The sequence below is a fragment of the Metopolophium dirhodum genome, chromosome 5, assembly GCF_019925205.1.
Source record: "Metopolophium dirhodum isolate CAU chromosome 5, ASM1992520v1, whole genome shotgun sequence".
NCBI classification, from domain to species: Eukaryota; Metazoa; Arthropoda; class Insecta; order Hemiptera; family Aphididae; genus Metopolophium; species Metopolophium dirhodum.
Window position 1 is genome coordinate 24089076 of NC_083564.1, and position 60948 is coordinate 24150023.

Consider the following 60948-nt stretch of genomic DNA (forward strand, 5'->3'; position numbering starts at 1 on the left):
ATATTATTGTTTTATTATCAGGTTATTCGTGCGGGGGCCACGACGGCGATTCGTGTGGATCCCCGGACACGCCGAAAGAAAACGACAAATGTCGCATCGGCTGCGATCTGACCGGATTACCGTGAAAAAAAAATATATACGTTACGCCGGTCGCGCGTGTTTTCCTTTCGGGCGCTGTATATTTATTTTTCTCGAGAATAATATACGATTAACACCCTTAAATCTGTACTGGCAAGTGGAAATAATAAATAATATTGCTGTGAGTGTATACGCTGTGGTGCGGTAGGTGTGTTTATAACGATCCGAAATTGGTAATTTGGTCCCCCGGGTACCGTTCTCGGGTCCCGTTTATTTATCGCATTATAATACAACGGCCACTGCTCGTTATCAACCTAGGAGGGGCTCGACACGATATTTATGTCCAATAGATACATTTACAACGGTGTCAAATCAAGACCATAACAATATGCGATGCGATATCAAATAATAATAATAATAATAATTTTATTTCCTCGTCACTCAGCTCTCGCTGCTGCGGCTATTGGTACATATTGGTATCCGCGGTTTATATTCATCGGCGGTCGTCAACCGGTACAGTCATCACCGTATACCTGGATATTATTATGATATTATTACTGTACATAGTGTACTGCTAGGTGGTATAAGCGTATATTTAGTACATTTTCAAAATATAATAAGCCGTTTTAATAATTTGAAAAGTACTTATAATATGATCCCGGCGCTTAATACGGGGCGGCCGGTTTTCGTTCGAAATCAATTCTGTCAAAGTCAAACTTTTATCGAATCGATAAATTTAGTTTTGGTTGTTTAGTCGTCTTGGGGGAATATAAAGTACACGCGCATAGGGGTTATTGATGGGATAATGCGTTTTTTGGCGAACTGCGATCACGTATTATATACATTTGATCACAGGAGCGTTACCGGTTTTCAATTTAGGCGGAAAATGATTACGGAAACGCCGAAAAGTTTTACTTTGATAAAAAAAATAAGTATTTCAGTATAAGTATGAGATGTCACCCACCACCTCACCGCACGGTTAAAGGTTTGTGATTGCGAAAACTCAATATAACATAGTACGTATTATAATATATTATACTATTACACATCGACTATTTAAATTGCATACACAACTCACGTGTATTTAGAATAAACTACTCGATTTACGAAATTACTTATTTATATTTTTATACCATATAGTTTTGCGAATAAATCTACCGTCGCGTATTTATAGCACCATTATACTATATACTCGAGTGAATAACATCATTGTCGTTTTTTTTTTTTTTCGTAACGACACACAAACAATAAAGACATATACCAATGATTTTTTTCCGGTCTGTTGCGAGCAAAGACGAATTGTTGATCTAAATTGTACGACAAACCGAAATCTATATAGTATAAATAGTAATTATTACTGTATATAGGGACGTTTTAAACCGATCACATAATATAGACTACTATATGTACTAACCTACGCTTACGTGATTACACGTCGATCGCACCCTGCGAGTGTGCGTGATGATGGGTATACCTCTACATAAACACGCGGTTATTATAGGTACGGAACAATATTATTGTCGTGATATATTATTTTGTCATCGCCCATCAGTGCAGCATAATATCATGTTCTATGCGGTATAATGATATATAATATGTAACGTTCACATAAATAATGAATGCCACTCCCGTTGGCGAAAACTCAACAAAATTAAAAACAACATCAACCTATGGAAAAATCCCGAACTCAATAGAAAAGAAGAAACCGTAATCAACCGACTTCAATTAGGACACACACACACACACACCCAACGCACAGCCACTTGATGAGTAATGACGAACCTCTGCATTATGCGACAGCGACACTTGCAGCAGCGTCCTCCTAACGGTCAATCGTCGAATGCTAAAAATACATGCGACCAGCACCGCTATCAATTCCACATCTGACAATCGCTTGGACCAAACCCACAGGACACAAACAACTTAATTGTATTCTTAAAATAATCAGAACTGTGTAATTTAATTAGAAAATAATAATAATAACAATGTAATTAACGCCTAACCTAACACAAAACCATTGTACTAATGACCTAGATGTATTTAATTATCAATAAAAAAATAAAATATATATTTATATATAATATGACGGAGGACAAAGTGTGGGGACCCCGCATCATCATCATCATCGTCCGCTGGCGTACGGTCGTACCTATACCGCTATCAAATCGAAATTATTATTATTTATGACGATCAAAGTGCAGGGCCCGTTGTTCGCATTGTATATAATATATATATATATATATACGTATAAATGTATCTACACAACACATAGGTCTGAGGAGGTACCTCTACACGTGAATATTGTATGCGATCGGTCGGTGCGATGTCCTCGCACGCGGTGTGCAGTATCTACCTACACGATATCATCAGCGTCATATTATAATGAATGCGCAACCCTTGCGGTAAAAACACACCCTTAATCCCCGAGGACGCGACGTAAAATAATCCTCGGCCGCCTGCGCCCGTAATCGCGGGGCCCAGTCGAGAGGAGACGTTCCGATTTTTGTTCGTATTAAATAATAGTATGTAAGGTAGTAAACGACGTAATAATATTATAATATCATATATTATACAACGATGACGATAATAATATGATACGGCACTACGACGTCGATGTATAAAATTATATTGAATAGTGTGCAGTAATAATAATACAATAATAATGATATATTATTATGTGCGCGGCGGCGGCGGTGGCGCGAGCGGTTACAATGAAATCAGCAACTTTTATTACACCGCGCACCGGTATTAAATTAAATCGGTTTATTCTATTCGCGCGCAAAGTCGATTTGTTGGCGTTTTTTGGTTAGGTTGTTTTTTGGAGTGTTTTTTCTTCTCTCGGGTGCGTTGTTGGTTTTTTTAACGAAAATTGTGAAATTCAATTTCACGGTCCGGTGGATGTGGATTCAATTTTTTCTTCGAGTTAAATGAAAATTCCCTTCTCCCGGCCCCGTGGACCCCGTGAAAGGGGTGATCGTTTGTTAATAAAAACGTTAAAGCTAAATTGGTGTTTCCATGACTACAGCTAGATTATCTGGTTCGCTCATTGACTAAAGAACTTAAGTCCCCCCGCGTACCCTTTACGCCTGAGCCCCGAATACCTCATGTAGAAACATTCAGACTGTTTTCCCTCTCCCCGCTCCGTCTTTTATTTTTTTTTTTAATTTTATTTTTTTGTAATTACTACCCACTTTTTTCGAACCCTCGATTCGAGCGCATAAGAAATTGTATGTATAGTCGCCCGGTGGACGAATGACAGAAACAGTGGTAGTGACGGAGACAACTATATCGTGGTGCAAAGAGAGGAGGTGGAGGTGGTGGTAAGAGAAACCACGACGACAGGTATTTTGAGTGAATTCGAACCGCAAATGATTAAAACAATACCGAAGGCCAGCTTGGACTGTGACTAACCGAAGCGAAAACCGAAAATCCACTTGACAAATATATTTATTATATTAATTCTTCTCAACCAGCGTACCTAAACAGAATAGATTTTTCAAAACACGATTAATTATGTTCGACAATATAATATAAATAGGTACCTTCATAATATCATATAAGATAGCACCTATTAAAGTTTATCTATAAAATATTACATTCGTGTAAAATTACAACGTAAAACTAATAAAAGTTTTTTTTTACGATTGATTCTATGGTATATTGTTGTCTGTAGTAATAGTACCTTTAGTGATAATCATTTGGCGAGGACGTTTAAAATGTCTACGAAATATATCGCACCAGTAGATTGTAGATATATATATCAATTATATTATAAAGTAGTTTCAATTATTGTTTATTAAAATATGAAAGTCTGTACTTTATTGTAAGTGAGAAATTCCTGTACAGTAAGTAGGTTCGATATGTTATCCATAGTATTTAACTATCAGTGCCTTTCACTGGTTTTTGCGTTTTTAGTATAATACTATAATATGCATAGATAATGAACACATTATCGCAACTAGAGGTATTCTGCTGAGGGGACTTGTGCACCCCCCAATTTAAAATGTGCACCCCCAAAAAATAAAAGACTTTTTCCATTATATTTCGAATATTTTGAAGTAAAAATTATCAATAAATACAAAAATGTTGTACATGTACCTATATATTGTATATTGAGGAATAAAATATATAGGTACTTTGCTATTATGTTCCCAGCTATAACATAATATTATGAAATAATCTTTAGCTTATTTAATGTTTTGTACAGAACCGCAGGTCACAGACACGTAGTTATTACTTATTTTTGTAGCAATAGTCATAATATTATTACATTATAATTTATGAGTTGACGAAATAACTTTTAACACAGGATAACGACATTTTCTCTTTAACTTTGGCAGGATGAAAGACTATTTGAAGCGACCGCGTTGAAATTTTCTCCTGCTTGTTTATAATTTGTCATTGAAATGTATTAATTATTGAATATACTATTATATTTGTTTTTAACATATTTTACATATCTACGCGTCTAACAAATGGCGCCGCACTGATGTTTAGAAAAAAATAATTTTTTTATGTGATGTTGTCACGAAGGGAGCAATCCGAACATTTCTCCAACCCTTGAGGTTTCCTAAACTTGCGATTAAACCACCTGTAATCTGTACCACGCTAAAAGTATATTTCTTTAATCTCTACCACGGTCTTATGTCAGGTGTACAGGGTTTTTTTATCTTATTATTATTTGTGTCATCTCTATTACTTCAATGTATTCGATGAATAGGATATTATGACTCAATGACTGCGGTGTCGTGTAAGTTTCCACACCACTGATATGCTTGTTAAACGACATTATATCACATCGTGTATGTTATTTAAAAGCATGAGGTATTACTCGTGGCGCGTTTTTTTTATTGTGGTGTCCCCTGTAATGCACATCGCAAGCGAGAACACGCGAACGCCATCGACTACAATAATATTGTTATTTACATAGATCGGTATAGCGAAAACTCCACTTCTCTCGTGCAACATTGTTTGTTGTTTATACATCAACAAAACATAATATTTTATTATAAATAAATAAATACCGAATTAACTTATTGAATAGGTTTTAATTTCAAATTTTTAATTTTGTCCCAGCATGGCATTCGCGCATTTTCGGCTTACTATAGCGTTGAATTTTAATGAAAATGCGAGCTAGGCTGCTGGCGCCGAGGGATTAATATTTGTCACATAAGTCCAAGAGGAGTAAAAATACAATAGTTTTAAATTATTAGGATGATATCCCCCGATCCATATTTAAAATTCAACACTGTCCTAATATTATAACTAAAACTATATAATATTATTATTATATTTATCATATTTTTATTGTATACCCATATTATTATTTATTTATTATTATTTAGAGATTACCTGCTAAGTCCTATTTCTAAGTCTCCTACCACTCACTATTCCCATTGAACCTCTTTATTCAACCGGTTTTAAATGTCGTGAAACTCAATCATAAATATTTTTTTACGGTCCTGGAACAAAGTTTTTATTTTGTGTGTGTGTGTGTGTGTGACGCCGGCCGGCGGGATTGGGTGATGTTAGAATTAGAATTAGAATAATGTGACTCCCCAAAAATATTAATTGCAGTTTACCTGCCCTGCAGGTGTATATTATGATAAATATGCATTTATGTTAGTGGAGTATTGTCGCCTCGTCGGTCAAACACCATATAGTGTGATTATCGTGGTAAAAAATTAAATGTGCATTGAAGGAACAAAATATACATTAATATACCATACACTTCTATTATAGTCTATAGTACTATTTAAGTGATTAAATAATCAAAACTACAAAGTTATTTTGTAAAAACAACTAACAAGTGGCAGAATAGGTTGTTCATACCTGTAGACACCCAATGTAATGGAATTGTTTGTACATTGTATACGTGTACCTAATATGTTTATGTTCATACATATATACTGACATATTTTGGCATCTAGCCCAATATGTGGAATTATATATTTATTTTTACATCACAATTCATTTCAACTAAGTGATACATTATAATTTATAATAGTACAAACAATAATATTACACAAAATATCGATAGGTACCTATTATATTATTTTTTTTAATTACCTAAATGTTTTTCAATGATATTATGTAAACGTTCAAGTGACACGATATTTATGTGCTTTTTTTAAACACTTAATTTATTATATGTTTCCATTTCATATACATATAATATATCCTACCGCGGTAGACTATATATAATAATATGCACCTAAAACATTATAGTAAATATACGATTTATTTTCAAAACATCCCTTTAATCGAAAGTTTTACATTTAAATGAAAGCAAACACGCCTAAAGGCATTTTAAAGGGTTCTGTTTGCTTAAGAATAAATCGTATATGGTGGAAAATTATGCGTCGTCATTATAATATATATGTAGGTGTACCTATGTCCTTCATAACAGATGGAACATGTTTATACCAACAATATTGGAAAAACTAAATATTTATAAATAATACTCTATAGAAAATCATAGCTAAATCTTTTTTATCCATCTCCCATTCTTGTTAAATCCCAGTATCACAAATTAATATGTATTATAATCATAGGCACAAATCCACTAAAATTTCTGGGGTGCTAACATTTTTAACATCAATGTGAGTCCTCCACTTCCTCACAGTCCTCCGGCTACGTAACCACGCGACTAAAAAACTGTATATATTTGGGCTTAGCCCCCTACGATTTTCGCCTATGCGTGTTTATTATATTGGTAGACTCTTCCACATCAAATGATGAGATAACGTTTATGGCACATACATCATTATATTTATTGAAAACATAATGATATTAAAACACCAAAAGTCGTGTAGACGCGCTATATACCTTAATTGGATCGACTACCTTTATAGGTAATAAATAATATTGTAACATCATCGTATTATATATTATAGTACCGTTATAACAATACGAGTTATGAACGACTGTTGTAGTGCTGCACCGCTCGTCGGGCAAAAAAAAAAAAAATGTAAATAAAGTACGCGTCGGGCGGCGGGGATGATCAGCGCTGGACGAGATGGGGATGAAAACAGAGAGCAAAAAAATAGAAAATAACCCGATAACAATAGAGATACGCTCGTGCCGCGGGCCCGCTATACATATTATATTATAATAGTATAATATTATTCGTATTATTATTACTGTTATATTTTATATACTCTGCCGGGTGTGCGAACTCGGCTGAGTATATATAGTCGAATGATCGCGTCGCCCGCGAGGCCGCCGTCATCGCCGCCCGGTCCGCGCTCGCGAGCCGTATAAATTATTCACCGGTCTCGCGAGCACGATTAAACTTGCACAGACGATAATAATAATTACAATGGTTGCGTACATTGCGTCGTCGCTGCCGTGTTTGCGTTTTCCGCCGTGTACACAACAATATAATATTATACGGTGTGTATAGCGTATACGATTGGATCGAACCCGACGAATATAATGTACAAATATTTAGGTACACGCGAGAGCCGCCCCTCTTCCCTCCCCCCCCCAAACTTCCCGCTTCCCGCCCGCCGTGCCGCCGACGATTTGGCATTAATTATTACTGGGCAGTAGCAGTAGTCCTTCTGTGACTCGGCACGTATTGTCTCTCGTGTCATAATATGTTCGCTCGTGCCGCGTACATATATATTATGATACATATAATAATAGTACATATAGGCCACGAAAGCAAAACAATATAAAATATCTACCCTGTACCCTTATGCGCGCACTCACACACACACACACACACGCACTGGACACACACGCACGCACGCACACCACTTATACTTTTATGACGACGACGCGTGATATAGACGATGATGGTGATGATAATATAATATTATAATAGTTAAGGTAGGTTTCCACTACACTCCACGTTTATACGTGCACAACTGCATAAAAAACATTTTGCTGTGATTCGTTGTCAACCATGGTAAGCTTTTGGTATACCTGCTGTGTGCTTACATATGCGTTCGTATACCGCACGATCGACCACGTACCGTGTTGTCGGATTTAGACATCTATAATACAGTCAAACGATTTAGCGCGCATCACTAATCCAGTTCGTTTGGGCACTCGACAAACGTTACGAGTTTAAAAATAAAAATCGCCATATTATATTTAGAAAAACATGGTTTTCGGACCACTGCAGATTTTTTGACCGAGCTTTTTCAAAAATAAATCGTATAACGGTTGTCGAGTGCCAAGACGAACTGGACGGATTATACACGATCGCGTGGAGTTGACAACAAAAGCTGTATCCGGAATGATATCGATCATCATCATCAAGTTTTTAACAGCCAATTTAATCTCGAACCCGTAAACCAATACGAAACGTGCTTTCAGGATGAACGTTCATCATACACGTACTGCAGTGTGCGCGGAGTAAGTATAATGGTAAAAGCTATATACCTTTAGTATTCGCCATTTAGTATAGGTACAGCATCATGCCACATTCTGTGATCATCAGCATCATTGTGAGATCATTCTGCATCATTCTGTGATCATCTGCCATCGTGCTACCAGCATCATGGTTATCAGAGTTAAGCACCATCCACAGCTACGTCGTGTGTCGTGTCGTGCGAAGGAGTGGTTATTATGGTAACTTTGACCTCCCGTTCGTGATTTGTTAGTATACCTCTATCTTGGTATGACCAATTCGTAACCTCTACACTTACACATATGCACCCGTCGAAGACCATTTCGTTTGCCGCTCATCGGGGTGCGACATCTGATCAGCTGTTTACTTAAAGCATTTTTCTGCCGAACCTAAGACAGAGCACTATCGGCGTAACTAGGGGGCTTAGCCCACATTGTAATTGTATTTAGCCGCTTATAAGGTTTTGCTTGTTGGTCCCTCATCGGTCTCGCAGTTAGAACCCAAGAAAAAAAAAATAAGTAAAATAGGTGTATAACGCTGATAATTAATAATAAATTATATATTGATATTTTGGATGTACCACGCATGAATTTATCGTAATTGGTTCTAGTTTGCGCAGAAGAAATTTATTATACTGACACATCACAGTATACATTATTAGGTATTGGTTTACATAAGGCTAAAAACAAACGAATGTACGAAGTGACCAGTGGAGGATTTAGTGGGGACTGCAGGGGGTGCTTGGGAGCTGAAGCGCCCACCGTTCCGCATTTTGAACTTTTTTTTTATTATAAACTACTTAGATTGCATGTATCGCACGTAGAACTAAACGTATTACTTGTAAACAAACTACTGCCAAAAAATAGGTTAAATTTGTTTTACCCCAAAATTGTGTTGTACAAGATAAGTATAAGGTGGTATACCCAAGGCAAGCTTTATTGTCCACATATAGAACCCACCACAAAAAAACCTAGATCTACCACTGGAAGTGACTTATACTATTATTCATCAATAATTAATTATAGTCTCATATTATACAAAGTGTTTATACGGCTGTATCGTGTATTCGTCGTGACGTTGAGTCGATACTCGTTTTCTATGGTTTATTTTCGATTTCGATGTTGGAGGACTTTTCGCGACCGCTGAATCCCAGCGACTCTGACAACGGGGAGTGTTTGGGGGGGGGGGGGGGCAAAGAGTTTATTAAGCACTCGGGTTTACTAGGACTCTATATAATATAGTCCCTTTGCCTTTAACTATGTTCAATCCTACAGTCGCCTACGCCCGCGCATACAATCTTCGGATCTGCTGCGCGCGCAGTTCTTTTCGCGACGTGGTACCCATACCCGACCGTGAGCGGTGGCGCGAAAAAAATGAAATCGTTTTCCCTATAAATAAAGCCCACGGTAATCCGATTTGGGTTGTACCTACGGGTGCAGGCAGCACAGTAATAATAACAACAACATACGTGCGGGTATTCCCCGGCCGGGACCGTTTCCGATTCGCTTTAAAAGCGACGTTTAAAAACGGCTCGCCAAATGTCAACCGTTGACCTTAGCCAAACGCCACCGTTGCGCCTCCCCCTGGGATCGTCTTTTAATTATACGACACGTCAGTCTCGGGTTTCCTTTACACTCCAATCGCCACCCGAGGGTTGCCGTTTTCATTTAAATAATAACGTGCGCGCGTCCCGACACAGCTATGTACATAATAATATATATAGCCGTGCTCTGTACGTACAACGTATTTTTTATGCGAGCGTATAAAAAAAAAAATACACGACAATAACGACAGTATTATTAGTAGTGGATAGGTATATTAAAGCGAGTGTACAAATAAAAACAACTATTTATTTTTTTGTTTTTTTTTATCATTATATATTGTATTATAATATCATTATTCATTATGTATATACTATATAATATTATGTATAGAATAAAAAGGGGGAGGGGAATCAAACGTACGTTTCAACAATCACTCAAGTTTAACAAATAGACATCGAAATGTTTACATAAACAATAGACAATAATATAATATAATATAATATATAATATTGTAATGTGCCGATTAAAAAGTTCAATAATGTTATTAGGTACTCTACAGTCTACAGCGTATATATACCGTCGTCGGCCACCAAAGCGGCGGTTTAATAATATTATAAACGAAGTTAACATAACATAATAATACAGTCGAAAGTGGTTAACTCAAAGTTGAAGAGACCGGCCAGAAAGTTCGAGTTATTCAAGAACTCGAGTAATTATCCAAGGATAATACTGCACATTTTTAGGGACCGGGGAAAAAAGTTCGAGATATCGACGATTTCGAGTTAAAGAAAGTTCAAGTTAACCAAGTCCCACTGTAGCATGACGTATATAATACACAACGCGTATTGTTATCATAATAATGTATACAAATAATAATTTATACAAATAGCTATTCAGCAGAGCTCCTGTAATTTTGACAAAACAGAAGTGGTTAGGTGCGTCGCGACTTATTACATATCATTATGTATATGTATTTTGTAGAAGGTGAAATATAAACGATGTACAAATAAGATATAAATTCATTAAATTATGTAATATTATCATAGGCTTCATCCGGTACCTTCTACGATGAAAAACATATACGTTAAAACACATTATGGCGTCCAAGAAGGGACAAGTCACTTTCTATTGTGCATACAACATAATATTATACGTGTTCGTATAAACTTTCGTTAAAAAATAAACAATGATATACGTCCTACCTATATATTAATAGAATACTTTAGGCCAGCAAATAATCTACGTCAGGGGTCTCCAACCTACGGCACACCAAAGTTTTTGCACCCCCAAGTATGTATCGATATCACGAATATATAATATTATGGTCAATCTTACCTTTTGCACAGCGAGTCCCCCCGGGTTTGCCGAAATTATAACGATTAACGATTTTTTCATTTTTGTAAGATACCCTATCTGGTGATATTGCATAATATGAGATGCGACGTAAAAAACGAAAACAGGTTTTATAGGTTTTGAAATTCGCCCACTTGCAATTTGCATACTATAATAATTAGACGCCACTGGACGATACCTGCACTCGTCGATAATTAATTATATCGCGTACATATCGCATAATAAACACACTGTATATAACTATAATGAGTACTCATAAAAAAAATAAATCAAAAAATCAATAAACAGCCGTCTGTCGGTCTTACGTGTTCCTTTCGTCGGGACACGTTTCGATGTCTATTTCATCGTCGTCGTCGTCGTCATCGTCGTCCATGTCGTCCATGTCATCCACGCAACAACCACCGCCGGCTTCGTCGTCGTCGACGTCATCATCATCGCCGTCGCCCGACTTGGACGAAACGGCGGCGGCTGCGGCGGCGGCAGCAGCGGCCGCGGCCACGGTAACCGGGTACACGGGTCTGAACGCGGAAGAATAATCGGCCGCGACGGCGCTCCGGTTGACCAGGGCGTTGTGATGGTGCGGGTCCAGCTCGAGTTTGGGCAGCCAACAGGGCAGACCGCCGCCTGCGGAATACGCGGCCGCAGCAGCCGCGGCCACAGCGAACGGGTTGGCTCGCTGTTGCCACACGTAATCAACCATGGCCTGGTGTAGTGGCATGGACGGCACCTGTACCGGCGGAGCCGGCGCCGATTTCTTTTGCTGCAGCTCCGGCGACCGGTGTTGGTGGTGTTGGTGGTGCTGATGGTGGTGCAGGTGACCCACCGACTGGAGCACGGGCTGAGGCATTTGCACGATTACCGCGGCGGCTGCGGCCGACGAAGACGACGACGGCGGCGACGACGAAGCCGACGACTGCTGTCGCGAGTGCGACGGCGGCGGTAGCAACGGTTGGGACGACGGCTGTTGCTGTTGGTGCTGTTGCTGCATGAGTGACGGCGGCGACGGCCTGGACACGGCCCGTTTGCGTGTGCCGCCGTTGAACATGGCCTTGACGTCCTCCCACGCGTGCACTACGTGGTCGGGCGGGTCGTCGCTGAGCTTCATGTGCCGGCGCCACGAGTTGAAGTTGGCCGCGTCCGGTTGCACGTACCTGGCCCCGGCGCCGGTGCGGTGCGAGTGGAATATGAACTTGTTGGGCGAGAAGAATAGACCGCACACGGCGCAGCGGATGCACTTGGCCCGCGACGAGTTGTACCGGGACGGCAGGAACGAGCCGCGGCAGCCCCACGCGCACTCGTGGTGCACCGCGAACGCAAAATCGTCGGGCAGCCGTGGCGGCGTGTTGTCGCCCAGGAACGAGTTACACAGCCGCTCCGCCTCGCGCCTGGTGATCATGCCGCACCGGCGCGACGACACCGGCATAGCGCCCGCCCGGCGCAGCATCTCCAGCTGAACCGGCGTGCACTGCACGCACGTGATACCCAGCGCCACGCGCCGGTTGTGGATCTCGTTGTAGCTGAACCGATGCAGCAGCGTGTTGCTGATCTGCGCCAGGCACAGCCGCTCCTGGTTGTCCATCTGCAGCGAGACGATCGGCACCCCGTACAGGATCACCGTGCCCACCTGGTTGGACAGACAAAACAGAACCTGCTCAGGTGCTTTGCCCGCATTCGCGCCGCGCCGCGCCACTGTCATACAATTATTATTATTCTGACGCTTATAGGTAGTACGCCGTACGTATATATAGTATACTGATTTTATGCCCCCAATTACTCAAATTAATCGATTACACAATTATATACTTATGTCAAAATGTATTGTACATTAATATCATAAATCATAATACACATTGGCCATATATCTATATACAGGGGCGGAATGGTCCATGGAGTTATCAGGATCCCATTACCGCACAAAAGTGCAAAATACGCATACGACACAACCACACACCGTTTTTAAAATATTGGATATCCCATTACCGCACACAAATTTAGTCGTGTATTTTACATTTCCATTTTCTATACACCATAGCATTTTGAAAATATATTTACTCTTTTTGAGCTGTTTACGGACATTGTCAGTTTTCAATTTTTTTAGTTTTTTTTTCTATAAATATCAATAAAATTTTATTCGTTGGGTAAAAAAGCGTGAACATTTAATGCTAGGCTCCTGATATATTGTTACAATAGCACTTGAAAAATATTATAAATATTAAATACATACAAATTGTGTATATTGATTTATTGGTATTTAAATTTAATTCTATGTAATATTTTTATATTTCAATTTGTATTGCAGGTTTTAATAAGTTTGTGCTGTATAGTACTAATTTTGTGTGCGGTATCATACTATTTTTGTGTGCGATATTGGGTTATGCATTTTGTGCGGTATTGTGTCGTGTTTTTGCGGTAATGGACAGCGCCGAAATCAAGTATTTTTTAGCCCCATTCGTATTTATGATCAGGTCCAAGATTATCACTACCGGGCCTATTCTTAAATTTAACTCTTATTGTGTTTTATAAAACTCTTTCCTAATTTTGATAAGTTAAAAAAAAAATATACGGCCTAACTAATTTTGCACCCTGTGCCAAAAATAAACAGAACGCCCATGCACATATCATATAGGGTATTGTTGGTTTTTAAATTCACAGCGGGCTCAGACAGAAATTCGAGTTAATCGGGCTACCGGTAAAAAAATATATATAAATCCAATTGCGTTTGTATTTCATTGATTCCGACATTTTACAAAATCGAATTATTTCTTGACACAATTTTACAATGTGTCTATATTATTATATTATTCTATAACACCTCTGCGGAATTTGGTCAGAATAATAAATAGAACTGCGTAAGGCGAAACATAAATTAAATTATTTGTTTATTTCAAGTTGATCGGTAATAATACCCGTTAGATATCTGTCAGCGGAACGACGTCTTTGCAAATTTAATTTCGTCGATTCAGTTCGCCTTTTAAGTGTTTAAAGCAAACAAATAAAAATAACGTTTTGTCATTTTTTATTTTATTTTTAAGGCTAAAGCTATTGTCATTTACTCGCATCGTAAACTTGTAAGCCTCCCGACCGGAACGACAATTCCCCTATTAAAAGGTCGCCACGCTCCCTCCGACTATTTATCCACGCCACTTGATGACTTCTAAATAAATATAATACAATAACCCTAAAGAAACTATTTGCCTTCTTGTTCTATATACAACCTTAACACTACAGAATTATCCTGATAAATCCACTTCATCACGCGAGTATATACAATTAATGTTTTGTTATTGTTAACTATAAAAACCATTAAATATTTTTATTTAACTCTATCCCAGGCGTTGATTTGCTTATAATTATAAATCGAATCGTTCACGAGTAATGGACAAAAAAACATTTGAAAACGCATAGTTTATAACGACATTGAAGATAATATCAAGATTCAACTCAATCGAACATTTAAAAACCAATCGAACGAAACAAAAAAAACGGTTGAACCTGATATTTTTACAATTTCTGAGCTTACTTTGTTCGGTTTAGAATTATTGATCACCGGATTGAGCGCTCTTGGTGGTTCGGTCTGTTTGTCATCCCTGTGATGACTGATCAACTGGAACCTCTGATCCATTTTCGCTAACGTCATTTTACTGCACAAACAATTACGAAACAAATAAGACAAATAATATATATTATTATTGTTGTTATTTATGGTTATGTGACTGATCAAAAAAACATAGCGTAAACAAATTGCATTTTTTTTAGCAAACGCACAATAAAACCCGGAGAGCTTAAAATATTTGCTTCGCTTTTGCAGCGTTTATAATTTATGTTATTATCGCGTAGGTGGGTTTTGATATTATCGATCACGAGGGATGTATTAAAAATTCTTAGTTGTCATACTATTATTTACGAAAAATAAAATTTACAAGTCTCCACATCCGTCACTGCAGACGTTCGTGAAAATCGCGCGTGTCAACATTCGCCCTGCACATATTTCCTGCGTGCAGTACCTACGTGCAAATAATATTATGACCGTTTTATATCTATTATTATTGTCATTATTTATTATCACTTGAATATTAGCCATTAGTTGTACATACCAAGTATATATACCAATACGTTCCTATTCGTCTTGAATAAACGGAAACAGGCGGGAAAGAATAGATAAATGAAAAACAGTACTGAGTGTATACAGTATATAGTAATCTATGTGTAAGGACCCGGAGGCGAATTTCGTCGCGTTTCGTCCTCGTGGCGGAGGGTTTGTATAATTTATAAATACAGTGCGAGTCCATTTCCCGGGCACGGTGCACCGCCGCGCCGTCTTAATCGAACTCTTTCGGCACCGACGACCATATTATTATTATTACGAGCGTGTTGTGTGTACTCGAAATCATTAGTGCGTGGAAAACCGAAAAGGCGAAATTAATTAAACGAGAGCCGATTTGCTGTGCGCCGACAGTGAGAACGCGGGAGCGGAAGAGCGGGAAGACGACGAGGAGCGCACTACACCGGGTTTTGACGAGTGCCATTCAACGGCGGCGGAGGGTGTGTTGTTTGGAGTGGGCGCCAAGGGGAAACGGTTATACAATATAATATATATATATATATATATATACGTATATGTATGCGACCTGGTTGCAGAGGGTTAATCTGACTCCGGTGGGGGTGTACCCGCGTAATCCGTCGATAATTACTCGTTACATTTCTGCGAAAGAGAGAAACGTTTTTCCGCGTCCAGAGTGCAATGGGTCCTCGCGCGCGTGTATATATATATATATATGTGCGGCAGCGCCAATCGGCTGCGGCGAGGGGGTGAGTATTAAGCTTTTATTTAAGTATAGTGTAACGTAGGTTCATAATATTATATATATATATATATATAAACAGCGGCGCCGGTGGGTTCGTTCTAATTAAAATTAACAAAAAAACCCGCACAAATGGGTAATACCTAGTACATTTTATTTTATATTGCATTATGTACGAGTGCGCGCAAAATACGGGGTAATTCCATTTGAACTTGGCGGGTACCGGTCGATACGTCTAAACATTTAAATAATATTTAGGAGAACATTTTTTTTTCTTTTCAATTTAGAACAGTTTATGTGAATTTTAAATACGAGATGGTTTGGTTCGCGCCACGTTGCCAAGACGAGTCTTAAATTTCAAATTTGTCATATCCTAAAGTCTACCAGTGTATCGGGCTCAGACCGTAACACTCACACGACTATATTATTATCAAATAAGTATTTCACACAAGTTTACAACACTTTCTTCCGTATTAGTGTGACATGAAGTATTCATTGTACCTACTTTAGTTGGGTCGATTACTTATTAAACTGCACAATTATTCAATGATACTACATAACATATTACCATGTATACATAGCAATTGCAGCCTACTACCTATACAAGTACACTGTACAGGTAACTTTTAACGATGTTAAGGGTAAAAAAATGTACTACTTTGAAAACGATTTAGCTGGCAAGATATACATATATCAATGAATAAAAACAAATTCGCGTTATAAAAAAATCACCCTACATACGTATTTTAGTATTCATAAATATTATGTGGGCTTGTTCAATTTTGCTCGGTATATACACTGCAACGTCTTAAATTATTTAAACTTGTATTGTCTGTATATATATAAATATAATATTTTACATAAGGTATACGTAATACGTGTCCTCGTCGTCGTTGTTGTCGTCGTCAACATAGTAATTTCAATGCATTTTTAAACATTCGCCACGATTATTATTATACCATTCCACCTCGGTCACGGGGCGGTGTCTTCAACAGTATACAAGAATAATAACGTTAAGCTCCTCTTCACCACCCCTATACCACTCCTGCATTACCAACATACAAATACGGTATATAGTAAGGAAATGTTAATTTACATTTTTTCTCCCACTCTCTCACTCTCTTACACGCTCACTCCGCAGGTCTGGTTTTTAATAAAATGTTATTATTTGCTGTGTCTATACATTACATGTATATACTATGTATATATATTATGCATACCTACCGTTGGATCAAATTGAATATTATAACTATTCTGCGAAACGGGTAAACAACAAATCAATTGCGATGTTTAAATATTACACGCTGGCATTATATTATGCATATTGAGTGGTTAATAATAAATTGCATTTGTATTTCTCTTCCTTTATATTTTCTTTTTTTAATTTAACGCATTTTAACAAATATTGTAAAAGCAAAGTGAAATACAATAAATAAAACTTTTATAAAAATAAATGTAAAAACAACAAAATATTCAGGAAAAAATTAATTTAAAATTCGTTTTTTTTTTTATATACATAGGACATGGCTGTCTTGTATCTATCGTAAAAGTAGCGAGAACACCAAAACAGGTACAATTATTAAAACCACTTTCCTAGAATGCAAGGAAGGTATAGTTTCTCTCATTTTCCACAAAAGTTGTAAAAAGATAAATCCAAGATCATGTTTGTTCATACTTAATATTGTATCATATACCTAAAAACTACTCAATAACAATCATCAATACTTTTATTTCAATATTTGTATTCATTGTTTTTATTTCAATCCCAAGTTTTCTCTATACTTTATAGACTGACGACTAAAAATGCAGTATATAATGTTTTCGCGCATGCTTGTGTCTGTATATAAATGAATCAAACACAGAAAATTTAAGAAAAATAAATACAACAGTTAATTAGGTATAAAGCAGTAAAAAATATATACTATAAAATAATAGTCTTGTAAAAATGCTTATATGTTATATGAAATAATTACCGATAAAAACAAAATATCCTTAAGTTAAATGTGAAACATTTTTAAAAACAACACAGCAATATAGCTGATTGATTTTACGTAAAAACAACAGATTACAAAATTGAAGGGATTATTAATGGCTAATTAATATTATAAGCGTCTTTAAATCAAGGGTATTTATTACGTTGAAAAAATTCCATCGGCTGCAGTAAGTACATGAAATATTTTAAAGAGTTTCCGTTAAGATAATATGTAAGTATACCTATAGTGTGAATATAAAATATTAAAAAAAAAACACGCACGTAATTATCAGGGGTGGTTTTTTTTTATGACACGTCGTCGAGAGAGTGATAAGTCGCACTTATATGTGCGCAGTGTTAGTGCGACTGATACGAGTTGTGCATTTGATAACGATATTTAAACGGATCTCACCACAATCAAGTTCTAGAGGGTAGGTACGACTTGGACGATGTTAAATATTATGTACACACATATCAATCGCGGGATAAAAAAAATTCGAGTGACTTTATTATATTATAATGTGCAGTGAGCGAGTCGTAATGGTGCTCCCTCCGTCAACACGCATAATAAAATATATAATCCCTTAATTATGCCCCCGCCGCGGGACATATTACACCGTTATAATATTTATATTAGCACAATAATAATAATATAATGTATTATAAGCGGGTGACTCGGGCGAGAATCGGGTGGCACGCATAGTAATAATAATAATATATTTAATATTATAATGTGTACGCTGTTTCGATATTATTACATAAACCGCGCGCGGAGGAGTTTAATTTCGTTTTCCGCCCGACAACAATATAATCGTATTTCAGCGGCGGGCCCGGCCGAAACGTCATTATTAACCGAATATCATTATATAATCGTTATATAGCTACAATCATATTGTACATGCATATATTATTATTGTTATTAAAATATTATCGCTGAGCTCGCGGGCGCCAAATAATAATAATTACGGTCGGACGGCTGTGCGTAATGCGATTGTGCGTTTACGTATAAATCTCGGAGGAGCGCGCATATTATATATAATATATACATATAGGTACGACCATTGATTATATAAACCGTAGAACGACTCATAACATATACACATTATTATCATTCATCGTCATTGTGTGCGCAACTGTGAGACCAAGGGGGGCGGTGGCGGAGGTGATGATCTGGGGGCAGGCGATTTCCGCCCCCGCATAATCGATTCGTAGCGGTAAATTGTATTACATAATAATATTATGTATACATTTATGATTATATTATCCGCACTACAATACATAGTAGCCAAGTTGGGCTGTAAATATATAGGTACCCACAACTGTACAAGCCAGTGTAATATTTAATATATAGGCGCCAGCTAGGGGATGAACCATACCGGAGGGGCCCACTGCTGCAGTGTCAAGATTTAGAACAAACTATACCAAGGTATATTATCCTCTAGGTAATATTCGCGTATTACACTTACCAGTTACCACGTGCAGTATTGTGTAATGGATATTATAAGGTGTCCATTATTAAAAAATTATGATTAGTCATAGAACTTTTCCTAAAAAAAAACAGTACCCAAATTTAAGCTTGTCTTCGCAGAAAAAGGTTCGATTTTCGTTATCGATTAATATTGTTTGTGAAACATGCAATAGCGCAATAATGTAACAATAACATGTGTATTCTGTAATTCAGTTTTCACAAGTAGGCACACAACAATAAAACAAATATTCTGATTAATGAAAAAAAATTAAAGACTATATAATAGGTTGACAAGGATAGTGAATTAAAATTTTTTATTCTAGTCAAAATCGAACCAAAGTATTTGTTATTCTAACTTGTTCTATATATAAAACTAGTTCCATATAATATATAAGTAGACGAAATGTTGATAGTTACTTATTATGATTTTATTGAATAACGTAGGTACTAAATTTCCATTACTTGATGAAAGGTGATAAACTCACAATAGTATATGTATAGCAAGGGTGGAGAGTGAGCTATTTCAGTAGCGGCACGAGGTGCAGACGAGGATCGCCACGACTGAAATTGCCTTCCCACACAAACCACACGTACTATTTTTTGACACGCCTCTGCGTTCATCGATCACGGCAGAGATCTATGCAACAACCAGATTATTCAACGAAAGAAAAATGTTTACGCGTCGTACAATAGGAGGTGATAATATGAATATAAGATGTAACCAAAAGTTTCTGTTTTGTAAGGACCACGGTATAGATTTCAGTGTCTGGTTGTGCAGGAGATACGCGTGATATGCATGTCAAGCACTTTTGGGCATTTCAACTTTACCACCCGGCACTTTTGGGAAGTTCCACTTCACCACCCGGCATTATGGGGATTCCCGCTTTACCACCAAAAAAGGTCGCTTTCCAACGTTTCAACCGCCATCGAAAACTAAACTTTCAGTGAATGCGAGACAAAAAAATTATTTTCCTAACTCATGATAGACCGTATGCCGTACCCCAAGTATCCCCACTTTTATCAAATAATTAAAGTTTAAAATATAATTTAATTAGTTAGAAAATAATTTTATTAATTAAATGACCAATTTATTTATATATTAAATTAATATATATAAATAAAATTGAAAATACAATAACGAATTATCTTCTTTTTTTGATGTACTCAACCCTGCCTTATCTGATTCAATAGTAAATTTAATTTTCAAAAAAATAGAAGGTTAGGGAGTTAAAACTAATTGTATAAACAAAATAGTATGTAACTTATGTAGTATATAGGTACCTACACGATGATTACATAGTACGAGTGCGGAGAAGTTTTATTAATTAAATATTAATCCCTTGCCTTGCGTTATTTTCACGACATTTACCTATACCTATGCGACTGTGCGTGGTAATTTGTAGTTTTATTAAAATCACTCAATGCATACACATTTATGATTTATCATGTCAGGCAATATGGTTTGTTTCACATGAAATAAAATAACCTACATTCAGAAAACAAGGGCTAATCGATTGTAATTCTTTCATATTGTTTATTATAAAACTAAAATGTGCGTGTTTTATCATTAAAGCAAATTAAAATACAGTAAGTATGTCATATCCTATAGCAGATGATAATACAACATTTTATTATAATTAAATAATTATTTTTATTTTTAAATGTAGATAATCAACAGTTCAAATGTTTTTGCAATCATTTAACATTAAATAGATACCTACCTAAATAGTAAATACTTTTATAGGTACCTACTAGCTGCTCTATACTAATAAACATATACCATACAAACACACTAATCTAAAAGTTAAACTACACCTTCCTATTAAGTCGCGTATAGGTTTATTATCACCAACTATACGGGGTAGAGTGACAAAACAACCAAACTTGAACAAAATTTAACAGTTTCAAAACATTGCAACCACAAAAATAAGCAATTAACCACTATTCCACCCTTGGTTTCTGATACCGAGGTTCCCTGTATGCTGCAGCAGCTCTTAAATAATTACAAAAGAAACTAGTCAATTTCATCGACACTTTCACCTAATATAAAATCACTTAAGAAAATCATCGAAATATATTTTATAACTAAACCTCACGCCATAATAACTCAAACCTTACCGGGTTAAATTTTATTTCCACTGTAATCGGTCAAATCGTGGTTGTAGTTGGTATCGTGACCAAAATGAAATCAAACAAAAAATATAAATATATGTTCGTTTTTTTTTTCAATTTAACAATTACTTTTACATGTACTTTTTGTGCTAATTTCTTACACCGATTTTTAATATTGGAATATTTTCGAATTCATACATGACATTACATGTACAGAAATACAAAAAATTGTTACGGTATTATCGGTATTTATATAATATTTGATACGTGTAAAAAACCAATTATAATATTTGCAAACTTTAGATTACTCAAGCTGCTATATTATACTGAGTTGCTATATTTCCCAAACTTTAAATGTCATTAACTCTTTGGTTGAAATAGGTAAATTAAAAATAACTATTATAAATTATATAACTAGGTATTGCGTTAAAAATTTTAAGTTAATTTCCGTACTATTTTCAGGTTGCATAGAAAACATCACCCTTATTATTATATGAACGCTTACAGGTGTCGGGTATTATTATAATACCTATGCAATAATAAAATATGAGATCCTGTTATCATTTAATTTGATCATATTATTATGAGTGGTTGATTATGTAATAATGGTTCACAATATGGGTTTAATAGGAATCAGGGTTCCCTTATACTTTTCCAGAACCATCAATGATCAATTTATTATTCTCTGCAATCATAAGAGTTATGGTGCAGATTCTTCTTTTTGACTCTTATAGCTAATAAACTATCCAAATTAATGGACTTTTCAGATTCTATAACCGTGATAAATTTAAGTTTAATGTTATGTTGATGTTATGAAATACCTAATATTGTATTTCTTATTTATGTTTTGAATATTCTAAACTTAAATTGTTTGTATTTTTTCTTTGTAAAGTTAACCTACAAGTATTATTACGTACGTCATGTCTGCCTTTCTAATTATTGACAATGTATTTAAATCATATAATTTTCAAAGGGCTATCGTCCGTTAAATTTATTGATTAAATATTTACAAATATAAATAAATCGTGTAATACTGGCTCCGCGCTGATAAAATTAAGAACTTATAGCAGCACAACTATAGCAAGCACATGCGAAATACATCCAACACATCTTTTACTCGGGGGAATAATTTCACCAACATAATGTTGTGCTGTTAACAGCACAAATTAAAAAAAAAGCTCTACTGGTGAAAATAAAATCCAACCAAGTCTGTGAAGTTATCTAACACTGCTCAATAAGTTACCAAGAAAATTGTTGAATATAATATTACCATATGTGCCTCTTATGGTTGTTCTGCTACCTTTATAATGGTACCAACAAAAACTCGCGGGTATTTAAATCAACGTCTACTAAAAATTACGATGAATAATTCCCTTCTTTAACTATAACATTCTTCGATCACCCTTCATCATTAGGATACGTACACTATTTATGGATTTCAAATATATAGCGGTACCTATTATAAGAAAACATTACATTTTATTTAAAATTGTGCAAGTATACTTATTAGTATATATATACAATTAGTTTGGTTAAATCGTAACTTGTTTTGTATAAGCTATTCGTATTACTAACATTATTTGCTACTAAATTATACCATAGCCAAGCGTGCCGCCAAAATTATGTGTGCAGCTGAGTGTGCATTGCGCACGAGCCCCTGGCCGTAGTCTATATTATTGATTAAGGCCTCCTAAACTTTTTTAAAGTATCATTGAATTATATTAATTTTATTTAAAAGATGTTTTAAATTTTTGAATTGTTAGGTACCTCTAAAAAGGTTTCAATTTATCATGCTTTTTCTTAAGGGAATTGGAAGAGGGGATTTTCTATCTTTAATAAGGATTGACTATGATTGAGACGTGTTATATTTCCAATGAACCGACTACCGATTGTTAAAGCGAAGCGACAAGAACTTTTAAAACTAATTTGTAATTATCGTTAAGTCTCAAATTTTCCACATTTTTTATTTTTAGATTGTAAATTCTTCAGAAATTGAAATATGACAATTTTTTTATTTCTTCATTTCAATACAAATATTTAAGGATGTATAGGGTGACCAAATCAAAATTGTGGGAAAGTCGATCTTAAATATAGATTTTGAGAAATACTTCAAATTTGTTTTCAGAATTTTAATCACTTGAATAGATCAATCGATACGTTTTCTAAATTCCCATGTTGCACGCGTGATGGACGAACACAAAAAATCACATCTCCCAATCACTATATTTACCATTAAAATTTAAAACTATACACTGTTGAAAATATTTAGATTTTTTTAAAAAAAATCGATGTTGATTAATTAAAAATCTGATACTTTATCGTAAACCTATGATTTACAAGCGAGGTGTTTAATGTTGATAGACAATAGTCGGTTAACAGCAATTGAAGATAATTTTATAGAAACTTAATATTTTATACCACATTATGTTAAAGCTCAAGAGAAATTTGTAAGTATAAAATCTATACATTAACACTATATATACCTACATAATGACCACAGAATTTCAGAAAAATTAGTAATTAAGCAGTTGATTTTACTACCTATTAAGTGTAAACACAGTTCAAGTTCTGATTTTACTCACCAAATATTGTCCACAAAATATTCCTATACTATCAAAAATATTTAATTTAATTTTCTAAAACAAATAGCTATTAAAGATTTAGTGGAATACATAGTAATAAACTATCTATCATTGTTTTATCCCGATATTTGTACAAGTTGCACATTCTTGAGTCAGTATACCTACCTAACCTATATCTTTATTCTTATGACAAAAACTCAAAGCTTAAGCAGCTTGTTACAACTTTTATCAATATTATAACGTAACACAACCTCACATCCTCAAATTTTAAAATTGTATATTTCAAATATAGATACACTCCATCAAGCATCAGTATTGATACTCATACTTCATTTTTTTGAGGGGAATTTAGATTCGTATTTGCATTGAGATACGACTTATTATATATTAAGAGTTATTGAGGAGTTTTTTTTTTGTATTAAGCTAGGTAGATTTAAAAATATTTTTGCATGCCCTGCTATAAAAAGTCTGTGCTTTCCTATGCAATAACTAATGACTAATGACACTTGAGAATCACATAGGTAGTAACTAGTGTAATAGACAACTTCGCTAACAAGCACAAACAAAAATAGAATAAAAATACACTTTAAATAATCTAGAATTTACCAGTTAATTTGTTAACTTTGTTAAAATTTGTTCATTTTTGGGACACATATGTTTCTAATAAAAAATTCTGACTAATAAAAAATACTGTTTTGAAAAATGGACCAATTTTTTATTAATTTATTATTATTTCTATTATGATTGAATTATTTTGAACTATTTTATTTTACAATTTAATGAAATGCATATTTTTAAATGTATTAAACGTATACAATCCAATTATAAAGCTCACGTGACCTGAAATTTGGGCCTACCTGTCGAAAAGCCCTTTTCAAAACGGTAGATATAGGTATATGTCGAACTGAAAAGGATTTAAGAACCGATTCAAGAACTTCAGTTGACAGCACTGTGCAGGGGGTGTTTTAAGAGTCTCTGTGAAATGTACCGGATGTATGTGGATTCCATGATATTGGGTTTAAAAAAAAAAGTAGGTACTATAATCATCAATTTACAACCATTTTTTAACACCTCAAATTTTTTTTCTACAGACCGTTAAAATGAAAAAATAAATTTACTCTGCCGGCGAGTATTTAGATGCAGACATAGCCGGTACATAGGTACTGTTATAGGTACTTACCTATAAATATTCAGCGTCGTGCGCGTACTATAGTCGGCGACTTTTGTTTAAGACTTCCGTCGGTCGTTTGCGGCCGTCGTCTTCGTCGCGCGCGCGTAACATACTCCGGTGCAGTGCAAGTGCAGCGCGGTGGCGGGCCGAGGGTTGATTACACACCGTCGACGCGTTCGGCGAAAAGCTTCGGTGGCGGCAGCGTCTCCGGGGCGGGTCCTTTCTCCGAACCCAGACTCGGGCCAATGGCTGAGGCCGGAGCGATTTGCCACGCGCGGTCCTGCCCGGCCGACCCTTTGGCGGGTGGTCCTTAAATACCGCGTCGACACCGCCACCCCGACACGCTGTATCTGTGTATAGTGCGCGCGTACTTACTCCTCTGCAGTCCACGGGGCCGAGTGAATCGCACCAACCCCTCCCACCCTATCGCCGCCACCCCTCACGCTATAAGCGGTGATTTCGGAATACATTTCATAAAACCACACCGCGCATCTATGTATATATTATTATACATTTACATACGATTATACAGGGTGTATCTGGTGGGTTTTTGACGATTTTCCGTCCTGACCCCAGATGTGGCACTCTACTCAAGCCACGGACAAATTTTGCAAACTTGGCAGCTGGCACGGACCATCATTTAATTCCACTTCTGCAAATCTTTAGCACCGCATATCACCTGTGATGAGTCCACGTATTGAACACTAGTTGAGCACCACTGGTTTAAACTGTCAAATTCCCAAGAAACATCGTGTATAGGTACTAGTACCTACTATAATATTAATATATTATGTACTACAACTATATTGTACCTATAACAATATTATTATAATAAATATGAATGTATTAACTATTGTAAGTCATCAGACAAACATTTTGGAAAAACAATTTTTGTTATTTTGTTATTATAAAAATACTAATCGTAGATATTATTACTTAAATTATTTATTTCTATACTTTTTTTTTTTATTAGATAAAAATAGATTATTTACAATCTGTAATATTTATACTAATTATATTATAATTATTACTTTATATTAATATCTGTAACCTTCATATACAACAATAAGTAAATTTGATAGCAAAAAAAAACTTGATGGTACAAAACATGAATGGCGTAAGGAGGGAGGACCACCAGTGTGGATACCCTTTAACTTGGGGGTATTTCTATACTTACACGGTAAAATGTGAAAAATATTACAGTTTATTTTAAGTTATTCACACCGTTCTACTGTTTTCGTTGTGTTGTATTGACTTAAGCAAATAACACAATATTAACTATTGGCTATTACCTATTAAGGATTTATCTTTTTAATATTATCTGCTATACTTATTTATGTTTAATAACTTAGAAACTGCTTGTTAAAATTTGAATAAAATCCAAGCACTTTTACTGTCCTAAAAGGTGATGAAAAAATAAAACAAACACATCATTGTAAAATCAATATATTCATCGTTCCACTCAGAATCTAAAATCAGAATTTGTATAGATTCGTTGTTTAAAGAAAATCGTGGTAAACATCGTGGATAAATTACTCTGTGTATAATATAAATCAAATTATTTTATTTTGTTAAATTTTGCTTCAACCACCTGTGATGTTAGACACAGCATATAACTACCTAGTGTATCTCTATAAACTGTTTAACGTTATTGGACACCAAAATTGTGTAACATCATTAGAACTTAGAAGTTACAAACTTAAGTATAAAACTATAAACATCACGTACCAATATATTTTCATACTGTTTAACAGAAAATTAGAATTCCATTTAAATATCATACAACGTCAAACGAAAAAAAGCAGTAAGTGGGTGACGCTCTGCTGTACAGTAGAATACAAGCGGGTCACGATAATTGATGGTGTTAAATTTGAATTCAATGATATAATATACGGAAAACGATTCTGAGTGGAGGTCAGCCTAGGATATTTTATATTATATTTAGGTATATGCATAAGGTGACAACAGTATTACTGAAAATATTTTGAACCATTGTTCAACATCTGTCAAACTAGTTGTGTTAAAAAGTATACATATCCAATCAATAACATAATTTCTTTTCATTTTTTCTACAGTATTACGATGGTTTTTCTCAGATTCAAAATATGTGTAGACATGGTTTACTATAATTTTTGTTAAATGATTTGCACACATATTTAGTTAAGGCAGTCGAATATGGAATTAAAACCATTCCATCCTATACAGAAGGCATTTGGGCATAACTGAAATCTGTCACTATATTTGTGAATACTGGCCAAGTCAGTTTGTGTTTCAAAACGAATGCTTTAAAGTTTAAAAGCGTTCAGTCATTGTGAAATCGCAACCATGTCGTGGGCTGAACTAATCATTTCAACAACGGGACACGTTACACTTGAGTTTCTATAGGTAATGGGACATTAACAACTAACCTAACTATTATGGAACATAGTACGGGACCCTTTTGCTGTTCTTTTAAATTTTCCTGACCACTGTACCTGCAGTCGCATCCAAATACCCAGTTACTGGTTTTTGTGTTTTAATCAGATTTTTTAGTATGTCCAACTGCTCGCTACTATAACAGTGAACAGACGGTATGCCGACATGCTTTACAAAGTTGTTTTCTTTGTCATTACACATCAATACAATGTCGTGAAAATCATCTTTATCGTAATCATCGGCACTTAAGGCCTCTGATCTGATTTTTCTGACGACGTCATCTGATTTAAACCCCGGTTTTTTTTTTTAATTGAAACTATAGCTTAAACTAGAACTACCACTAATACTAACTACAACTATTATGGGAGTTGATGTGATGCTGCTGTGCGAAAATCGTTCGGAAAAAGCAGGATCACAACACCTGAAAAGTTTAAAATAGATAGGTTTTAATTTTTAAAATTACAAAAATATATTATATTCAAAAATTATACGCTCCTATTTTCACTCGCCATCGAACTTGTGAATACTGTGACAATATCAGACATAGTTATTACAATTAAAATAATTTAAGCATACCTACAAATATTAAATTAAGTTGATTATTACTTATTACAAATAGATACGATAATGTCAAATATATTAAGTGTAGATCAATAAATTATGCTACTATGATAATTAGTTTATATTTTCAAACAAACATAATCTAAGTTAATTTCATAATTTATTTATTCTAAAAAAATAACCATGTCTGTACTAACAAGTAACACTTTTTCAAACATATAAATAAGTATATAAATGTATTTATTTATTTATCATGTAAAATTAAATTATTATGAAACCCCTCGCTCCATATTAAATTCCAGTATATACAACACTCGTCTGGTCTCACCAGCATACTACATAGTAAATTTGGATTTAAAAGTTATTGTAGTTGAATTAATAATTACTATGGCTCGGATGTATATGTAAATACATATTTTCTCTGAGACATGATAAACTAATTTCGGCAAGTAATAAATTTTTATCACAAGATTTTTGATAAAACAAACTATATTTGAATTAACATATTTTTACAGATTTTGTCATAAATACAATTTTTTATTACATTTTATTATATTATTAATTATTATTTTTTTTTGATAATACATATTATTTTATGTACATATTTTTGTTGTACAAATACCTACTTTGGTTATATAAATACATATAAATCCGAGCTGTAGTAATTACCATTCTATGTGATATGCTTTAATAATAACATTTTATCAAACTTAGGTAACAACACATGCAAATGTGTTGCCTTGAACAATACAAATTTGATTCATAATTTTATAATGTTATGTATTAAATCGAAAATGTGAAAAGGATACAACAGTATTGTGTTTAATAACAGGTTCAACGATGATTTCTTGTCATAGATCATAATGCTTTAACAGTAAATGTAGACGGCAGGGCTGGAATGGATAAATGATTTATTCTTGTCATCAAATTAATTTTGTTACAGCATATGCATTGAAATCTGCTATTCATGCTGAAACTCAATTAAAAAATATAAATTTCTATAAGCTATAGGTAAAGGAATGTTTTTATCGTTACTCATCATATTTTACAGTATCCAATAATCATTTAAAAAGTAACCGTTATTAGTAATTATTCAATGAAATATTAATGTAAAATGGACAATGATGTTTATGTAGTATGCAAAAAGCATCTTGGTAGTATAATACTTACTGATACATACATAATTGTATAACTATAAGGATAATGGTTTATAAAAAAAAAACATTTAAACACTTTACAACACTACAACAAATTACACAGTCATGGCCGCATTTAGGGTGGGGTACCGGCTACAACTGCCACAGGCGCCAGTCGCCAGAATTTTGTGGTTGGAAATTTGATCCCTTGTGAATTATTAACATTTTTAAAACTGAAATCATTTCAAGACAAAATGAAATTATTGCAAATTTAAATTATTTTGTGACAAGAATCCTAAAACTATTCAGGATATGTGTTGTTTTTTGAGGAAAAGCGATTTAAAAGGTAAGTCTTCCATATTTCCCGTGGTTAGGCCTCTTAACAAATGAGTTAAACTATCATCCAAACTTCACGAAATCAAAAGAACTACCTACCCTTGGCCTTTCCCTGAAAACACCTCAAGGAAACAGCTGCAGACTACCATCACCCGTCTCAGGATTGGACACACCCACATTATACACCAACACCTCATGAAGAGAGAAGAACCCCCAGTTTGCACCAATTGCGGTACGTCTCTCACCGTCAAACACATCCTCACAGAATGCCGTAGCTTTGACAAGGACAGAAGAGAAGCTGACCTACCCGACCAGCTCTCCGAGTCACTGAACCCAGACCCACGCCAACGTCAAAAGCATCATAGAATTGATCTACAACTCAAAACTAATCAACAAAATTTAAAAATGTATATATATCTAACATAAAACCTTTTATTATACAATATATAAGAAATGTATTATAGTAGTATGTAGTATTCAATAATGCTAAATAATGTCAGTCCAATGACCACAGTTGCCGCGGACTTTGTTTAATAATAAAAAAAAAAAACTAATACAATACCTATTGTAAGTAATAAATGGTTGGTTATTATATAAGTTAGGTATAACTTATAAATTACACATACAGTAAAATTGAATGTATTACTTAACATAAAATTAGGTATCTAAATAACTAAGTCATATCTTTAAAAGTGGGAATCAACTAGGTAGGTAGTTAAAATGTTTGAATTAAAAAAAAATTTAATTGTTTTGAAACTAAACAATATTCATAACAATATTCAGAATGTAACCCAGTAAGTAAAATTATTGTGAGTACAATTAACCAAAATTAACGGGGCATGAAAATCACACAGTGACTGACTGGATGAATTTATGCTGTGACATACCAATAGCTGCTATTGATAAAAGAAGTCAAATGGAGTGTATAAATACTATTGTTCAAGTCGATGAATCCTCAATGCGTGGTAAAAGAAAGTACAACAGAGGACAATTATTGGGGTCTGATATTGCTACTGAAAATGTTGATATAGACGAGTTGGGCGACGAAGAGGAACCCGATTTTAATAATAGAAATTATGGTAAAAAACTAACTGGTCCATGGGTCAAAAAGATAAAAATGGTGTTATTGATGCAAGATACTTAATTGTAGAAAAAAAAGTCAGACAAACATGACACGAAATAATTCAAAATGAAATTGAAGTTGGTACAGAAATACACTCGGATGAATGGCTTGCATATATGACGATAGAAAATAAAGGGTACATACATAAAACCGTCAATCATTCCCAGGTTGTTGTCAATCCCACCAGTGGTGTGCACATACAACGCATTGAAAGTTTATGGGGAAGTCTAAAACTTCGAATCATTAAAAAAAATGCATGGACATCTCCATCATTGCTGCCTTCATATTTGACGGAACAATGGTGGCGTCTAAAAAACAAGAATGACAACACATTTGATTGTTTTTTTAAGAGATGTGAAATTATATTATATCTAATTTAAATTGATCAATGCATATTTCTATATATTTTTACATTTTTTTTCAGTTAGTTTTTACACATACATATACTAATTAAATTTACCTACATATTATAATGAATTAATGCTTATTTTTATATATATTTTTGTATTATTAAATATTATATTGAAACTCTACATTAATAAATATATTGTAATTCTACATTTGTGTATTCGTTCATATTTTTAACTACCTATGTGGTAGACCGCATATATGACGTGTAGAAACGGGCGGTAGACCGTATACGACATGAATACCGAAATGTCCAGCCGTCGCAAATTGCCGTATGTTGTGCGTACTGTATACCCAATACTGTGTATATAGTGTTTGCTAACCCCCACAGGTTTTTGTTTGCTTTAGAAATCTGTCAAAGCCCAAAGGTAACAGTTAAATTAATAAGTGAGTCCCCTGAAAACAGATGTATTTTAGGTCCTGAGTCGAAAGGTATAGTTATGTATAGGGAACGGATTTTAATTTAGTATAAAATTAAAAATATTTAAATATATATTTGTTTATTACTTAATAAATATTTATTTATAAATGTATAATATTTAAATATTTAAATTGAAAATAACATAGAATTATTAAATAATTAATTAAAAAATATAAGTCCGTTAAAAGTAAAAGTACATTATTGTGTATTATACCATTCGGCCACAAAACACCCATTGCATTATTAAATAATTGACATATAGTTTTGTGGTTGCATTTATCTAATTCTTCACAGCACAATAAAAATGGTTTAGATGGTTCAGTGCTCAATTTTCCTACAGTAACATTTGCGATATATCGACCGTCGGCGTCTGTTGTTTCATCTACTCCAACCCAAATAGGGCCATCTCCAATGATATTTTGAATTTTCGAAATAGTTTCTTCATACACCCCACTAACATAATTTTTTCTAAGTGTACTCTCGTCGGGAATTTTATGACCAGTATATTTTTCCATAAAATTTTTAAATGCATCATTTTTCAATTTAAAAAGAGGAATGTCTGAACGTATTAGTGTACGACAAAAATCATCATTAAAAACTGACTTACTATTGGTAGATGCGGATGATGTAGAAATAAAATTTTGTTGAAATATAAGCTTTCTGTCTTTATTGCCTCTATGTTAACTGGTATCGATGTGCTGAATAACTTGACCACGTTGGTCGATAGATACTGATTTATCACAAGACTGACAGTATACAACTTGTCCATCACTCCTAAAAGTTTCATTCGGAAATTCTTCCAAATAAATACTAACTTTTGACCTTTTTTTGCGAGCTACTTTGGGCATATTTAAATAGTTAACAATATTATATTATACAAACTACACACACGGACACAATACGAAAATAACGTGATCGAATAACGCTCATACGAATACTGATCGAAAAGTGAACGCATATACTCGTATACTGAAATTACTACCTACTACTTAGATAACTAGATAAGATATCGAATCGTTGTCGTTTGATGTCAAAGGTGTACAGTACATGCAGAGACCTAATCGTATCGCAAAATACTAAAATAAAAATGGACATTCTTCAATAATACAGAATACGTATATTTATTTGTGAAATAATTAAAATATACACGGAAATTCTACAATATTACATAATTTATGTATTTATTTGTAAAAAAATTTAATTATTCTAAAATATTTAAAATAAAATTAGCATCAGATAACTTGAAATTAAATGAAACGTATACATATATCGAAAACTTTCCGATGCTATTATTACATAAAAATATTTATTTAAATTAAAATCCGTTCCCTAGTTATGTATTTAAGAAAGTAAAGAAACAAATGACAATTATATTTTAATTATATTTACCTACCTACGTGTTTGACTTTTAAAAATGTAAAAACTTAATTTTTATATTGAACAATTTTGCACAGCAATATAGAATATAAACGGAATAATTGAATACGAAATTTGATAAATTGTAGGTATAGTCGCTGTCGCGGGTTAGTGTGGCCATCTAACAACATGACAAATATATTTGAATAGGTATATACATATAGTTATTTAATGAAATTATAATATAAAATACAAATATAGGTATTATTTTAATTTATATTCAAAGTATAAAATATTACGAAGTTTGATGTATACGTATATAAATGTATATAGCATTATAGCCAACTTATGACTAAAGAATAAGTTATTATTAATATTCCCTCATAAATAAATTGATTATTATGTTTCGTAGAATACCTACACTCTGATAATGAAATCTTAATTATTCAATTATATTTAAGTTCGGATTAATTTTATGACAAATAATATCTATACCTACGACTAAACCTACACAGAATTATTATTATTTTATTTTATTGTTATGAAGGTACATTATAATATTATAATAATATGCCATATTGTACCTATTATGTGGTATTGATTATTGCTGCATTGTGCATACAATAAATTAGGATAATATTATATTAATACAATTTTTTATTCATAAACAATTTATAAGCTTTAATATTATTATTTATTAACAACTTTTATTTTAGATTAAAATAAAAGACATTTACTTTATTTACTTTACCTATACAATAGTAAATACCAACCGACGGTGTATCTGCATCTGCATATATTATGATCAGTTGTAACTTCAAACTCGTAAATGGTAAATGCCAAATGGTATTTGAGACTTGAGTATTGATGCTTAACATCATTGTGAAATGCTGAAATTAAGAAGAAAAAAAATGCTTAAGCTCTGTATTTATTATTTTGAATTCTAAGGGGGAAATTAATTTAAAAAATAAATGATAATTTTTTTATTCTTTTTTTTATAGACTATAGTACCTACATTATTATGTTTCGTCATTATTATACATTATTCTTTTTCATTAAATATAAATTTCAATTTCAGTGTACGTTCTCTACCAAATTGGAACAGTGCATTTTCAATACATTTTTCTTTAACTGAATTAATTTTTTCTCTATGAACACTCAACATGCATATTTCACTCAGTAGCTCAAATAACATTCGGCTGTACAGCTTGTAACAGGAAGAAACAAAAATATTTCCAAAGCAACTGCTATACTTGGGAAAAACGTTCAGTAACAATTTAACAAATCGATAAAATCAATATCTTGGCAGTCCCTATATTTTGCCAAAAATTGTACCAACTTTCCGCTTCAACTTGTAGATTATCAATTTTATAGAAATCAAAAAATTTTTCAATGCTCCCAAAATAAGTTTTTTCTCCTATTTACAAATAACATTAATCCAGGGGGAGTAAGTGCCCCGTCTTGCCCCCCCCCCTGAGGACGCATATGAATAATAGGTCGATCGCCGATACTCGCTAGTAGCTACACGATGATTTGGACTATGGAGGTACGTCGATACGTTGCTTACGGAGGCTGGAGACCGATAATATACGCACATTATCGTTTATAATCAGAAGTCAGAACGGTGGTGGAATTATAATTTACAATATATAATGTTATTCATCGAAAATAGAAATATAATACAGACATTTATACGATTATACGAATCATTGATTTAATAATTAATTTATATACTATAAAATTAATATTTAAATTATAAGATCATTAATCAGTTATCAATGATAATAAATAATACAAATTAAAGTATTTTATAACATACCTAATTTTGATAAATCGTTCATCTTAATGCATTAGCGCAAAGCCACAAACCAATTATTTTATTATTAAATATTCAGACGTATTTGCACGGTAGGAATGCCTAACCCGAATACCGATTTGATTGTATTCTGTAACACCGTGAAGGCGTGAAAACATGGGAATCTATTCTGTGATGTTATGGATGATAAAATACTCATTAGTATTTAGTCAGTTAGGTACCTACTTACCTCTTATTGGCTTTTAGTCTAATGGCTTAGCCTCTATTATTTAATAGTTTTAATATTTTTCATATTTTTATACATAGTAGAATCGTTACGTTGTGGATATTTTGGGGGCTTGGAGACACCCACCACCAAAAAAATCCGGGGTTAGAGCTGCTACCCTTGAACCCTCCAGTGTGCGTAACTGACCATAAATGTAAAATAAATTAATAATTACTTTATGTGTACATTTTAGTGTTTGTGTTACCTAATTGAAATCATTGTTTTCTTGAGTACGATTACAATAATTATTAATAGATGACATTCACGTCTTTCAAAACAACAGTTATTTACTACGTTTACATGATGTTAAAATGATTTAAAAATAAACCGTTTTTTTAACGCCATCATATAATAAACGTAGTAACTATGTCTTAATAATTATTCAATTTTTATTATACTAATACAACACATCAAATATGTATTATTAATATTGTTTGCTAACTTTGTGTAATGCTCGCTATTAGAGAAAAAAATACGAGAAACCCGTTTAAAAAATAACCAACAAATATTCATTGCCACAGTAGTTATTACACATGATGTCAAACAACGCTGATGTGTTGATACTTGATAATTAAATATTTTAAACCAACAAAAAATCTTTAGATTTCTAAATTTCTAATAAGAATAACACTTTAGTCAAATCAACTAAGTACTGTTTACACTTTTTGAGGTGATACGCAAACTGTAAAATCGTTGAAGTTACCTACATTCAAACTTTTAAATTATGATTAATTAACAAAATATCAATACCAATAGAATTCAGCAACAAATTAAATTGTGTTACATACTATTATATTATGAACATACAAGTTTTGCATATACCTACATATTTCTATGCCGAATCTCACTAATGTCTGTGTTAGAAAATCTTTAATAACAAATACTCAATTTTGAGAACAATAACATTAGAGATGTGCTCAATATCACATTCACAAATTGATTTTTGAAGTTGTAATAAATGTATTATTCTACAAGAACTTTATTTCTGATTATTTATCATTTCATTTATAAGAAATAAAAATGTAACATTTTAAGTAAGGATTGGTTGAATTCTGTTTCTTTAAAACACACCTGTTAAATACCAAAATTAAGAAAAATACATTTATTTTAACTGCTACTATATTTGAACATTTTACTTGATAATGCTCTAACTATTAATTATGTTCAAATTCAAGCTAAAATTCTTATCAAACATCAGGTACCTTCTTATTAGATTCCTAATCTTAAGAATTTTTCCATAATTTTGGAATATTAATTATAGTTTAAAGATCTAAGGAAATTATTTTTTAATGTTAAGGAATGTCTTATACCAATTTTAACAAAAAAAAAAAAATTGAATATCTTTTTATGATTTATATTTGTCATACATTCAATAAAACTATTCGTGCATCAACTTTTCTTTTTGTCTTGCTAATTTTTTTTTGGATACTTTCTTCTTCTCAGCTTCATCCTTGGGAACTTTAGCAACAAACTTCTGCTTTTCAGCAAGAATTACTTCAATATGACAAGGTGAGCTCATATACGCTAAAAAAAAAAATATTTAATTATTCAATTATAATATAAAGATACAAAAAACACATGTTTATTAAGAAACTTTAAATAGTCAAATTTATCTCACAAATTGTATCCATTGAAGAATACATTTTATAATGGTTTTCAATAAAAAGCTAAATTGTTAAAATTTGTAGTCAAATTATCTTTTAAGAGGACATCACAACCACCCAATTGTAATTATCTTGCTGATGCATATTATGACAAATTTAACATTCAGAAGAATCCATTTTACTGTTGTTTTTAATATTAGAATGAATCAACCTATTATAAAATTTAAAGGAAAGAACATCATTCTAGTAGAATTTGTTTAATATTTTATTTTTGTAGCAAGTTATGAATATTATGAAATTGAATTCTTTAGGTTTATTATAACATAATTTACAACAAAATTAAGATATCAAGCCTAAATATACTGTTTACTAAATATATTGGTTTTACCATTGCTTAAAAGAAAACCAATACAAGACAGTCCTAATATTAGTAATCAATTTATCAGTATTGGCTCAATTCTAATCTTATATCATAAACAATGCAGTCATACGAACAGTTTGTGAACCAACATAACTATAGGACCGTAGTGATATGCACTTAAGCATGGTCTCTTTTTATTCATTTTTGGCACAGATATCATGGGGCATATAATTAATTAAGTAGTTATGTTGGCTTCAACTCATTTTATAGGTGTGATATGATATGATTCCATCCATTGTATATCATCTAAGTCCTAACAAAAAACCCTTTCACCGTACCACTACTAATACATCTTATAATATTAAATGCATAAATTATACACAGCAAAAATAATGTCATTCAATGATAACTAATATTAAAAAATGCATAACTGTATAACTTAACGTCTTAACATTTAATCTATAATTTATATAATATTTTATTTGTATGAATCTTTATAGGGAATTTTATGATGTGTTTATTTATTAAAAAGTAGAAAATTGAAATAGAAGTTATCTTGAACAGTTTGGTGAACCTGTTTTAAATATTTTTCACATGAGCAAATCTCATTTAAAATACCAGGGAGTTCGACAGACATAAAATGTACCTACTCTACCCAAGTTATCAGAAATCTGCATGAAAAAGACCATGCACAAAACATGCGTATAATACTGCCACCCAACGATTTTCAGCAGCTATATTGCATTGTGATTGTATACATAAATAGTATATATAAATATAAACAAATGGTCGATGTGACAGCAGCGATAACGTCTTTAATTATTATTGTATTATCTTTTAAAATCAGGCCATTTATACTTTCTTCAGAGACAGTAGAATAAACCACTTGAAAGTGGGACGTAAGTTTTATATTATGTATAAGATAGTTCACAAAATGGTGATGTGTCCTATTCAACAATGTATTATAATGCTTAGTTGTAAAATGGTGGAAAAATATTTCAAATAGCAGAAAACAGGTATTGACGATTAAAATTTAATGTCATATTACTAATTATTATGTTTAATAACTTATACCACTCAGAAAAACAATACAATTTTATCAATATTAAACCGATTAATATAAAAAATCATAACTTACGGTTAATACGACCGTGGGCCCTGTAAGTACGTCTCCTCAGACAAGGAGCACGGTTTATTTGAATGTGTTCAACAAACAGACGATCTACATCCAAACCTTTAATGTCAGCATTAGATTCGGCATTTCTCAAAAGCTGTAACAAGAACTCGGCAGACTTCTCTGGCCAGCGACCCTGAGTCATACCCCACTGTTTGGCCTGCAAAAAATTATGGAATAAAATTAAAATCAGGCCGTTAGAATTACAAAAAAGTTCATTATTTCATACTTGAGCACAACGACCAACACCGCCATTGAACCTCCTGAAAGGTACACATTCCTTCTTGTCCTTAACATTCTTCAAGTATTGTACGGCACGACGGAGAGGCATCCTTTTGATAGTCTTAGCTGTCTCTCTTGTGTTCTGGAACAACAAAAAAACAATTTATTACAGCGACATCACAGCGTGAGGACGCTAACAAATTACTAAAATAATAATCTTTTAACTCAAATACCTTGAAGTGAACTCTTAAATTTGAGCCCCTTGCCTTACAGGACTTGGTTGGATTTTTCGGTTCCTTAGCGTATCGACCCATGGTTGAGTCTGTCAAACAAAAAAAAAAGTTTAATTAATATTGAAAATTATTACGAATATACGTTTAGCATAAGAATACGAGTGGAATTTTAATACTTTTGTAAGGGTTATAAGAATAAAATGATGGATTGAATCGGATAAATATCCGGACACTTACCTCAAAAAATACGGGAGTAGAAAAAGAACTAACACATTAGCGGAAAACAAAATATCTACTCTGTTTGGTTTTGACGACGATACGAACGGATGATAATTTAAGGTTAGTTAGCAGTGTGACCATTACATCTGAACGTAATTCCCGTAAAAATAATATACAAAAATCACATTTTGTGATAGCGGAATGGAATTTGGAAATCGTTTTGCCAACTTAGAAGAATAAAAATCCTACCTATCTTTAATCGTGGGTGACACCAACAAAAAATCCGCCTTATTATATATATATTCAAATATATTTATTTTCCAATTTATTTTTTAAATAATAGTATAATTTATTAGTATAAAATAAATTATACTTTCATAATTATTCAGTAAGGTTCAAATAATATACAAATCTTAAAATTCGTTAAATAACGATGTACCATGATATAGGTTTCCTACAAATTATAAATTGTAATTTACAATTTCCTCTTACAAATTTCCAACTGATCTCAAAAGATTATCAATGTATGCTAAAAATCCTAGGTACTCCCCTGTTAGTGAAGATTATTTAAACATTTTTAAATAAAAAATAATTTAATTTATTGAAAACAAATATAATATGTTAATGTTAAGTACTTTTTTCAATTATGATAATATGTATATTGTATAGTAAATCCTATAGCTGCCAGTGTATTGCACATGGTAATAAACGATTTATTGTATCTATGTCCTATACAAATAAAATAGATTGAAATATTAAATATACATTTGTAATTTAGGTTTTAGCATTGTCTCATTTACCAGCTACCATAGGAAATTAAAACTGCCCAAATTCTTGTTTAGAGGATGATTTTAGAACAACATTAGAAAAAGCACATCTAAATCTTGAAATCTACCAATGTATAAAAAACATTTTTAATTAGGTATATATACATATATTGAACACATAAGTTGAATATTCAACTTGAGTGTGTTAATTATACCTAAATGAAACAAAAAAAAAATTAAAGCATAATTAGTGTTATGTTTAATTTTATAGATAGGTACGTCCAAACTTTAAGTTGGTTGAAAATTTGTTGGTTCAAGTACTATAACATGGTGTAAGAGCTCTGAGAAACACTCAGCCCAGTCATATCAATCTAACTTCAAAGGTAATTTAATTTAATTTAAATTAACAGGAATACTATAAATTTAAAACCAAATTGTTTCATTAATTTTATTAAATGTTTTAAATGCTGTTGAATGGGTAAAAATCATCCATTTGAGATTTATGAGTGTAAAACTAATAAAAAAATTATCATTCATAGAAGGTGAGGAAAGAAGAGCTCCAGTTCCAACAACTATTATTTCGTCTGGGAGTAGATCTCAGCCGTCACAAGACTGACAAGAGTGTTGACTGACCTTATGTTCCTCCTAGCAATTCTATTCCAGCAGGCAGCGGTTGGAATGGAAACAAAAATATTAACTTCTTGTTTTTTGTCACATCATGCAACTTTTTTTGTAATGTATTATTATGTACATTGTTTTTGCCATTTTGTGCAACTTTCATTGTACAATATTTCAATTTTTTCGACATTATTGTTTCAACATTTTAAAGCACTCATTCACTGTTCATTTAACAAATAAATCATTTTAATTTTCAGATTATATATCAATTATAATATTAGGTATGTATTAAATGTCCTTATTTTTGTACTACTTTTTTATTATCCGATATCTCATTCAGTCACACCTCTTGTATTTTTTTGTTTATTTTTTATCCAAAATTATAAATTGCGGTGTTTAACAATGAGATTATTTTTATATTTTATATTATATATTATTGGATATTCAAATCATTTATGATTAATTTATTCCTTTGCTTTTTCAACAATGCCAATGGGTAGATCATTAGCACGAGAATGCACTACATCTAAGCTCGGATTCTTTAAAGCTGTATATGTAAATATATTTTTACATACATAAATTACAAAATGTCATTAAAAATATATAATAAGAGGTGTCACAAATGTGTGATTTCCTCCTCGTGTGTTTATAACCCGTTATCTGTCTGTAAACATAAATATTAGTATATTACTTATTGTACAAATTGTATAGATTGTAATTTATAAAAATAAAATATATATTTATTAATTATTTACCTCTGTAGGTAGTTACCAACTGTACCAGAAAATTATTTGGTGACTTTTGGGAACATTTCCATTTTATGCTATTTATTGGTTTATGCTGGATTGTATATGCAAATCCATTATAAATATAATTATAATTTTTTATTAATTTTACACTATCCATTATAATATAACTATTACTGTTAACACTGCTATGGCCTAAGACACGCGGTTGACTACAAGTACAGTTTCCATTAGTGCGATATCATAGGTATGTCTAATGTTACTTGTTGGTTTTCTGTGGAAATACTCAAATACTTTAATTGAGATATCATTGTGTAAAAACCAATAAGTCTCCAATAAGTACATTTGGCGATTTCGGTACCTATCTATACAGAGCGATTAAAACATAATAAGTATTTGAAAAAAAAGACTAATAATGAAATTTTTTTTGTTAATATTTTACCAACTAATTTTAACTAAACGATTTTATTTTAATTTAATAATTTATACCTATTATACATTATTTAAATCAATTTTTCCGTTAAATCATACTGGTTTTTGCAGACTTTTTTTTCTTAAAAATCTCAACTAAATATATTGGTTTTGGCCACATGAAAGTATGAGTTTACCGGTTTGGCGATACTGTTTTTTTTCTCTTGTCTGTGTACCTAAAGTAGTCGAAATAATGCTTCGATTTTCAATTTCAGTATCTTTTCTGGTGTGAAAGTGAATCTAGTTGGTGCATTCGGGAGGTCAAAATCGGCGAGAAATACAAAAATAAAAAGTGAAGAGGACACTACACGGACATTTGTTGTCTCCGTCTTACAAGTGCATAAGTTTTAAGATGTACAAACAATTTACAACTTTATAATAAACATAGCTTGCTTTAAAATTAAAATATAATAAAAAGGCTATAAGATACCTTGGATCATTATTTTGCCTTTAAATTTTATAAGAGATCGATTCACTCTTTAATTTTAAACCAACGGGCAACAGAGCTAAACACAATCTTCTGAGAGCGTAAAATTTGCTTTGTTACACACTTGTAAGCCGGAGATAACAAATGTCTGTGTAAGGAATAACGAAAAATATCAGGAAAAATATTGGTGTAACTCTAAACAAAACTACTGTAGGTCTATTGATACATGCAATTCTCACTGAATGTTTTATTAACATTTTCAATAGGTACACCAAAAAATATAATACAAAATTCCTCATAAGCCTACTTTTAACAATAAACGAATGTCTATCGGAATGTCAAATTACATTTTTATGAACATTTAAACTGATTTTAAAGTTAGATTGTAGGAAGTTTTAGGTAGTTTATGATATCTAGAAGGAATGACCCATATAAATATAATGGCCCTCCCCTAAACGCTGCGCCTATTAAGTCCTAGGACCTAGGAATATCTTACCGGGGGAAATCTCAGCCCCCACCCTCCCCCAGGTTAAATTATCATAGGATCTATTTAATTTGAGGATTTTCAGGATTCCAAAAAACTTCAGAAAATGAATTCAATGTTAATTTAATTATTAAAAATAAATAAATAAAATAACATTTCATGAATAATATTATTCTTGTTTTATTGAAAAATAACACTTCTTCATAACTTATCATTGTTAACAGCTTTTCAAGGATTGTACCAAAGTGGATCTTGCTGCAAAATATAATATTTTTATGAAAAACATAACTAAGGAAAATTAATAACATTTAACTTACTTCTTGAGTTTTAGCTTTGACTTTTCTTTCGATGAGTTGTTGTAATGCTTCTGATCGCACTGATAATGTGTCTATTTTCTCTAAAAGCTGTTGGTAAGGCGATAAAGGTTGTGTTCCCATAACGACATGTCCAAGTTTTGAGTCAATTTTTGCATCTAACCTGGCATTCCTGATGAGGTTCACAATCCAGCACTCAGCCTCTTCTGGGTTCATATTAAGCTTTTCAGCCAACATACTAAATAATAAATAAAGCATTTAAATGTTATGAAGTTATAAATACAGAGTATACATACCCAATACTAATACACTGATGAATACGACAAAAAGTTTCAAAAATCATCAAACGAGCATTTTCTACAAAGTCATCAAGGCATGCAGTCAAGAAGAAGTCATTAAAAAGAACAATTTGGCATTCATGTAATTTGTCCCTGGCTCCTTCAAAATCAAAATTAACGTAGAGATTTTCAAGAAGTTCAGTTATAGGGTCACGGTAGGTATAAGATTCCTGTATACAGTATTAGTATTAATAAATATATAAAATGTATAGTAATAGACAATTCATCTAAATGTTATTAAACTCACCTGTTGAATAACCTTAACAAGATCCTTCATGGCTGCTCTTCTTGAACGATTGATTATAACTGCAGTGGCCAAGTAGCGAAGAATGTGTGGACACATGGTTTGAATAGCATTTAAATAGCTGATAACAAAATTATTTATTTATAATTTTATATATAACATCATAATTTATTATTATTACTAATATTTACAATATATTACTTAGGCCTGTACAAAAACATGTCAATAATAAGGTCACGTCCCTTAACATGATTGAAAAACACAAATAGACTCCAGTGAATTAACCACGTTCGTTGTTGTAGCAAATGCAATGGAGAACCATTTGTATTGGAATCAATGTACTCTCGCAGTTTGTTTAAATCTTCAAGAGCAGTTTCCCAATTTTGAATAAGAATTTCAGATGCTAATTTTCCCCAAAGAACATTCAAGTAATTCTAAACAGTATTTCATATATTATAAATATAATACAAGAAACTCAATAAGAATTTTACACGTTGAAGAATTTACCTTGTCAGTAGGCGACATAACTAATAAATAAAAGTACAAATGACTTGTTGTACCAGCATAATTTCCACAATCATAATGGTACTTGGCGAATTTGTACATACTTTCCATCATTTCTACTTTAAACTAAATTAACAAAAAATTAGATGGTTTAATTACTATTTATTTCATACTAAGAGACTTTATAGTTCTATACCATGATTATCATTCAAATACTCCATAACATTTTCTGTACTTATAAGCATACTAAACTAAAAATGTTTTCCATTGACGTTAGGACTTATATAAATGTAAATCCCATATTTTAAAGAACCTTCTGGTAATTAGCAGTATATTATTATAATCAGTTAGTTTAATTGATATTAGAAAACTCTGGGAAGTGTGAAGCAGAACCATAGAGAACTTCCTCCTCACTTTCTGCCTTCAGAAATTGTAGTGCATTTTATATTATGGTAGTCACAATAACCATAGTGGCCATGTAACACAAAATATATAAGGTAGTATTGACTCTTGGGACCAAAATTCCGATTTTCAGATAGTCGCGATGGCCAGGAAGTTCCATTTATATGACATAATATATATTATTAAACAATCTACACAAATTTAAGATTTTTTAACTTCAAGCAAATTATAATTATTTTAATATTAAAAAGGTTAGGTAAACAACATTGATATCTATTTAGTTAATTAGTTCTTTAGATTCATATTTTATAACAAATTATATTATTTTCAGTAATACATTTTAATATACTCATATCAATTGTTTATTAATTTAATAGTAATTAATAGGAACTCCTTAAAAAAATGTAATTTTAAAAAAACATTAGTTAAAATAGAATTTAAAACCACGACAGATCAAGTTTCCAAGAATTTGAATTGAAAATAAAATCAATAATTATTATTCTAGAATAGGAATAACACTTACGTTGAATTCATTGGTTAAATAGGTAGACAATGTTTTAGGATCCCTCATAGTTTCCATATTTTTCATGACTTTATCATCTTTGAGGAAATTCATCACAACGTCAACTTCACTTTGAAATTGATTGAGCTGCGATACAATTTGATCTCTTCTTGTTTTCATTTCCTAATATCATAATGTACCGAAAAAATAAAAAACATTGTAGGTTGTAAGTTCTACACTAATTTAAGTGGGTACATACCTCTGGTACTTCTTTTTCAGGATTCAACTGTTTGTAAATCTCGATTACATAATCCATCATGTTAGTCTTATTAAGAATGTCCAATTTGGCTTGCAAAATTTCATTCTCGTTGTAAATCTAAATAAACGTTTTGTTGTCAGTCAAACATTTTACAACAATAATTGCTGTTTGGCAGAGATCATACACACTCATACAGTGCAATTTGGTGTACACGACCAAAAATTCACCAAAACGCAATTCTTCCATGAACCGTAATCGAACAATATACGTTTCCCAACAGTTCGAGACGGGAAAATTGAAAAACACTTACCTTTTTCGCCCACAAGAACTCCAGCAGCGGGGCGACCAAATGCCGGTCCAAGTATTTGGTCATCTTACTCGTCAAATCGAATTTAGCCATGTTTGTTTGTGACCGACTACTATAATGAATGTATCGTAAATAAGTAATGCAGTGACTATCCGACGGTAAAAACGAAAATTAAACAAACTAAGACTAAAGTCGCCTTCACAGAAGATAAACTTTGAATCGCCGTAATTCTTGAATCGTGGTCCAAAATATGTTCAATCCAACTCGGTCCACTCCATAGACAGATAAACATCCACTCGGACCATGATAAAATGGATTTGTGTAAATCTTTATCATGACTCGACCCAAAGAGAATAAATAAATGGAAGCGCACAGATAACAGCAGCGACTGCGGCTGCATATACGCATAGATAATAATTGTCCAGTGTTGCCAGGTCCGAGTTGTTTCATGAACATTCCATATATTTGGAGGAGGGGCTAGGACAGTTTTCCCGATTTTGATAACAGCGAGATATCATCAAAATCAAATTTCGGGAGATCGGTTATGCCAACCTTAGAAACATAAATTTCCCGCATAAAAATATTTTTAGTTTTACCTAACCAGCGTTTCCCACATAAAAATACAAAAATCTTAATTTAAAATAGCTAAAAACCTAACTACCACTTATCAATTATAACTACAGGTTATCAATATCCGAATTTAAAAAAAACAAATATTGGAGCTACCCATTACCCACCAAAGTTACACATTTAAACCTTGAATGCTCAAAAACTTAAAATAGTTTGTTCATGACACATCTAGTAAATCTTTGTAACACAGAATTCATAATAATTTTGATTATTCTTGATTAACTTTTGATAAAATATTACATGATTGAGTGACTTACATTTCCAATAACAATACGATGCGACATATGTTGAAGAATATTGGTGTATTGCTATTAATTTTATGTTCCACAACAGTTATTTGTTTTAAATGCAGTTTCAAAAACTTACATATGTCCATACATACATAAGCTCCTCAAACATTTCCTAAATTTTGTTTTAAGCTTATTCAATATTATCAAAGTAAGGCGTTAGCCACCCCAAATGCTATTTGCGCCCATGCATACATATTAGTATCAATTGTAAATTCATCATAATATATAAACAGTATAAGACTTAAAAATTGCATTTACTTGTCTAAATTCTATATATATTTTATGTATAAGGTACAAAGTTACATAAGATACAAACATAAGTAATGTGTAAATTATAAAACTAAGATTTTATATATGTACTAAAAAAAATTATATAGCTAAAATTTAAAATATAAATATAATATTCGTCTAAGTTTATCAATAAATAGAAACAAAAAAAATACATTCAAATATACATTAAATAGACAAATATAACTTAAGAAGTATGAAGTGAAGAATACACTGTTGAGTACTGTAGAGATGTGACAAGTTGTCTTTAATTAACTGATTCGTTTTTTTCAAATAAATGAACTGGTTCAGACAGTACAGTGAATCATTTGATCATAAGAATCATAATTTATTTATTCGTGACCACCACTGACGAGTTTATTTAATTGAATCATTAGTCTAATGCGAGTTGTTTCTTATCATAATTATACAAAATTAATTAAATGAATACAAAATAATTTATTATAAGAATCTAAATAATAAATAGTATACAAGAAGTCACCATTTCAATTTTTTGGTTTTTATACATCAAATTTGACTTAAATAATATAAAATTAGTTTGTTGACACATTAAAAACACAGTAAATAAAAATCATCTACATCTTATATGGAGTTAAGTAAAAAGAAATAATAATTAATATTAGTCCCAATTATCTACACACCAAGTATCTATTTAGTTTAATTTTTTATTTATTTTAAACTAACAAACCATGTTTAGTAATCAAAGGTCAGGTATTTATCAATAGAGTAATATGGTTTGAAACTGGCTGGACAGTGATGTGATATGATATTTAATCTTTTAGTCGGGTAAATATTTAAACATAAATTCAATCAACCAACCAGGGAAATTTTATTTTAGTACATTGAAAATGAAAATTTGTTTCTTAAATTACATTTTAACCGTTTCTTATTCTATTTTATTGTATCTTTTAATAAGAAAAATTTCAATCCCTTAAAGAAGAATTCAATTACAGTAAAAATATTAACTTCAAAAAATACAAAATTGTTTGTTTGTTTTTTCAATATTTTATTTGTAATATCTATTTATTAGATTTTGTAATTTGTAATTTAGTTTTATAATATAGGAATTTTTTGTATATCAAGTGTCAGAAATAGCGTGGATTTTTGTGAACGAGACATCTAGAATCTACATATATTTTATTGTAATGATATGCTCACACACCATTATAATAAACTAAAATTTTACAGATTAATAAACAACAGCCAGACTGTCGCTTGTAGAAATCGGTCGCATCAAATAAAACCATTGACAACGACAACTAATAATTCGACACGCACTCATAACAATATTACGTAGGATGTGTGTGACCTTATTTTATGCTGACGCCAAAGAATAATCTAGTTCCCAGGCCCACAATAAGTTAGTGACAAAGCCACCCTCCACTCTCTGGTCAGCATCCTCGCGTCCGTCCCTTAAACCAGTGCATGAGCACCAACCACCGAAGTAACAACCTCTCAAGTACCAAAGAAACCGATTTCAACGAGCGACAACTGGACTTCTTATGCAAGCAATAATCAGTGCGTTCGTTAATTCAATTTGTGTATCTGAAGTAGTACTTTATTTTATCTAAAACCTAAAACTCTTACAATATTGTCTACGAACAACTGCGAATCAGGTAAGACATATGATATAATATTTTATGTTGATTGCAGTCAATACGTTCTATGTGCTTTTTTCCATAAAATCATATTGTACGGTGTATTTGATATAATTCTCGAATATACGATCTCGAGAGCCCTCTGAACATCTGGAGGAAGGTAATAGCGTAATTTTTACAATTCTAACTTTTACTATTTTAATATAACTATCGGCAGGAGCCGTATTTATATATTTATTTATATGTTATCTTATTCTACGTTATTACACTATTATAATCTATTTTTCATTTTTTATATATATAATATATAATATTAGGGCCTTGTCCTTGAGTATAGGTAGGTGCAACGTTTTAATGTCATTAATTATTATTAAGGTGTTAATATTAATAAGGCAGAATTTAAATCTCTACTCATGGCACCCAATTTATTTAGTTGTGCCTTAACCACAGTGGCACAGGTCACGGATTACAGAATAACATAATATTATTATATATAAATAAATACACCGGCATATATCCGGAAACGGTATTTACAACTCTATGTGGTATAGCTTAATGACGTTCTTTCAAGGGTGAACACAGAAGTTGAAGCTAGATGCCTATTTTGGTCATTACTCGTAAACCGCCATGTGGAACTGTTAGTGGAAACAGTTTTTTCAGAAGAAGTTTTTCCAAACAGAATAATCTCCTACATGGCTTGGGTACATGCATACACCAGTTACTGTATCTTGCTTACTAAAATTGGAAAAAAAAACAACTATATTAATTAAATTATTTTGAAAATAGTATTCATTTAATGGCTCAATATCATATAAAAAATCAATGAAGGTAAAATAGTAACCAATCAACATTATTCATAGTCCCAACACATAGTGTATCCCAATATATAATATAGCAAACATCCTTGTGTTATAGTTGTGAACCTATAGTGTATACTTGTATTGTGTTATAGTTGTGAACCTATAGTGTATACTTGTATTATTTATTATTATCTATGCCTTATGGAGAAAAATAAAAAATAACAATATAGGTAAACATGTAAACTTTTTAATATTATGAATAATTAGTAACTCCATCATCATTAACCATTACTATAAAATTTAACACTAAGGACCATAGTCAATGCTTAAGAATAAGTATTGCTTAAGTAAATGTTGGTAATTTAAAAACTAAAAAAGTTGTGATATAAAAAAACAGGTTAGGTTAGCAGCTATAGTAACTAAAAGCAATGCTTGATGCAGGTCTCGACGATCCTTAGTTTAAGTAACACTATTTCTTTTCTTAGGCTAAAGTCTCGTATGAATCTCGTTTAAGTCATAAGTAGGTACAGCTTAAGCAATACCTATTTTTAAGCATCAGCTATGATAATGGCCCTAAACATTTACAAAATATCAGATATTAAATCCACATCTGACTGCAACTTTGTAAGATAAATAATTATCATTTTAATGTATCTGTTAAGTTGTTTCAGATGTATCACCACCAATAAGTAATACATTATAGGAATTTTAATACTATACAGAACATACATGATTTGAGTTATGAAGGTTTGAATGTGATTGTTGTAACTTGTAAATGGCATATTAAGTTTAACTTGGATTTGCAATGATTTTAATTCTTTGTAGATACATTTGACCTAGAAATAATACACTGTCGTATAACATAAAATTTAAAGAATAGGCAAGCAGATTAGTAGCCAAAATGTATGTACGACTTACGAAAATTTAAGGTGAACTGTTTAAATTTGTAATTTGTAACAGCACAGTGCACACGATAGTGAATAATAAACATATTGTATAAAAGGTAAAAAATGTAAAAAAATTAAATAATTAATAAATTAAATAAAAATTAACAAAATATTAACGAATAATTATTATTTACATTTGAATTGAACATAACCTCAATTATTGTTTGCTGACATTTGAAGTGGTAACCATCTACAACCTGAACAATGGTTACACATGTTAATAATTCATTATCATAATTTAAAATCTATGATTATTTGATAAAGCAAATTTAGTATGGTTTTTTGGTTTTTTTTATGGTTTTTGTAAGCTCTCTATTTAACAACTGGAAAATTCGTTACACCAACCATTTAAATGGAATCTCCATAATATTCTCCATCGACAAACTTTAGATTTCACCATTTCTCGTTCTCCTATGTGGGATTAATCTCATCCACAAACAGACGACCACAATAGTTCTGAATAGAGTACATACCTAATAGCTAATATTATATTATATATCTGTCATTTACTAATTCACAATACGTTTATACCTATTGTCCAGCGTTAGTAAATTTCAGGACATGTCATATTAAAGTATTATAATTTATGACAAAATACATTTAGTTATAATCATTTTCGAGACGTATAATACGTCATAAACTTTGATGATTGAGTTCATCAATTATATAAACAATTGTTCATGTTTAACACTAAATAGATTTATTATCGATGTGATTATATGAATAGGTAACTACTTCTAGGAAAACTACTGACATAGAAAGTTGTATGTTACCGGCGTAATTACCAAATGCGAACTAACGTATAAATATGTAATAGTTTTTAAAGTTCAATAAATCTATAAGTTGTAGCTGATGACGTTTTCATAAGCTAATATTATACTTTTAAGTTCCCAAACGTTTCGGTTTAGGCCCTTCTAAAACGTAATCCCGGAGTCCCCCCCCCCTAGTTGTATTTTGGAAAAGATTTAGTTTTTGTACGACGTTTCTGAAACTCGATATTTGTATAGTTTGGAGGTCGGTGATCAAATTCGGTTTCAGGTGTCGAGACCATAGGAGCCGTTTTTCTCCGTCTTTTGGGGCTTCGGAAATTTAAAATTTGCGTTTTTCGGGGTTTCCGGTACGGACACTTAGATTTCGGGAGCGGTGAGCCTTTTTTCGTAGTCGGACGTTATAGAAGACTTTGCGCCGTATCGATGGATACCAAGATCGAGGTTATCCCACTTTTGGTTCGGGAGTTATGATTTTTCAAGTGTTTTTTGTACTTAAAAAATTACGTAGTTACGTGTATTTTGGATTTTAGGTTTTCGTTTGATCAGTACGAAACTCGAGATTCCTGTCTTTTGGTGTACGAGGATTTAAAAAGGCTCTATGGTTGAAGTACGTGCGACCATTATTTCGCCCGTAATCGGAGAAGCAAAAAGTTGAAAAACGCAATATGTGATTATTCGTATAACCAGACGTTTCCTTATGGTATACGTATGTATGACGTTTTAAGTAATAATTGTTTTGAACTTTTTTTCACATTTATTCTAGTAGGCGTGTTGCTTATTATTTATTAATGTAAATCGATAGGCATATAAGAATAAAATATTAAAACCTATAAAATAATAGGTCAATTAACTCTAATATAATATTTGAGGTAACAAGTAACAACACAAAATTGGATGTACATCAAAAAAATTAGCTCCTTTAATATGGGTCGTATCGTTTTGAAATCTTTGAGGTACAATGCAGTGACATCTCTAGATCAAATTTCTGTTCTCGAAAAAGCCAAGTCTCGTATTTAAGTTTGAGAAATTGGTAAAACTAAATTTCCCGCTAATTTTTTTTTTAAAAAATTCAAATTTTGATCACAACATTTACCCCCTTAATAGTAGAGTTAATAAACTTTTAAAAACTGGTAACTGGTCTAGAGACGTTTCTGCTTCGATCCTCGAAAGTTTCAAAAAGATCGTACTTTTTTTGAAGGATTTAGTTTTTTCAAAATCGTAATATATTGAGAAAACCTAAAACCTACAATATTGATCGTATCGTCTTGAAATCTTCGAGGTTCAATGCAGTGACCCCTCTAGATCCAATATCTGTTCTTAAAAAATCACGTATCGACCCTAAGGCTGGATAATTGACAAAAGAAAATTTCCCGCCAATTTTTTTTTTGAACAATTGAAAATGTTGAACCTTAACTTACCCCCTTAATATTTGAGTTAAAAAAACTTTTACCAGATGACAAATGAACTACGCATGCTTTTGCTTCGATCCTCGTAGGTTTCATTAAGATAGGACTTTTATTGAAGGATTTAGGTTTTTAAATAGGTTTTTCAAATTCGTATTTTATTGAAAACCTAAATCATTCAATATAAGTGCTATCGTTATGAAACCTTCAAGGATCGAAGCAGTCAACCCTCGAGATCAAATTTCTATTCTCAAAAAAGTCGCGTACCGACCTTAAGTTTGAAAAATTACAAAAGAAAATTTCCCGCCAATTTCATTTTTGAATAATTCAAATTTTGAACATGTAATTTACCCCCTTAATAATTGAGTTAATAACCTTTTAAAAACTGGAAACTGGTCTAAGGTTGTTTCTGCTTCAAACCTTGAAGGTTTCATAAAGATAGGAATTTTATTGAAGGATTTGGTTTTTTCAAAATCGTAATATATCAAGAAAACCTAAAAACTTCAATATTGTTCGTATCGTCTTGAAATCTCCGAGGTTCAATGCAGTGATACCTCTAGATCAAATTTCTGTTCTAAAAAAAGCTGCGTCTCGTATTTAAGTTTGAAAAATTGGCAAAACAAAATTTCCCGCCATTTTTTTTGGTTTTGAAAATTCAAATTTCGATCACAACATTTACCCCATTAACAATTGAGTTAATACACTTTTAAAAACTGGGAACTAGTCTAGGCACGCTTCTGCTTCGAACCTTGAAGGTTTCATAAAGATAGGACTTTTATTGAAGGATTTAAATTTTTTAATATGTTTTTCAAATTCTTATTATATATATATTCAATATAAGTCCTTTCTTTAATAATAGCAGTATTTCCTATTTAACAAGTTTTTGAGACCAAAAGATTTACAACATCTAGGCATATTTTAAATGATACTTATATTTACATTTTTATAAATCTTGTATTAACAATATTTTTATGTTTTGATACAAGTAATAATAAACATTATTTAAATAGCTTTTCAAAATTATACACATAATATCAGAATACTAGCACAGTTTAGTAACTTTAATAGAAATTAAATTAATTAATTTATAGTTACTTTTAGTTATGTAAGTGAACATCATAAGCAAACCCCTAACTCTCAAAACCATAAGTAATAATTCATTGAACCAGTGAAATATAAATTTTTCTCAATTGTATTTTATCAAGTATAGTACTAAGATTACGAAAAATGTAGTAAATGTTTTTAGTTACCACCTAGGTAACAGTAAAAGTGTTTTTAAAAAATATTTATAAACAAAATATGATGTAATATAAAATAATGAAAAAAACATAATAGGTACTTAATTTTTAAAACAACCCTAGGTAACAGTACAAGGAAAATAAAATACACGTCACTAGATAACAATTAGAAAAGTAATTTCAATTTTCAAGTTTCAAAGTACCTACTAAGGCACAGTGCATTTATAAAAACTGAATCTTCGATTGAATAATTTGAGGTAGTTTGAAAAGTTTGGGAACCGCTGAGTTAAGCTCTAGGTAGCACAATTATTTTTGGAGTTGCAACTAAATAGTAAATAATTAAAATCAATTTCAAACAAGTTTTGGAAAAACTATTGAGAATTTCGGAAAATGACCTCTAGGCCTTAACTTACATTTTAACAATTATTAATTCATCATTGCTTTCAAATTTAAATTCATCTATACTTTAAACCATACGCCTATAAACTAACTATGCATAGAACAGGTACATCAAGGATGATGCAAAAGGAGAATGCAGACATGCATTTAGTTACAGGTATAACATTGAAGGGTAACAAAAGTCAATATTTTTTAATATAAAAAAGTAATATAATATTAAGTTTGATAAATAATAAATATGTCATAGTATTATTGTAATTTGTCAAAATATCATAATTATATAAATATATATTTATTCATCATGGTGTTGAAATGAAGTTAACAGTAAAAAATGAACTAACAGGGGTCAGCCATTGTCCATATTTCTTACAAACACAAATATTACTGAAAAAGTGACAGTAAATTTATGTTTGCTCATAAAATATAGGTACTTATATACATTGTCCCTTAATATGGACTATATTGTATATGTGTTATACAGCATTATCTTTATAAGGAGAAAAGAATACCCATTTTGTTATGTACTAGAAAATCCCTATGTAGTACCTTCTATTAATTGTGTATTTATTTGAGTGAATAAAGTAGTCTGTTTGGTCTGTTGATAGTCACCAAACGTGGAAGTGTGTTTAAATAGTATAGTCTGGAGTACATGTTTAAATCCAATAAAGGTATCGAAATTATGGGGTTAAATATTTTATACACTTATCTTTCTTTATGTTATAACACTTAATTATTGCAAATTGCATTACACTTAAATTTATTTTTTCTAAATATACCAATAAATTATAAATACTGAATAGATTGATACAGTTAATACATTTTAAAAACAAGAAATTGTCACACAACAAAATTAAACCTTAAACAACTAAAAACTATGAATAATTTGAAAGGTTAGGAATTAAAATAAATTTAAAGTACTTATTTTATTTTTTTAGTAAAAAAAAAAAACCAAAATTAAAAACATTCATTGCCATTTAAATCATTTTAATAATGTAAAGAAAAATATCTTGTTGAAATAATACTGTCGATTTTGTACTACAATCCAGGCTGAAACAGAAATAAAATTGAATGATTCAGTGGCTTAATATGTTTAATCATATATTTAATACAGTAAGAATATGTACATAAATATAATTAGAATGAAGATTTAATAAAACTGTGAAGAAACTGCCAATTGCATGTAGCGATCTGCCATTTAGTTACATAATACCTATAACAAGTTTAGTTTATCTTCAATAAAAACAGAAGTGTTAGTAATAATCATTGAATATACCTATTACCTACTGAAATACTTGTCCCAAAAAATAATTATGTTTACAAAGTATTTAAAAAACTATAAACATATCGATATAAGTAATAACTAATAAGTAACAACAAATATGAATTTTTATTTTTGTTTCTAAATATTATATAAATAAATAGTTTTGTTTCTTGCGTCAATATGAATTGGGGAATTGTAAAGTTAAAAATAATCAAATTAAATTTATTTTATGAATATCTACTAAAAATTTACTACAATAATATCCAAAGTAGTATTTAAATCTGAGAATAATTATAGGCATCATACATTCATACCTTTTCAATAAATGTAGTTATGTTTGTTTGGCACATTTAACATATTATTATATATTAAATTTATTTCTTATAGCACAGTAAGTATACTTTCACTAATATTAAAGCTGCATTTAACTCCAAAAATTTAAATAATAATACTAGTAATCGTGAGTATGTACCTACTGTGAAAGTGTGAAGTATAAAGCATAGAATAGAGGTTAAAGTTAAAGTATTGGTATAAAGTATAAAGTTAAAAGTATTAAAATTTAAATTTAAAATATGAATATTATATATTATGATTAATGATTATTGATCAATAAATGATAAAAACCTAACTTCACCGATTAAAAGCTAACTAAACAGGGTTTTATTTTATAGAAGGCAAAATTTCTCGCTATACATTTTTTCAATCATATGAAAAAGATTTTTATATTTTTGATTTATTCGCTGGTCAACGCCGCGGGAATTGGGATTTTTTCTAACTTTTGTAGGTTGGCATAAGCATTATTTTTTTTTTCTTATCAAGTTCGCTGTTATCAATTGTTATCAAAATCGGGAAAACTGTACCCGTCCCTTTGGAGGAAATATAGGTGAACAGTTTCGGACAGTTATACTCATGGCTGAATACCCGTTTTCCCTTGCGTATACCAGGCAGTCCATGTGACCGTTCAACGCAGCCCTGTTGCACGTGTTCTGGTCCCAAGGGACGCCGATCTCGTGAGCGAGTTTCGGGCAGTTTATGTGCCCGTGAGCCGCGGCTGCCTCCACGCATATGTTTTTAAACCTCTAGTCGTTGATGGTCAACTGCAACCTCCTGAACATGGTCTGCCTTTCGTCGCTCTCGTTTCGGATTTTGTCGATTTTTAATATTTCAAACAACGTCCAGCAAATCGAACCTGTCGCGATCGATCTCGTTGCAAGCGTAGTACGAAATTACACATAAGTACAAATTTGGGCGGGGAAGAGTAGGGGGACCGAGGCAATTGCGGTCCGGCTCCCCGTCACCCGCCCATCATTTCATTTCCAGTCCTCTCTATCATAGTCCGCGACTGCGATGAAAATATTATGTTATCGTTTTGTCATTGTTATCACGTTTTGATAGCTGCTAAAAAGGGGCTAAATGTAGGCAATATTATATACGGACACAAAAAATTTTTCCCTGCGAAGATCCATTCGTCGATAACGTTACCGCGTCAAATTTCCATTATCAATCTGCAACCATCGTTACAGGTATTCTTCTACCGGGACCTCTAAGAAATATGTCGAAGAACAAATTAAACTTGACCCTTCCTCCTGGTGTGGCTGACAACCAACAGCCTGTGTCACCATCTGCACCATTATCGGCAGCATCAGACGCAGGGTAAGTGTCCACAAACGACAAAGACAAAAATTGTCTGTTGAGACTGGTTGGTCAACCGTTAACATAATTTTTGTGTACGTTACAGATGCGACAAATTAAGCGTAGCAAGTCTACAAGAACAATTGGATCGAGTCGGAATGGACGACGAACAACGGAAACGAATGGAATTGTTTTTATGTCAAAAGGAAAAGATTGGGGGTGAACTTAGTGATGCAGACTTTGAGAAAATGAAAGATGGTGAACTAGGTGCTGGCAACGGTGGAGTAGTCATGAAAGTCAAACACAAGTCCAGCGGTCTCATCATGGCCAGAAAAGTAATAGAACTGAACTTAATTGATTTCCTAATACATACGATTATATTTTATAATGTTTAAAACTTAAAAATGTAATGTAGACAAAATTATATAATACATAGGTATTATATAATTGACTATAATTCTAATTTCTTTGATTTTTGATACTTCACTTTTATATATATATATATATTTAAATTTAAAAAATGTTTAGCTCATACACTTAGAAGTAAAGCCTGCGATAAAAAAACAAATCATTCGGGAACTTAAAATTTTGCATGAATGTAACCATGCACACATAGTTGGTTTTTATGGAGCATTTTACAGGTAATTGCCTTATTTAATAATACTGTTTAAAATTAATAAAAACAATAATTTCTTGTATTTATATAATTACCATATGGTTATAGTGATGGTGAAATTAGTATTTGCATGGAATACATGGATGGCGGTTCCCTTGATCTCATATTGCAAAAGACTAGAATACCTGAGCCAATGCTTGGAACTATAACTGCTGCCGTGCGTCCACGCCAATAGTTTTTAGTTATAGAAAACATTACCATCCACATTTTTTTTTTCATTTTTTTAGGTTGTCAAAGGTCTGATTTATCTACGAGAACAACATTCCATTATTCACAGAGATGTCAAACCCAGTAACATTTTGGTAAACAGTGCAGGGGAAATTAAGATATGTGATTTTGGTGTGTCTGGTCAATTAATAGACTCTATGGCTAACTCATTTGTTGGTACTAGATCATATATGTCTGTAAGTAATAAAAAAAAACCTATCATAAAATTATACTTTTAGTTTTTATAACTTATTTTATTCAACTTAATTTTTAAGCCTGAACGACTACAAGGTACACAATATACATTACAAAGTGATATATGGTCCTTGGGATTATCTTTGGTTGAAATGGCCATTGGAATGTATCCCATACCCGCACCTGATGCTAAGACCCTAGCATCAATATTTGGGCCTAGATCTCAGGCGACTGAAACAATAGAAAATATTGAAGGTGATGTCTTCGGTAAGAAAGTTTTAAATATAACTATAATATATTTGTTACATATTGAGCAATTGGCTATTTATTTAAATCAACCTTCTTTCTCATTCAGCGTTTTAAAATTTTTTTTTATGTTTATATAAACATAAAACATTTTAAATATTAACCGTTAAAAGAGTTCATATGACTTGCATAATTTTCTTATTTTTATCCATATGATTTTATTTTAGCGAATGGAAATGGACCTAGACCAATGGCCATTTTTGAACTCCTTGATTACATTGTTAATGAACCACCTCCTACATTACCAGCTGGTATATTCTCTGATGCCTTTAAAGATTTTGTAGACAGATGCTTAAAGAAAAATCCCAATGAGAGAGGAGATTTCAAAATGCTTATGGTAAGTTATAATTATTACTTAATATTAATATATGTTCTAATGACTGGGTTTGGAATAAAGGCAAAATCATATTTTGAAAATTGCTTGAATTTAATTATGTGTCACAGCATTTTTACTACACTTAATTTATGTCTCAACATTTTTGTTACAGTGGAACCTCAATAAGTCGAAATTCAAGAGAAATTAAATTTTTTCGACTTGTTGAGGTTTTTTACTTACTAAGGTTAGCGTAAGTTAGATTAGGCAAGGGAACAACATTTATTTCAACATATCAAGGTTCCATTGTATTTTTTTTAGTTTGAAAAACTGTATAGTAAATCTAAACTATATTTTATTTTTTCTGAATTATAATAAATTATTGTATCATCTGCATTAGCAGAAAAATACATTATATTTCAATTATAGTAAGTATTTGACAGAAAATTACTCAACTTCAAAAATATTAAATTTGCCTTATATTCAATTCTGAGTGGAAGTATTTCTACAGTTGAATAATATCAATACTATGCTCACGTTTTTTTTTATATGTGTTAAAAGTTCATTTTTTTACAAAATTCATTAAAAAAAAAAAAAAAAAATAGTATGCATTAAAATTTGAATTATTATAATTTTTGTATGAAATTATGAGGGTCAGTACAACAATTACCAGTATAATAGATAGGATATATACAGTTTTTCAAGTTTGTAAAATTAATTGATTATCCAAACAATTACAATTACTGGTATAAATAGGGGAAAACTAACACAACAATTTCATAATTTTAACATAAAAGAATGTTTAATTAGTCTTTTTATGGTTGCCAAAATGTAATGATTATTAGGTATATAGCCATATATAATAATATATGAACTAAGGCTTCAAAACGTTATTAATACAACATTGACACTTATTTTCTGATATTTATGGTAATTTCTAAATTTGTATAAAACAATGATGCCAATAGCACATACATTAGATAGTAAACAATATAATATAATTATTTTCATATTTTATAGGATCATCAATGGATAAAGAAAGCAGAAAGTGAACCAGTTGACATCGCTGGATGGGTTTGCAAGATAAAAGGTTTAACTCCAACTACTCCAACCAGAATGGCTTCGAATTCAGCATCATGAGTCTGCTCACTGCTCCTAATACAAAGGCTCACTGCTGTGGACTCCTATTTAGACAGAAATGTCTAGAGGTGTGCCCCTCCCAAGCTTAATATAATATAATTGCTTTTGCCAAGAAATTGTTTTGATCGTATTTATGTAGCCTTTTATAGGGTGGTAATTATATATTATATAATAATTATTAAGTAGGATATTGAATGTTATTTTAAAATATATTAGGGATAATTTATAACTAATAATCCCAAGGGTGTTTTTTTATAAACTTTTCTACGTGTATTGTGTGATAAAAGCATTAATTTCTATTTCTATTGTTATATTTTATTGATGTGTTATGTTTTTTAATCTTATAGCTTACTTGCCTTCCTCTTTTCACAGGCCTATGTTGGTTTAGGATAGGCACATAATATGCATCATATTGGAGTTGACGCGTACCAAGCTTAAAATATTAGTAGTATAAGTATTGAACAAAAAAATAACTAAGGTCTATTAAATCAAGTTAGTAAGATTTTTTTTTAATTAATCTGTGTGGTCTATTGTGCTTTTAATTCTAACATTTCCAACATTATAAATTCGGTGATTTTTTTGTATGTTTTTTTTTTACTGTTATGTAGATGATTAGATTTAACATTTATATTTATTTTTATTATAGTTTATTTGCTAAATTTAATTTTCCAATGTAAATTTATTTGTTTATTTTAAGTTCATAAGTTGTTCCTGCTACTTCAGAGTGCACCCTTTTAACCCACTTTTTTCTTAATTTCGCCATCGTCCCATTTAATAATGTACCAGTTTAGGTTTATGCAATTGCTTTTGGTAAATATTTAGACATTTATATTTTTAAATTGTTTAGCCGTATGTTCATTGTTTGTTTATATTATGATATAACATTATTTATTTAAATGTAATGGTTATTATTACATAGACTAATTAATCAAAATTACATTGAATGTCTTGGCATATCATTAGGCCAATGGGAGCCGTAGTAGCAGGAGCAGTAAACTATGTATTATTATACTATAATATTTAATGACAAAATATGGGAATGAAAACCATATATGTCATATGTTTTATTCCTAAATATAATTATTACTATTATTCATACTATATAATGTATCATAGAATATAAATTATACATTTTTTTAATTTAAATTAATAAAAAAATTATATAAGTACTCGGTGGAAGATTTAACAGTCAAATGCCTAAATCTGGGAATTTTTTTATTTGCATCATATTTTATTGCCTTCTCTATCTGTAACATCTTAAGTATATTTTGCTCTATTCTAACATCAAAAAAATGTCTTTAAAATATCTAAGAATTATCCTTCTAATTTTGTGTAGACCTTGAAAAATATTAATACACTTAAAAGTAACATAATTAAT

The 60948-nt window shown here is 31.9% G+C and overlaps 4 protein-coding genes and 1 long non-coding RNA gene across 6 annotated transcripts; 1 reads left to right on the forward strand and 4 right to left on the reverse strand.

Annotated features, from left to right (window-relative positions):
- Positions 1-10386: 10386 nt before the first annotated feature.
- Positions 10387-25809, reverse strand: LOC132944754 (SKI family transcriptional corepressor 2). Of its 2 annotated transcripts, none has more exons than XM_061014239.1 (3): positions 25454-25809; positions 14858-14978; positions 10387-12961 (listed from the first exon to the last, which is right to left on the reverse strand). In XM_061014239.1, the coding sequence occupies exons 2-3, from the start codon at positions 14972-14974 to the stop codon at positions 11639-11641; spliced, it is 1440 nt and encodes a 479-aa protein (XP_060870222.1). In that variant the 5' UTR covers positions 14975-14978; positions 25454-25809; the 3' UTR covers positions 10387-11638. The 2 variants fall into 2 exon arrangements, with proteins under 2 accessions (XP_060870222.1, XP_060870221.1); XM_061014238.1 differs by having other exon boundaries at positions 10387-12985.
- Positions 25810-36619: 10810 nt separating this feature from the next.
- LOC132945323 (large ribosomal subunit protein uL22) lies at positions 36620-39229 on the reverse strand. Its single transcript, XM_061015030.1, has 5 exons — positions 39113-39229; positions 38876-38964; positions 38650-38784; positions 38385-38580; positions 36620-36805 (listed from the first exon to the last, which is right to left on the reverse strand). Exons 2-5 carry the CDS (start codon positions 38954-38956, stop codon positions 36660-36662), a joined length of 558 nt encoding a protein of 185 aa, XP_060871013.1. The 5' UTR covers positions 38957-38964; positions 39113-39229; the 3' UTR covers positions 36620-36659.
- Positions 39230-42714: 3485 nt separating this feature from the next.
- On the reverse strand, positions 42715-45795 carry LOC132944615 (eukaryotic translation initiation factor 3 subunit E-like). Its single transcript, XM_061014060.1, has 10 exons — positions 45659-45795; positions 45481-45589; positions 45171-45287; positions 44933-45094; positions 44011-44133; positions 43705-43937; positions 43507-43624; positions 43218-43429; positions 42925-43159; positions 42715-42862 (listed from the first exon to the last, which is right to left on the reverse strand). The coding sequence occupies exons 2-10, from the start codon at positions 45568-45570 to the stop codon at positions 42836-42838; spliced, it is 1317 nt and encodes a 438-aa protein (XP_060870043.1). The 5' UTR covers positions 45571-45589; positions 45659-45795; the 3' UTR covers positions 42715-42835.
- A 2433-nt stretch (positions 45796-48228) lies between these two features.
- On the reverse strand, positions 48229-50171 carry LOC132944862 (uncharacterized). Its single transcript, XR_009664487.1, has 3 exons — positions 50002-50171; positions 49813-49919; positions 48229-49018 (listed from the first exon to the last, which is right to left on the reverse strand). It is a non-coding gene; the product is annotated as an uncharacterized LOC132944862 (long non-coding RNA).
- A 6312-nt stretch (positions 50172-56483) lies between these two features.
- On the forward strand, positions 56484-60739 carry LOC132945037 (dual specificity mitogen-activated protein kinase kinase dSOR1). Its single transcript, XM_061014648.1, has 8 exons — positions 56484-56754; positions 56840-57068; positions 57262-57374; positions 57458-57566; positions 57637-57813; positions 57892-58078; positions 58285-58454; positions 59451-60739. Exons 1-8 carry the CDS (start codon positions 56654-56656, stop codon positions 59568-59570), a joined length of 1206 nt encoding a protein of 401 aa, XP_060870631.1. The 5' UTR covers positions 56484-56653; the 3' UTR covers positions 59571-60739.
- The last annotated feature ends 209 nt before the right edge of the window (positions 60740-60948 follow it).

Bases quoted from the DNA above. Each gene is read 5' to 3' on its own strand.
- LOC132945037 (XM_061014648.1), top strand. From the start codon at position 56,654: ATGTCGAAGAACAAATTAAACTTGACCCTTCCTCCTGGTGTGGCTGAC. The intron at 57,567-57,636 runs GTGCGTCCACGC...TCATTTTTTTAG, and splicing joins TTGGAACTATAACTGCTGCC to GTTGTCAAAGGTCTGATTTA. The intron at 58,455-59,450 runs GTAAGTTATAAT...CATATTTTATAG, and splicing joins GAGATTTCAAAATGCTTATG to GATCATCAATGGATAAAGAA.
- LOC132944615 (XM_061014060.1), bottom strand. From the start codon at position 45,570: ATGGCTAAATTCGATTTGACGAGTAAGATGACCAAATACTTGGACCGG. The intron at 45,095-45,170 runs GTATGTACCCAC...TTATGATATTAG, and splicing joins CTGAAAAAGAAGTACCAGAG to GAAATGAAAACAAGAAGAGA. The intron at 43,430-43,506 runs GTGAGTTTAATA...TACTGTATACAG, and splicing joins TTGTTAAGGTTATTCAACAG to GAATCTTATACCTACCGTGA.
- LOC132944754 (XM_061014238.1), bottom strand. From the start codon at position 14,974: ATGACGTTAGCGAAAATGGATCAGAGGTTCCAGTTGATCAGTCATCAC. The intron at 12,986-14,857 runs GTAAGCTCAGAA...GCACCTGAGCAG, and splicing joins ATAATTCTAAACCGAACAAA to GTTCTGTTTTGTCTGTCCAA.
- LOC132945323 (XM_061015030.1), bottom strand. From the start codon at position 38,956: ATGGGTCGATACGCTAAGGAACCGAAAAATCCAACCAAGTCCTGTAAG. The intron at 38,785-38,875 runs GTATTTGAGTTA...TTGTTGTTCCAG, and splicing joins ATTTAAGAGTTCACTTCAAG to AACACAAGAGAGACAGCTAA. The intron at 38,581-38,649 runs GTATGAAATAAT...AATTTTTTGCAG, and splicing joins GTGTTGGTCGTTGTGCTCAA to GCCAAACAGTGGGGTATGAC.